This window comes from Pundamilia nyererei, unplaced genomic scaffold (genome assembly GCF_000239375.1).
Source record: "Pundamilia nyererei isolate P.nyererei 1_Seehausen unplaced genomic scaffold, PunNye1.0 scaffold00123, whole genome shotgun sequence".
Classification (NCBI taxonomy): domain Eukaryota; kingdom Metazoa; phylum Chordata; class Actinopteri; order Cichliformes; family Cichlidae; genus Pundamilia; species Pundamilia nyererei.
Window position 1 is genome coordinate 549,711 of NW_005187524.1, and position 71,784 is coordinate 621,494.

General features: G+C 41.8%; 3 protein-coding genes across 3 annotated transcripts; 1 reads left to right on the top strand and 2 right to left on the bottom strand.

Annotated features, from left to right (window-relative positions):
* Window positions 1-7,811: 7,811 nt before the first annotated feature.
* LOC102194353 (synapse differentiation-inducing gene protein 1-like) lies at window positions 7,812-15,052 on the bottom strand. The gene is made up of 4 exons (XM_005742729.1): window positions 14,543-15,052; window positions 12,245-12,733; window positions 9,360-9,497; window positions 7,812-8,661 (listed from the first exon to the last, which is right to left on the bottom strand). Exons 2-4 carry the CDS (start codon window positions 12,665-12,667, stop codon window positions 8,503-8,505), a joined length of 720 nt encoding a protein of 239 aa, XP_005742786.1. The 5' UTR covers window positions 12,668-12,733; window positions 14,543-15,052; the 3' UTR covers window positions 7,812-8,502.
* A 17,397-nt stretch (window positions 15,053-32,449) lies between these two features.
* LOC102194657 (RAS guanyl-releasing protein 1) lies at window positions 32,450-49,042 on the bottom strand. The gene is made up of 17 exons (XM_005742730.1): window positions 48,723-49,042; window positions 47,939-48,114; window positions 43,249-43,354; window positions 41,753-41,815; window positions 41,534-41,665; window positions 40,709-40,862; window positions 40,327-40,500; window positions 39,422-39,538; window positions 39,040-39,315; window positions 38,562-38,642; window positions 37,816-37,920; window positions 37,556-37,665; window positions 37,002-37,146; window positions 36,856-36,892; window positions 36,336-36,467; window positions 33,740-34,044; window positions 32,450-33,656 (listed from the first exon to the last, which is right to left on the bottom strand). Exons 1-17 carry the CDS (start codon window positions 48,854-48,856, stop codon window positions 33,522-33,524), a joined length of 2,382 nt encoding a protein of 793 aa, XP_005742787.1. The 5' UTR covers window positions 48,857-49,042; the 3' UTR covers window positions 32,450-33,521.
* Window positions 49,043-51,964: 2,922 nt separating this feature from the next.
* Window positions 51,965-56,653, top strand: exd1 (exonuclease 3'-5' domain containing 1). Its single transcript, XM_005742731.2, has 11 exons — window positions 51,965-52,260; window positions 52,387-52,452; window positions 52,566-52,599; window positions 52,690-52,766; window positions 53,345-53,418; window positions 53,500-53,586; window positions 53,675-53,779; window positions 53,866-53,946; window positions 54,084-54,227; window positions 54,311-54,502; window positions 55,780-56,653. Exons 1-11 carry the CDS (start codon window positions 52,131-52,133, stop codon window positions 56,383-56,385), a joined length of 1,596 nt encoding a protein of 531 aa, XP_005742788.1. The 5' UTR covers window positions 51,965-52,130; the 3' UTR covers window positions 56,386-56,653.
* The last annotated feature ends 15,131 nt before the right edge of the window (window positions 56,654-71,784 follow it).

Below are 71,784 nucleotides of genomic sequence, written 5' to 3' on the forward strand. Positions count from 1 at the left end.
CCTCCTAATTCCTATCGAAGCAGTTAAGGTGTGCTTAGTTTTTCAGACATTATTTCTGCATTTAATTTTTGATAAATAAATAATGGCACGGTCTAATATGTCATGTGCTGTCCATCTGATTTCAACCTACTTTTAAGACCCACCAATGATTATTTTTATGATAGTCTGAAAAGTACCTTAGAACTGATGTGCTTTCTTTTTGCCATAACTACAATACTGTAACCCAGCACTTAAAATCAGAAGGTTCTCTTTGGACTTGCATATATTCAGCAGCAAACACAGTTTTAAGTTCAGTGATCGGAGATTATTTTATGCCTTTTGAGGACACATTGCTAGTACAGTGTTGGTCCCCCTATATTGTCTTCAGAACTGCCTCAAGTTTTCACGGCACAGACTCAACAAGCAGCCGGAAACATTCCTCGGAGATTATAGTCCATGTTGACATGACAGCAGCACACAGTTGCTGCAGATTTGCCACCTTTACACCATCAGCAGTAGCACCAGCAGCAGCAGCCTGAACAATTTATACAAGGGAGGATGGATCCATGCTTTCATGTTGTTTACTCATCGACCATACAATGTTTATCCAAACTTCTGCTGTCCAATTGTGATGAGCCCATTTGAATCATAGCCTCAACATCTCAGTTTCTTGTTCTTAGTTGACAACCTGTGTGGTCTTCTGCAGCTGTAGCTCACCTGCTCTAAAGTACAACATGTTATGCATTCAGAGATGCTCTTCTGCATGCATTGCCTATATAGAGTGGTTATTTGCATTACTGTTGCCTTCCTGTTAGGTTGAATTAGTTTTGGTCATTCTCCTCTGACCCCTTGCATCAACAAGAAGTGTCACTCATTAGACAATTGATCTGAGGTGAGACGCCTGGCCACGTGGTGTGCTGACAACAATCTCTCTCTGAATGTGGAGAAGACGAAGGAGATTGTTGTGGACTTCAGGAGAATGCACACCCAACATGCTCCTCTGACCATTGACGGAGCGTCTGTGGAGAGAGTGAGCAGCACCAAGTTCCTGGGTGTGCACATCACAGAGGATCTCTCCTGGACGTACAACACCACAGCACTGGCCAAGAAATCACAGCAGCGTCTCTTCTTTCTCCGCAAACTAAGAAGAGCAGGAGCACCAGCCCCCATCATGTACACTTTCTACAGAGGCACCATCGAGAGCATCCTGTCGAGCTGCATCACTGTGTGGTTTGGAGCCTGCAATGCGTCCTGTCATAGAACCCTCCAACGCATAGTGAGAGCTGCAGAGAGGATCATTGGTGTCTCTCTCCCCTCCCTCCAGGACATTTACAGCACCCGTCTCACTAAAAAAGCCCTTTGCATAGCGGCTGATCCCACGCACCCAATGCAAAGCTTCTTCAAGCTGCTGCCGTCGGGGAGGAGACTGCGGAGTCTCCAGGCCAGGACCAGCAGGCTGAAGGACAGCTTCATCCATCAGGCTGTCAGGAAGCTTAACTCCCTCCCGATTCTGCCCCCTCTCCCCTCTCTCCTCCACGGTCTCACTGAACTCTGTCACACACACTCACACACACACACTCTCTGACTTACTCACTGGCCTGCACCAGTTACCAGTCACTTTGTGGAGCATTGGACTGCCACTACCTCATAAGACTTTGTGTTACACTATCTCTTACCGTACATTACCAAATCTCCATTTGCACTACTTGCCTATTTGCACTACTCTGCCTGGTTTGCACTCAATGTCATTTACCCTTATATTGTATATTGTATAGCTTTCTTGTTATATGTAAAATTGTATTATATTATTAAATTTTTTTTACTTTAAAATATTTTACTTGCATTTTTAATCACTCTTATATTTAAATGTTCATTTTCTATTTTATCTAGGGATTGAGAGTAACGAAGTTTCTATTCTCTGTATGTCCTGTACATGTGGCAGAATTGACAATAAAGTTGACTTTGACTTTGACTTTGACTTTTGACTTTTACAGACATTTCTTTGTAACCCCAGGGATGGCTCCAGTAGATAAAAGGCTGATTACATATTTGTAATATGTAACTATTAAAGTGGCTGTGTGTTTATGTAAAAACATAAATAAAAAAATGCATTGTTTAATTGAGCAATCAGAGTATTTCTCTCCTGGCATATGCTGTGGATTGTTAATCCTCCTGTTCTCATATTTAATAAATATATTTAGAATGTATCTCAAGTTAAAAGGGACCCTGCCAGCCAAACAAACAAACAAACAAAAAAACTCTTCTTTATAACTTTGTCAGTGACAGACAGCAACTTTAATCTCTAAGATTTGGGATTCCTTTTGATAAATTCTTTATATCATAAATAAAATAAAAAAATAATATTTTCTGGCTGTTACGTGTTTCCTCCTGCAGTATTTTAATAAATAAATTCTTCCATCCATTTCCAGTATCTACCTATTTAATGCGGCATTGTGGGAGGTTGGAGCATGTCCCAGAATATTCTTAAAGAGTGTGTATGTGTGTGGGGTTTTCAAATCCTACAGGGAGGACATCAGTCTGTAAAATAAATACAAATGGAATATAAATAAACACATTTCAGTAAAGAGAGGAAGAAAAAAAGCTTTTACATTTGAATCTGAATGTGCTTGAATGGCACCATCAAAAACTGCTGGCAATGTCGAAATGCTGACTGAGGACTATGCCGCTCTTTGCTTCTTGTGTCTGCATATAAACAGCTGAAATCTCTGAGGTTTCAGACATCAGTTTAGTTTTACCCATTCCAGAGAAGTCATTGGAGCTTTTTTTGACCTAAAAAATGTCTCCGGAATAATCAAATATAGATAAAATTTTTACATTTATCTGTCTACATGAAAGCTGATGAACTTCAGACAGAATGAAAGAGTCTATAATCTACCAGCTGAACTATGTGCTTTTGATTTAAGATCCGTCACACAACACCAAGCAAAGAGGTTTTGCCACTTTAATGAGATAACCGCCACATCTCAGGTCACAATGTCCACTTCCTCATTTACAACGTCCCTTTGAATGGTAAGTTTAGATTGTGGTTTCTGTTGAGTCTTATTTCTTTTTCAAAAGAGAAATGTCCACAATTTTTTTCTTCAATAGGTCAATAAAAAGAAGGGGGAAAAATCACAACATCTGTAATAAAAGATAGCAGGTATCGCTCTTTCTCGCAACCACTTCAGCCACTAACGATATCGCCTACTCGTCGGTCGTCTAGTTGTGAGCAGGAAGAGGTGACAAGTATTTATTAAAGCGGTGATGATAATCTGAAAATGCCTTTCAGTTGCATGATGATGCTCGCTATTTATGCAGCACTCAGCTTTAATGTGTTTTTGTGTTTCCACTCCATTCCAGTTTATTGGGCTTTTTGTTGCAGCTCATTCATCACTGTTATTCTTCTAGAAATGTGATTGTCCCACTTTAGTTCTGCGTACAAGACGCATTCAGTCTATTTTCATGATGTGATGTGACAAGGTGGGGGTGTGACTCGACAAAATCGGATAATTATAGATGCGATTATACTTAGAAACTCGGTACAAAGAATGTAGTGTCCTTTCAAAACGAAAAGCCTGGATTGCATACAGTGATGCTTACAGTGCAGCTCACATGTTCGCTGCAATATTTGAAGAAGTACACGTTCAACCTGCTGCCTCTTGGAAAGTTTTTATTCACGTGGGGGTGGATGACTAATAAAATCAGTTTGCTTCTGGTGGTCTGAGCTTGCTATGGATGCTGTGAGTGAGCTAGCAGGCGTGGGTGAAGCTTCCTATCTATTGAGGGAGAGAAAACACATGCAACGCTGCACTTTCTCTCAGAGTGAGCCCACTTCAGCACCCCATACAGCTCCCATTGATGAGAGCGGCACTTTCGCCCCCGTCTCCCCCATCAAGCCACATTTCATGCATTAGAAACTTGCTCGGGGAGAAGCTGAAAAAGAGAAAGCAGATGAATTTAGAAAAGGTGCAGGCTTCCTGTAAGACTTGCTATCTAGTCTATCTGATACAGAATGGGGTGTACATACATGTATATATATATGTATAAAACAAACAGAGGTCAATAGTCACTCTTCTTATTTGTGCTTAAAATAGTAACATAGGCATTCCTTTGCCTTAATTCAAGACAAACAGGTATGTATATAAACGTAGCACAACATAAAGTAAGAACATTTGCATTTGTATCAATGTTGTAGCAATGCATCTTGGCAATAAATCTTATACTGTTGAAGATTTGACCAAGTTCTTCATGGGTGCAACCCATCGTGAGGCGATCGTGGCTCAAGAGTTGGGAGTTCGCCTTGTAATCGGAAGGTTGCTGGTTCGAGCCCCGGCTTGGACAGTCTCGGTCGTTGTGTCCTTGGGCAAGACACTTCACCCGTTGCCTACTGGTGGTGGTCAGAGGGCCCGGTGGCGCCAGTGTCCGGCAGCCTCGCCTCTGTCAGTGCGCCCCAGGGTGGCTGTGGCTACAATGTAGCTGCCATCACCAGTGTGTGAATGGCTGGATGACTGGATATGTAAAGCGCTTTGGGGTCCTTAGGGACTAGTAAAGCGCTATATAAATACAGGCCATTTACATGCTCAACTCTGCTGCTCAACCCACAAACGCATTTTCCTTACAAATGTGTCACCATTTAAGTGGATATAAATAAGCTTTCCAGTGATATTGCCAAGATACATTGTTTCAACAAAGATATAATCTACACAAACACAAATGTCCTTACTTCATGTTGTGCCTGTCCAATACAGTCTTGATGAGCAAACAAGATTTTGCTAACACAGGCTAACATGTTCTGCAGTGTGGGACATGGCCAGCTGCTGTTACTTGCTTGTCTGGCAGTGGAAAGCCAGCTAGGCCTCTGTCTTCCTGTATTTGGTTCCACAAAGGTTTGGACAGCAGCTGAGGGCCAGTTTGAGACTTATTTTAGTTGTTCGTCCATTTTCGCTTCTTCTGTTCCTCTTTTTATTGTTCGCTTCAGCACCTGAATGTGAAAGGTGGATGCAGTCTCAGTGTCTGAAGCTATTAAAGAAGTGCCTTGAACGTGAATCATTTCTAATGACTGGGAATGGGGGGCAAAAGGATGTGGAATTCTATGTGGAAAATTAAAATGCACTCTGATTTATGACCTCAGTAAACGCTTTGCTGATAAGGCAGGATTTATTACATGAAGTGGTTACCTGTGCTGCTGCTTTAAAGCAACATCATGTGCACAATTTGTCTGTTGCAGGACTGTGTGTGCTTCATATGACTCAAGAAATTTTTTCATTAATGTGCCAGATATTTGCCTGAATTGATTTTATGATGAGTAGGATTCTTAGCATTTAAATATTAGTGTCTACTACATTTGTTTGTTGTGATCTGTTTTCTCCTGCTTCATGGCTATGCTGTCTGCAGAGTTGAACCTGACAGCTATTACTCTGAGGCTAATGAACTGTATGCATGGCAGGTGGGGCAAGAGAACAGGACGTGCGTGGTGGTGGTTCCAAGTTTTCGAGCCGAGTGAAGCGCTGGTCTAATTTTGTTTTGACATTCTGACTTCAGAGTGTAGGCACTGTTCCTGTTCCTGCTCACAGCATTCTGGCAGCTGAAGTCACCTCAAGCCCCGACAGTGAGTGATGCCAAACGACAGTGAAGAGACATGCCAGTGACTGCACTGGTGTGCCTGCAACAGTAAGTGGTCAATCTAATGCTCCGTGGTCGACAATAAGCTTTGACAGGCTTTGCAAACCACACAATCGGTGTCCCGTTTACTTGTTTCCAACCTTTGTTCTCTGATGTACCTTGACAGCCTTATAAATAAGCCAAGGATGCCTCCATCAACCGAGACTTGGAGCTGTTTTAACAGACGTTGCAGACTACATTAAAAATACATCTGCTGCAGAAACGGTAAACAGTTTTTACATTGTAACAACATAATCTCATACATTCAGAATGCCGGTTCATAAAAGACAGAATAAATTACCTTGGATCACTTCTTTGAAAAAAAAAAAGTTGTTAATTTTGTCAAAGTGTAACTATCTCAAAGGATGAACCAGCATTGTGTATTCACGTAAATATAAATTGTGTCTTAAGGCACTGTGTTGCTAGCAGCGACATAATTTGCTCCCATTTCTTAAGTTGAATCTATGAAAAATCTCAAAGACAGCATTGTTGGACATGCATAAAATAGTATTAATGTGCCAACAAGGTGATTCCCAAAGAGCTATTAGCTGAAAATCTGTCATCTCTTGGCACAGTGTGCCGTGTGTCCGAAAAGAAACCAATTGAGGAAACTGAATAAAAGCACGAAGGCTTAAAAACCTTTCCACAGCAGATGGGCAGTATCTGAAAGTCATGTCCTTAAGAAACAGGAAAAACAATTCTGCTAAGACATGGCACAGAACCTGAGAGATGTATCTGGCCCTTCAGATCCAATCTACTTTTTGCTGAAACCTCATCAAACAGTTGAAGGGTCGATGTCAAGACTTGGCAGATCTCTCAAGAGTGCAGTGTGTCATTTTAGGAAATGGAGTGAAATGGCTGAGGTATATCAAATTACACAAGAACTGATCAGTGGCAACAGTTCTTATGGATTGATGAATAAAAATTTTACATTTTTGACAAACTCATTGTCAATATGTACTGACGAAATCATGAGAGGTACAACAGTGAGCATCTAAAGCCATCTGTAAAACACTGTCATGGTTTGGGGCTGCATTTCAATCAGTGACGCTGAACATCTGGCCTCCCCACAGCCTGATCTCAACATTATTGAAGCAGTGTGGGATCATATTGACAAAGAAGAGCTTTAAATGTCGTTCAAGAAGCTTGGAGATCTGCTTCTGAAGACTTCATAGAGTTCAGGCTGCCTTACATGCTGTGATTCAAGACTTTTGCGTAGTGTTGTAGGTTTTGATGCAAAATTTTTCACTATGACTAGCTTGGATGTTTGAGCCATTTTACCATTACATTTTTCCAACCAATAGTTTTGTCTGTTTGTTGATTACATTGAGGTAGCCGTCAGCTCACAGGGGTAAGGCAGGTCATCTAATCAGAAGATTGGTGGTTTGATCCATGGCCGCTCCAGTCTCCAGTTTCTCTCTGATGCATACATTAGGGTGTGAACGTTAGATAGAAAGAACAAGTGCTTGTATGAATGGGTTACGAGGCATGTTGTATAAAACGCTTTGAGAACACAGCTAGAGTAGATAAGCGGTGTAAGAATGAGTCCATTTACCAACCATAGCTATTGCTAATCTTTCATCAGTTTAGTTATTAGTTTAAGCTTTGCTTATCAATCACCTTTCGTCAACAGCTATGTCAAATGTAGCTTAAGTAGTTTAAGTCTTTATTGTTCACTGCTAACTATTTTAGCCCAACTAACTGCTGCAACTTTCCATCATTCAATACTTTTAGCTAACCCCTTTAGCCATTTAGCTGTTCAGCTGTAGTGCAAGACTCTCCCCTCAGTCCATTCTGTCTCTGAAACAAACCATTTTAGTTCCCTTCCAGTTAAACCAACTTTGTCGTGATTGGCTGCCCATCATAAACAGTGTGTTTGAACAGCAGGTGCTGTGTTCACATCTAGAAACAGAAATCAAGCAGCTGAGACAGTCTAAGCTAACTCTGAGCTTTTGGTCCACTGGGATTTTGTACATAAACACATCCCTTAATATGTGAAACCTTGTGTTGTGAATGGGGTTTTTAATTTTGTTTTTTTAAATCAAATTATAATCTGGAGTTCAGTTAATTACTTGCTTTTTTCCTAGCCCCATGCCAGTGCAGAACTATCCCTGCTCTGAGGCGCACCTGTCAAAGAAAATTGAATAAGGGAATATGAGACATTAGAGTGTTTAATTATTCATGCCAAATATATTTATTGACTAAATTTACAGTTCACAATAGACACTAATAAATTTCTAGTCCACTGCTTGGCATCTTTGTGTACACTTGACACATTTGTTGTCTTTCTGTCAGGGGTCCACTTATCACGTCTTACTAACTGGATCCCTTTCGAGTATTCCTTAAATGAACAATCACCCAGAAATCCATTGGCTGACTGTTTTTCCAAGAAATTCATTTACAAAGAGAATAATACACAATCTGCAACAGTAAGGACAGATAGTACACTGAATGTAAAGGTCAAATAAAAATGCTGTAAATGATTAATGTGATAAAAGGTAGGTAGTGTCATACTCTATGAGTTCATTTTTTTCTTAGATAAGTGTAGCACAGTCTTTGTGGAAGAGTAGTCATCTTTCTCAGCACTGTCTTTTTGTGTTTTTATAGAGGGATCGGGAGTGTTGCATTCCAGAAATAAAGATTCAATCCAGATCAATATGCTGTCCAAGTAATACTCCATCCACACATATTTTCTTCTCTTGCTCTCCTTCTGTTCTTTCTCTTCATATAGCTTCTGCTTTTGCAGAGAGCCAGCTTCGACAATGACGCACACCTTCAGGAGAGGCAAATATCTGTCCACCCTTTCCCTTCCTTTCATCTTTATGTCTACCGTCTCCACCCTCCAAGCATGTGGTCCTAGTGCTATACATGTCCAGGCTTGGACAGGTAGGCTATGAGGGCCACAACCACCCCCACATACATCCCTGTTCCAATGGTAATGGAAAGTGCAGCCAGGAATAGGGCTCTTCTGGAGCTCATCCCTGCTCTGGAGAAGTCTCCCTTTGCAACGGCCTTGCCAGTCTGACAAAACAAAGCAGAGAGTGAAATGAGCTGGTGTGTTACTCATCAGCACCGAGTGTCTGAGTAGGTGTAAAGCCACAGTTAAAAGAGAGAAAACAAGAAATGCTCTCAGGGAGCCATTAGTTACCATGGCAATTAGGTCATTATCCCTCTGACAGTGACAAATGTGTTGTTTGGGTGTTTTGGTTTCCTATCAAAAATGAGGCTGGCCTTTATTTATTCTTTTGACACATTATTTTCTGTTCTGCTATAATTGTCTCTGCAATTATTGTCTTTCAAAACTACAGAGAAACACTGTGCTGCGTTTGAGGTGAGAAGGCTTGAAGCTAATGGTTTTTTAGACCAGCAGGATGCTAACCATAAGACCAACCAAAGGTGCTGCTATAATTGCAAATGAGTTCTCAGCTATGAGCAAAGCAAGTTAAAAAACAATATAATGGCAGTCGGTCGCTCACACAGGAGCGCACTATGAACCAAAACCTTAGAGTTAATGGTTTCCCAAAGTGAACACAGGTGACTGACAAGTGGGCCGAATCTGTTTAATTTACATAGCCAATCATCTGAAACAACTGCAAGGAGGGTCACAGGGTGGAAAATGGGCTGCGGCTGCACTTGTCTGAACGCTTGTGCTCACTGACCTTAAATAGAATGCAGTGTAATAAGAGTTGATGACATCCTTGAGATCTCTGGGCCTTTACCTTGTGAGAGTAGTAAAAGGCAACGATGCCCAAGGGCCAGAAGCAGCAGAGCATGGAGAAGATGGCGAGGCCCAAGTAGTCCCGAGGGGGCAGCACAATGAAGTTGTCCTCACTCTCACTGTCACTGGAGCTGTCACTCTGGAAGACGTTGATTTTATACAGAAAAATTAAAAGTCAGAAAAAGAACGGATGTAGAACCTTATATATAAACATAATAACAGAGCATGGCTGACGTATAAAAAGCCAGGTGTACTTTGGACAGCTTTATGGTGTCGTAGCTTGACATCTCATGCTCCCTCTCTACTGTATCTAACCTTTTCTACAACCGCCCAGGACAGGATGTGCTCAGTCAGCCAGAGAGGATTTGGTGCCTCTGTCAACACACATGAGCGGTCTGACAGATAACACAGGATTAACGGATTGTTCCATCATTGCAAGGTGACAGGACAGAGCGTCATTTATGTGCTAAATTGCTTTTACACTCTGAGAGACCTCCACCATCTTTCCTTAATGCACCAGGCATCTTATGAGGTGTACAACAGGAGCCTGTTGAACGCATCGTACCTTGAAAGTCAGGGCCACGGGAGCTAATGAGTGATAGATCTGAATGCCACTTAGGCCACATGGGCACACCCAGCCTGCAGCAACGATGGCAATGTGACTACTACACAGGTGACCTTTAAGAGAAGGTGGCCTTACTTCTCTTAGCTGTCCCAGACATGGAGAGGATGTTTGTCTAAATAAACAGCCCCCACAGGAGCAAGGTTTCATTTGTTAGTCTTCCTGCCTTCGGATCAATCAAAGCAGGGAAAAAGGAAAGTGCAAAAACAGAAATCGATGTGTAAGGCGGGAACTGAACCGACCATTTTAGAGGTAATTAAGGAACAGGCAGTGAGGCAAGCAAGAGAAAAAGGAACCATACTTGTAAATAGCCACATTTCACAGAATATTCTAAACTATTTTCTAGCGTCTGATCGCATCCGAATGAACCAAAACACTGGATGCAATGTAATAACTTTGAGCTATATTCAGAGGATTTCCGCTCAGAAACCTTATTTAGAGGTCAGCGGGGGGTCCAAAGAGTTTACAAACAAATACCTTTGCCAAGAAAGAGATTACGAAGCTCTCTCTTATCTGCTTTATGAACACTGTCCACCTAGACAGACGGGTACGATCTATCAAAACAGCAGCTGGTGGTAACTGCATAATCTGACATCACATGAATAAACTGGTGAGTACAAACAGCAGTAATCTGCTTTTATCTCCGTAGCAAGAACTGATAACAGTTCTGAGTGACTGCTGCATTCAGTCTTACTGACAGCTTGCACAGAGTCCGGTCGGCTGGGAACACGCTCCCAGTCTGGTCTGCCAGTATAACGGATGGGGGTCCGCCGAGGCTCAGTGCCTTTAACAGCCCTGTCACAGCTCTCTCCCAGTCCTTGTTAATGTCTGAAGGGGACAGACGACTCAACACCGGGGCGCGCACACACACACATGCACGTATCTGTGCACCTAGTTAGCAGGGGCAATCACAGTGGCATCATGCACAGGGTCTTGTGCATGTGTAACTTTGTTACCTGCAATTTATTTTGTCTGTATCACCCAAATGTCAAACATCACCTGCCAGAGACTTGGTCTACGTTTTTCCCCCCTCTCTGTTGCTGATTGTACACAAGGCCTGCAGCAACATGCAACTGTGAAGGGAAAATGTGTAAACACAGCTGCCACAGACAATATATGGGTAATTTTGGAACTATATGGACCTTCCCCAGCTGCTGCTCTGTTTCTCTTATTTATATTCCCATAGCTGTAAAAATCCTCTTAATCACAGTTTCTCTGAGTCGGCATGACTCGAATATTAGCGCTGCGGCACACGGATGCACGCACAAACACAAAGGCAGGAGGAGAAAGTAAAGAAATGTAGGTGCAAAAGGTCTCATATTCCATTTGGAAAGTCAGCTTTTTATCAGAGCACTGTTAATCACATTCATTTGCGCTTTTGAATTGACATGGAATAACTTTGGCTCCGGGCTCACCTGCTCTGGCGGCCATGAATCAGCACAGCCTCGCTTAACACCGTTAAAGCACGACATTACTTATGGCATTAATGGCAGTTGCTGCTATGTCTCAATCTATCTGCCAGGCCTCCGAGTGACAGGAGCTGGCGTGATCATCAGCTCGGTAAGGGTGCTATACTTCTTCCTCTGCCAGCTCAGAGCCCTGAGTACTTCACAAGCCTCCCTGGGTGAAATTAGATTTTCACCACTTCTGAAAAGACTTTGCTCTTTTTTGCTGTCATGTTATCTTTTTTGTGACTATATTAACCCCAAAAAAGAGGGGAAAATTGCGAAATAGATAAAAATCAGATGTGTCATTTTCTTGGAATGTAATTATAAGACAAAAGCGAACAATTACCCCGCACCGCATTTCAAAGAGTCACAAGCAGATTGACCATTTGCAGGAAAGAGTGAGAAATGCGCGTGAATCACGCCGACAGTCTATTAGAACAGCAAATGAAATAATAAGCATCACTACAGCACCGTGACTCATTTTCTGCTGAAAGCTGGCCCTGACAGTTACAAGCAAGTGTTGAAACGCATTTAATTTCATATAGTGACTCAATATTCAATTACTCTGTCAACACTGCCAAACGGTTCTTGCTTCGGTCTGCTGCTTAAGCATGTATGGCTACAGTAATCATTCCTGTATGCCTTGTATAAAAAATGAAGAATTATAAGTTTATTATTTCTCTAATAACTTAATAACACGAACTTCCTCATGTTGCATCAGATGCTTGGAGCTATGGATAACATGCCTATAAAGCATGGTGCCCTGCCATTTATGCAGACGACATATTCATGTTTTCCTTTCATGTGACCTCTGACCTCATACTCAGGACCTTGCTGCTCCTCCTCCACCTCATAGGATACCGTCTGTATCTTGGCATCCTTCTCCTCTTGCGCGCTATCCACTGTGTTTTCCGTGGAAACGCCATCTGACGCCTTACTCTCTGTGAAAGTGGTTTCAAAGCTCTCGCTTTTCGAGTCCTTGCTATGAAGGCTGATGTCGTCCTTGCACAGGATGAAGCTGGGCCTGTAGAAGGCCTCCACTGCCAAATGGAGAGAGGTGGCATCCAAGAATTGCTGAGCCTTATGTTTGCCATTGGCCCCAGTGCAGTAGTAGCCAATTAGGCTGTCCTGATAAGGCTGGCTCGGGTAGTCACACTGGTAGCCCTGGTAGTCGTTAGGAACTGCATGACTGCTGGTTTTGTCCAGCAGGGGGTTCTGGAGCTCGCTGAGGCTCTCCATGAGGGCTGGTTCAAACGTCTTGTGGATCAAAGGATGGAGTCCAGAGAATATCGGGCAGTCTGGCAGCTGAGAAAAAAGTCATCTAGTTAATAAAACCTGAAACATAAAGAAAGAAGTCAAGTCTAATCACAGCACATTCTAGGGAATATAGAGTTAATCTAGGTGTGGTATAGGTCTGATCTAAGCATGAAAATGTGCCCTCTAGAACAGATTTCTAATGCAGGAAATATTTCATCTTGTTTGACAATCAGCATTCCTCTCCCAAGCTCTCACCAGTCTGAGCCATAAAAATCACCATCTGGTGTATGTTCAACTGTTGCATCTCACACAGCCCCCCCCCCTCCAGTTTTATATAAACATTTAGTGAAAAAATATCTTCCACGTGTCACAGCTTCCTATAATGAAATCGCGGAAAAAGGATGATAGTTGGTGCTGTATTTCGCGGTGCATACTAATTTGACAAGTCTGAAGTGGCCTCCTCGACTCCGCCTGGATGTTCAAATGCAGCTGAAGAGTGGGACTAATGAGTAGAAGATAAAAAAATAATAATAATAAATGACTGCTTTATGTAAAATAATAGCAATTAAAAAAACACAACAACAAAAACAAGAATGCTGTCAGGAAAGGCAGTCACTAAGGCAACCAGTCCACCAATGAGAGGCTCTGTGATATGAGCGTGTCCAGATTTGGGGTTAAGCAAATACACTACTTTGTTTTGCAAAACGGTCAGTCCCTGTGGACCTCGTCCATCAAATTCATTTTTTTCATCCCGTGACTAATGGCGAAATGAGATAAAGGGGCTGCATTATGTTATGAAAATAAGTCCGAGTTATGTCATGTGTTTGTTTAGTTGAAAGTCTGAAAACTGAGAAACAAGCTGCAGGGATGGAAATGCACAAGCACATTTGGATGCGATTGTGATTTTGCCCAGAGATTTTGATTTTTGAGGTCTGGGAGGTGACTGAGTGGAGCATAATGGGATACAGAAATACATGAGTTTGGCAAAATATCTATCTATCTATCTATCTATCTATCTATCTATCTATATTGAAAATAATAGTATACAGTGTGGCATAAACTACACCCTTTAGACTTCTCTGGCTGCCTCTGACAGTCTCCACAAACAGTAAACAATAAAACAGGCAGAGGGTGTTGTAAGAGATGCATTATTTCCTCCATATGCAGTGACTTCCTGGCCGTCAGAGACAGCGGTCCTTAAACACATGCAGATTTACAGGAGAACTTTGGAGCCTTTGACCTCCTATGATTAAAAAAATAAAAAGCTCATGCATCCACAGTAGCTTTCACAGTTATTTGCTGTGGGGAAGCATGAATAATGTGGGCCAGTGGCTGAATGTGAGCCCACACACTCACACATATGTACACGCGCACAACACTCAGCTCAGTATCTTCAACACTGTGTCCATCCTCATATGCTCCTGTGCCTGAGCCGCTCTTCAGATAACAAGGAATTCCATTACACACTACATTAGACAACAAAAATCACATCTCACATCCACAAATAATTCATCAGACTCTGGAATGAGTGCACTTAGCACATGAGAGTCTTGGACTCCGCGATTATTAATGACCACCTCTGTCCCTCTGTCTATCTACCTTGTCTTTGTTTAATCTGCTATGGGTTATTCATACATGACACTTTCTTAGCCACAAACACAAACAAAGGCACAATATATTTCCCCTATTGTGGTGCGTCCGCTTCACGTAAAATTGGAAAACTTAATTTTCAACGTACAATGGAGGGAATTTCCTATTTGTTCCCACTCTACTACTCTCAGATATACATCTATCCTAGAACAGCAGCCTAAGAACATATTGTGGCAACCAGCAGCTAAACATCGACGGTCATCTTACCTGTAGTTGAAAATCCTCCGGCAGGTTTGCTCAGCATCATTCCTCGACGCAACTGAGTCGAGGTAGACGGAGCAGTGGACCCACCTTCCCACTTCACATTAACAGTTTTCGCAAAACTGCCATCGTAGCAACAACAACAGCTCCCCTTCAAACGGAAGTAAGTCCGTGTGTGAGAGAATGGACTCTGGATGCTGTGACAGTGCCGCTGCTGCGTTTAAGGCAGATTTTACGCACAGTATCTCACCGAGGCTCGGGCTCCAAACAACTCCAACGGAGGCTGAGCTGACTCCAGCCAAGTGATTGGCTGCGTGAACTCTATTACCGACTAAGGATTTGACATTTCTAAACTTCCCTCTTGCTTGGTCGTCTAACTCTATTCAGCATCTAAAGTCCGGCCGGTTTTCTTCTTTTTTCTTTCTTCTACGCCTCCTCCCAGCGGTTCTATTTTGCATTGTTGCATAAGAGTCCTTTTCGAATCAGGTTCTTAATATAGCCTCTGAAATGTGTGATCACGTGAGCCACCATTCCCACTTTGCAAACGCATCTGATTTGTATCGTGAAATGATCGCCCTGCTTCTAACTTTCGCACCTTCACAGTGAAACGATTAGGTGTTATTCTCGCTGAGAGCGCCCACTAAAGATAAACACGACACGGAAACATTTTTGTAAAGCTTTCCTTCTGCTACATTAATTTTTAGGGTTTCCCATTCTTCGCATGAGTCCAGCTGTATCACTAGTTTCGAGAAGATTTGCCAATTTAATTTTATTGTCTCCTGTCCCAGCACGGCTCTGAACTGGTTCCAAATATAGCCCAGGAGTAAACCACTATCAAATTCATTGCACATTTAGATTTGATTAATATTTTAGACAAATCCCATGCATTTATCATGAGACTGCCAATTTGGATGTGCCTTTCACCCCACTCCCAGGAGCTGCTCTTGATTACATACTGCAATTTATCATGGTAAACACAGCTTGCATAACATTCATGTAGATGTATTTCCCATGCAGGCAAAATGGTAACATAATAGATTACACACAGGAAAAATGGGAATCAGATCATACTCTAGAATAATATAATAATTATACTGATCAGAGGAGCTATAGCATTTACAGGGACTCCGTCTGTAGTTTAGGGGCATGAACAACACACTTAAATCTGTCTATCAGGGGACATCATGCTGTGGCAAAAAGTAAAAGACTGATATAGTGCCATTGAACACCGGACACATATCTTATTCAGAAGGAGCACTCTGTTCCACAGGCTCATAAAAATGTCTGGAGTTAATAATGTGCGAGCCCAGGCTCTGTCACTTTCACTGGGAGATGCATTAAGGCGCTGATGGACACTTTATGGGGGAAACATGGGGCTGCATTCATAAGACTGGGCTCACATGAGCTGCTTCTCTTTTAGAGTCACCTTGTGTTCACATGCACGAGGCGACATGGCATAACAGCCCAGCCGTCTCTGTGATGGATACCACTCCCTCAGGAGACGAGTATATTAGAAGAGGGGGTGAAGGGGCGAGGCGGAACCTGTAACAGTTTCCTTCCTCCTTCTCCTCCTTCTTTCTTTCTTTCTTGTTCTCTGTCTCTCTCCTTCTCATTCTCTCCCTTCACTTTCATTCACTGCAGGAAAAAGGAACATTGTCTAATGAGGATCTGATTCAAAATGACCCACCCCTCCCGAAAGAAAAAAAAATCAAGAGAGGAAACATGTAAAATATGAAATCTTGAGGAAAACCAGTCAAGCTCAATGGGGGCACATTAAGCATGGTTTATGACAGGACAAGATTTCTCTTTAGAGGGCGCTTTTGCCAGTCTTCTTTAGATGGACTGTGAATATTTATGGTTTTCTCTGTGTCCCTTTCTTCTGCTCCATTTTCCGCTCTATATTTAGGCACTGTGTCACTACATGGCAGATGCGCTATTTGTCAAGCACCCCCCCCCCCCCACCACCACCTTTAGAGTCATCAAATTTCAAGAAACATAAAAGATAATTAGAGCTGAATATGCAGATATGTGTGTGCTGTTAATTGGCAAAAAAAAAAGAGGGGGGGGGGAGCAAAGGTAAAAGCGATTATAGGTTTTCACATTTACCTTTTTGTATTGATTCTCCTTCACCTGTGTTTGATATCGGAGCCGACTCTGACACCGTGAACTTTCCTAAGGCCCATTAACCAGCTTTAATCATTTAAACACTTTTGAGAATTAATCAGCTTAATCCGATTGGCAGAGAAAGTATCAAACCACTTAATTTGATCTGGCCTAGCTGGCTTCTGCGAAGAAAGGGGGTTGAGGATTTAAGCGGCTTTTCCCACGTGACCATTCTGTGTGTTATTTCATGTTTGATTAAGCACTTTTGCAAGGTCTATGCCAGCAGAGCACCTCTGACCACAGAAACAGCCCATGGGATTAGTAAGAGGCAAAAATAAACCATACTGACTGTTAGTACTTGACAGATTGCTTAATTTAGACATGTTTGTGTATTTACTGCACTGTTTCAGACCAACAGTCCTACTTCTCTTCATTACAAGTGTGAACTAGTTCATATTTGTGGTTATTTTACCGCCCATTTTTCTGCTCCCGGTCTTTATTGTAGACATTAGGTGCTGCGTGAGAAAGTCATCATGCACAGAGAAGTCAGTGCGAGGAAAACAGCAGGACTTCACTTCCTGCAGTGCCAGATTCAGGTGCAGGAGCAGGAGGAGGCTCTGCATATGGTGAAGGTTTTGGCAGGAACACAGATTGGAGCTCCTTCCAGCCCCGGAGGCATAATGCAAGCCTCAAACTTGTGAACTCACAGAAGCGAGTAAAGCTGCAGGTAAATACTGCCTCATACTCACACCATATTCAGGGTGGAATGAGCTGGCCAGGAAGCACATAACAGAGTTGTGTCCTGTCATGGTCAGAAAAAAAGAGTAGATTAATCTATGAAGGCCTCAGATAGAGATGTTTTCTTTTAAGGAAGCAGATAGCATTAAGACACAACACAAGCCCCCCCTCTCCCCTTTTTTTTGTTAAATAAAAGGTCCATTTATTTACCATAAAGTGACCTATCAGGCAAATTAATTTCAGCGAGCCATATTATAGAAATTTACTTTAGTATTTGTTGGGTTTGATAATAAATCCACATGGTGCAGAGCATTAAAGGAAATGGATTTACTGCCCTCTTACATCCAGAGAAAATGAAAATGAGCTTGACTCCCACGGAAGGTTGTCATAATGAAAAACATAATAGTCAGTGAATGCCAACATTATGAGAAGCAATTTCATTAAAGCGTTAGAAAGTTGCGGAGTATGTGACTTCTCAAGGTCCCTCCACAAATGTTCAATCAGAATATTAACAGTGTGTGTCTGGAAGCTGGCTCGCGTCTGCGTGCCGGCGCAGTGGGAATGGATGCGCCGGAAATCCCAAGAGACCCGCAGAGGCTTTTGGCTTTTGCAATTATCTAACACACAAATGCAATATGTGTCGAATTAGCTGAAAGCGCTCCATCAGGAGGGGAAAGGTCGGAGTTTGTCATCCACAATTTGAGACAGAAGCACCACTTTGTGGCTCTACCCTTCACCTGCGAGCACGCTTCCCTTTAGCGGCGCATAACAAATGCAAAGTGTGCAACTTGGGAGAGATCCAGTCTGGAGTCGCAGCAGTTAACGTCACTTATAATTGGACTTCATCCAGCAGACGGAACCTGAATGAGGACAGTGGGGAGTTTCTCATCTTCACAGATCGCTGGCACCGGTACAGTAGCCAACTGTCCTCTAGAGAGAGAGACGCACTGTGCAGATTAATGGCATCACTGTGCCTAGATTTGAAAACTTCCATTAATGGAACACCAATGATAATTTATTTGGACAGCAGAGCTGCTTCTCTGTGAATAATGAAGTGGCCTCAGGATCATTAATATGATGGATTCGCTCTAATGCAGTGATGCTGTGCCAGAAGTCCGAGCTGTGAAGGAAAAGACAACAAAATAGAAAATCAAAAATCACAGCTTTGTTCATTGTTCGCTTGGATTCACAAAAAAATGCTATTAAGTACTGACACTGCTTCTTTACAGGGATTTAAGGGTTTCCAAGAACCGATACCTCAGATGATTTTTTATTTGGATCTCTCCTAATGAACTACACACTGTTAATCCTTCTGAGTTTATTTTGCAGGTATTCCAGGTGATGAGTCAGCCAGGCATGACAGTGCGCTGTATGACTTGCAGAGATGTGGTTTTACTCACTGTTACTCTATCCCATCAGTCTAAAAAGGAGAATTACCAATTATGCATGCCTGCCTCTGTCAGAGCTGCTGTCCCTCATTTGTCATGGGACCACCCAGCATATGTTACAGCTTTCCACTTTTTAAGATCATACACTAAAGCGTTTATTAAACAGCTCATGAATTAGCATTACAACTTCAATATGCTTCTGTGCAAAAGAGAGCTCAGACGAAAGCAGACTCCACCGTCTGTCAGGGGTTGTGGGACTCATGCGGAAGGGTTATAAATAGGTAATCGTTCAGGAGCGGCTGCAGGTTAAGGCAAGGGAGCTCGCTGAGGGCGGTAGTGACTCATTGCCCTGTCTCATTGCATCATGTCAGTTACCTGGTGTTTGCACCTGTCACTGCAACCCCACCTCAAAATCCCTGACTGAAGAACCTGCTGGAGGGCACATCACTGAAGTCTATTGATGAAATGATGAAATGAACGTGTGAAATGCAAAAGGAGTTACTTTCAGTGACGAGCCCAAAAGAAAATAATACTGGATTGTGCAGTTTCCCTCAGCTCCTCGGAGTGTTTTGGCATTTTAATCTAATTGCTAAGCCCCCACCCTCAGCGCTCTTAAAGAGTGGACTCAATGCATTTTCATCTGAAAGAAAAGAAAAGTTATGAAACAGACAAACTGCATAGATCTAGGTGATCAGTAGTTGATGATTTGGTGTTAAGTGACTCATCTTTAACACAAAACCAAAGTTGCACAGATTAAAATGCAAAAAGACCTTGTAGCACATACATAGATATTACTAATGAAGTTTAAGAAGGACTCATTTCTACTTTATCTTAACTAGCTGATCTCCTCGGCTCTATTACAGTGCTTTCATTTGATCAGGACTGTATTTAAGAAAATCGAATGCTTGGGTAGATTCAGTGTCCCAGATAAACTTTGTATTACAGCTTCTGTCATATATATGAAATCTTTTGGTGTGCAGCAAACACTCAAACTAAAATGCTGATGTAAAGGTTGTCATAGATTTCATCACGTTCTGCAATCTAATGTAGCTGAAAGCCATATTCTGCCGGAACAAAAACTGTAAAACTAATTATTTCATTTCATGAAGCTTATATTATGCATGCACCGTAAAACTCCTCCACTGATTTGGATCAATAGCCACACACTCCCTAATGTTCCTCTTTAATGTTCTTCTCTGAGCTGTAATTTCAGGAGGGTTTATTATCTGAGCCCTGCCAGACTGCTGTGGCTGCCCTTATTTAAAAAGCTATTTTCAGCGCGCGCTGTCACTTTGGCTGGTGTTGTGACAAATAAACAATATAACCCAGGGATTCCTGTGGGTGTCAAAAGATCAGGATAGGACTACTTGTTTGTGAGCGCTAGCCAGCCTTTCATTTTCAAAAGCCTCTAATGCACCCGCAGGAGACGTGAGTCTTGTTTCCACAGGACGAATATGGCTTAACACCCTGCCAGAAATCCACGATGCTCTGCCACACGATCGTTTTCTGTGTCAATGACATCTGAGCGCCGCGCCACAGGATGTGCGTTGACTTGGACAGCCTTTTAAGAGAATCAGTGCACATGCGTGTAACCCCTGGGAGAAGACTGATCATCAGGATCTAAGATGAAGGAAGTGCTTTCTGTAACAGCTCATCCATCGGAGCACTCCGGTCCAAGGCTCATTAAATGACCGGTCTCCTCTACTACATCATTTTGGTCATCTACCTCGCAACAGCTGTCTGCAGCAACAGAGCCCTGAAAAGCAATGTAAAGGGATCCAGCTGGTATTTGTCTTTTCAGTGAGGTCATGATCTTATTGCACATGCAGGATGCTGTAATTAGGACAGCAATAATTAAGCTAATGCGATGTATGTTGGCAATACGTTCAACACGAGCCTGACACAGTTTGTGAAGAATTTTTTCTCACATAAGATAGAATGTCATTGGGAGAACAATTACCGAAAGCTTCTGCACGAGCTGATGTGACTGTGGATGATATGTGACAACATGTCTGCACCATAATTGACATTGCTTTTCCTTGTTAGGCTGAAAAATAGATGTCTAGCTGTGCATAATTCATTGAAATGCATTTTTTTCCTGCATTCAAGGCCAGAGTTGCCACATCCAGTGTCTGTGTTGTTTATTCTCGACATCAAGAGAGGAATGGAGGCGATCTGCAGGATGTAATGAGAACCTCACAACCACAATTGGAGCAATCAGAGCATGCTAAACCACAGAGGAGGTGTTGTTTTTTTCTTCTCCCGTTTGGTCCAAATTCTGAGCTGAAGATCCACGTTTGTGAATAAATATATGCCCAGAAGTCTGGCCCGTGCACCCACTTACAGATTTATTAAGGGTAATGGAAAATGAACTTGTGACTCCAGAGATGCTGGACACTAAAGTTAAGTCAGTTAAACACTAGGAACTTCTGGAAGTATACATATTTTATTGGCATATCCATATTTTATTGAAGTGCTCATTATGCTGAGTGATGGCTTTGATGGAGATTTAATCAGGTCCTCTTTAATCTCTCATTCATTTCATAATGACCTATTTTTTCACATGACATTGAGCCAAAGGTGCACATGGTGTTTCATTGTGGCACTGCAAACTGTCAGGAAGAAAGTCTCATGTAGATTTTGGCTTTGCAAGCGAATAACACACACAGGGAGCTGCTGGATACTGATGTTTACTGATAGCTGGAAAACCCAGGGACTCTCCCTTCATTTTCAAGGACATTTTCAACTGAATAGAAGCAATTTGCTGCTGAGGTGCAGGATATAAAAAGTTATCTTAGTTAGATTTGTGATTTTTGTGCTGAATCAGTGATGTATTTCTAATTGAAATCACTGCTTCTGGTTTATGCCCATTTGATAGCGTTTTGCCTGAAATCACCTGACACGACGGCCAATAAGTTTAAATGATACACACTGAGAATCTAACATGATCACAGTGATGAGGCTCACATGTTGAATTTTAGCTGAGGTAATGCTTCCCTTGTTGACCATCTCATTTTACAGCATGCCAGTGTTAATTAGCACAGACCATAAAGTATGTCCACGGCTCCATTGTGCATGCATTTAGCTGAACCTCAGACAGTTACTTAAAGTTAGTGCAAGTCTTAACAGAGAAATTGCCTGTGACAAATCCAATCATGTTAAAACTAATAGTTGCCAAGGCAAGAAAGCCTGCAAACGCATTTGTTAAATTCATCCAGGATTTTAAAAAAGCAACTTTTTACTGGATTTCATGATATTATTGTCACTCTGGGTAGTAACTTTGACCTATTAGATGTGAGGCTACTGTGTCGTTTCAGTACAGTGAATGTCTGCTTTCATTTTCATGAAGATCTATCGCTATACTTGTTGAGATATTTCAATACCTGGGATATGAAAGATGGATGACACTTGCCAGTCTGAAAAGTCTAGCCAGTGTCAGAAGTGCCTTAAATCTGCAATCTTTCTAAAGACTGACAGGGGGGGTTGCTCTTCTGGTTTCAATTATAGTGGAAGTGGAAAAATACACTCAGCTGGTCCAATCTGTGACCTCAGTAAACACTTTCCTGATCAGTTAATGGTCTCAAACACATTTTCTTAGAGTAAAAGGGGAGAATGAAGCAGGTTCGACAAAATGAGGTTTAAATACATAGTTGAGCTAATACCTGCTAACATGTGCATATGTTTAGATTAGCCTCAAGTACTAAATAAAGTTACTGCACTCAGTCTTGATGGAGAAAGGAATGGCTGTAGTAAATTGCATTATCTTAATGAGTGTCTTGTACAATGAACTTAACACGGCCTGGTGATGTATTCACACTGCATGCACCATAAAGAGATTAGCTAGTGTTACACAGTGCATAACCAAAAGCATGACAAATAGGGTGGTTTCCTCCTACAAGGTGTGTGTGTGTGTGTGTGTTTGTGTATGTGTGTGGTACTCTATATAGGGGCCGATAGTTTCTTAAAATAGGTTGACAATGTGACACCCAAGGTAACCATGGTTACTAAGGAAGAGGAAGGAGAGAGGGTGAACCTGTCGAGGAAACACATGGGTTTTCTGGGTTACTACAACTGATGCACCAGAAACGCCGCCATTATCACAATATTTAGACATATGTTTCCTACATCTGACATATTATATTGCAGAAGTGTTGTATGTATATGCACAGATCTAATTTGGAAAAACGAACCCGTGCACACTGCAGCTGATGTTAAAACTACATCTACTAAATGTCATAGTTCCATGCAAATGTTCCAGTAACTGCAGGCTTGCTCGCCAAGTTGCATTGGCAAGCAAGCGTGAGAGAAACAGGAAATCACAGAGACAGCAGACGAGACTTTTTTTTCTTTCAGGTGTATTTGATCTTCATGACAAAGCATAATTTGCTTTGTTAAGTGATGAAATAATTGATTGTTCTGCACCAAATTATCAAAGAAAGGAAAATTAAAAGCTCTTACCCAAGGAGAAAGGACTGATATGATATTCCACTCAACACTCACAAAGTAATGTGATGGCACCACTATCCAAGCAACACTAGAGTCTCAGAATGATGAGAAGAGATGACAAAAAAGTACCAACAAAAGTTTTCTTTTATTGTTATTCAGAAATCTTGTAAAGTAATAACTTTGAATTAGAATTAAAATTAAAGTGCATATTTAAATGTATTTAAAGTAGTTCAAAGTCCACATTTAAGTGAGATTATTACATGTTTTTACTGATTTTTTTTTACTTAGAGTAGCACCTTGGTTACATAACTGATATTAAAATGCATATTTAGATATATTTAATGATGCTCTGAGTGCATTCCAAAAAGTAACAAGGCCACAAAGTTCTTCCAGTGATCCTCTAAACGATGGTGGTTGCATTGTGACCTTGTTTTTGCTCATTATTTTTGTTTTTCCCTCTCTCATTGTCCACTTCCTTCCCCAGTTTTAAAGTATGTGTAAGGAGCTCTTGCAAGTAATTGCAACACTGCTAAGTCCAAAGAATAACATCTTTAACCAGGCGGTCACAAAAAAGTATTCCAGTTGGGCTGGTAAAAGTGGGACACTCCTGGTGATGCGTGCCTTCATATCGTCACTCATCAAAATATCCCAAATTCTGGAGTTGACGTGGTCCATGCCTGATGTTGTGCAACCATTCATGGAGTCCTCTGGGATTTGAGATTTTGAGGTTTCTGACATGTCAGGAGAGAGGTTCCCGGGCGATGGGATGTATAAATGAAGAGCTGTGGCAGCGCTGTCTGTTCAGATTATCCGTGGTCCTCCCCTCATGCAGATGAAGGTCGTGATTCAGTCATATTTCTCAATCTTGCGGTTCGACTGGAAGACATTAAATTGTTATAGAAATATATACGCATGGCTCTTAAACAATACGGATATGTCTGCTTTTACTGCCGATTAAACCCACTCCAATTATTAGCATCAAGAAAAAAAGATGACCATCGTTCACTTCCCATTATCCTGCTCTGAAGGAAAAGTGGTTACGCTGCTAATGGTCACTCTCCGGGGACTCGTGCAAGGAGGAAAGCATCAAATCACATTAATCTGAACAGTTGGCTGGTCCCTTTGGGCCGGATGCTTGCAGATGGCAGAGAGCTGTGCGTGAGGTGTTTAACTTCTCTCAAGTTGACCCGAATTAACTTGCGTTTTTGCACTACTGACTTGAGGGATCAACAAGGCGATCCTGGATAGTGATTATTGTGAAATACAGCATCAGAAATGTGACAAATAATAAAGCTGGATCATGTGATTGTGTCTGGCTTTGACGCTGTTAGCACAGATCACCACCTTGCATATATATCAAAATCTCTCTTTGCCTTTTGTGCTGCGCCAACACAATCAAGTTTGTTGGCTTTATAAATGTTTCTATTTCCTCCAGTGTGACAATGCAGCCTCCTCCTCTCCACTTTTTTCTGGGTATCTGACCTTCAAAGAAAGCAGATGTGTCACATGAATGATAGAAAGACCTCTGCTTCTGACCTTTAAGTGATGCATGCCTCTGAGCAGTAAGTGATATTAATGGTTTTGTGCTGTTATGATGCACCAGGTTCAAATGTCACCTCAAGGCATTTAAGGTAGACTGTGCCGTGCACCTGGACATGTCCTTACATCTAAGGTCAACGGAGAATGCAACAGGCGTGGGTGGGTGATCAACAGTAGCTAAAAGGCTTTTAAACAGCCTGCTGGCCTTCATTAAAGTCTTTTGGCTATTTCAGCCAGCCTTCACGGAGAGGTGCCGCTGATGGTGCCAGTAAATGGATAGTCTCTCAGTCTGTGCAGCAACAAACAAACTTCTAGCACATTCCTGCAACGGAGCGAAACTCTGTTTAACAAATGATCACGTTAGCGCTCCCTCGTCCCTGAAATCTGAAACTAATTTGGTTTGATTGTAGCATTAACGTATCATGTGCTGAAGGGAACATTACAGGCTCGGTGAAGTTCCTGGGTCGTGATGTTCAATCAAAAGCCTGAAAAAAGCCCCTATCCCACCCCCACCCCCAAACTGCTGCCTAATTAGAGAATAAAATCACAGAGAGATCCCTTTAAAATGTGCAACTTGCTTCCAGATTGTATCCTTTCTTTAATAGTAGACTAATAAATACAATTTATACTTTCACTTCCTAAAGGGATGCATTCAGTGGCCATGGAGCAGTTACTGCTGATGATCCATTTTATGTACTATCACATAGTGCTTGATTAGGTGTAAAAACAGTGTTCCGGTTATTTAATTTGCCCACAACTATGAAATCTACAATGAATCTCCTGCTGCTGGAAAGCACATTCTGGAGCAAACAATGATTGTTTAAAGATTCACTGTGCCAATATGTTGTGTACAAACTGGAATATGCAAATTGAGTGCAGCAGCTATCTCAAATAAAGCCCTGTCGGTATTAGAGGAAATATTCGCTTAAAGTAAGCACTATCTGTCTTAATATAGCATATTACATAGTAGTAAATTCATGCAACTATATTGAAAACCTACTAGAAAGATACATCTTTATTGTAAACAGCAACAATCACAAGGCAACACAGACAGTCTGACTAAGGAACGGTGGAAGAGGTAGGGTGATGACAAAAACCAAGGGCAAGTAAAAAGACATGGGTGAGAAATAATGAGCACAAGGGAAGCAAATTACAAAAGGATACAAAAAACATTTGTAAAACAATCATGGACACATGAGAGACGGACCCAGTGACCGGCAAGCCAAGGGTTTAGATGAATGGCCAACAAAACGGGAGCAGGGGACAGAGGATTACAGGAGCATGGAGGGGCAGAGAAATAGCAGGGAAATCAGTGGGGCAGACTGCCCAGGGAAATTTGTTAAACATGATATATAATTTGTTTTGGATACATCTAAAGGGTAATATTTGGTCTGAATATGGCCTCAGTGTATAAATCTATTCCCAAGCCAATCAATTTCACAAAGGGCAAAGTTAAGGCTCTAGAGGTTAACATCAGAGCCAGAGGCAAATTTCAGTTGATGATGGCTTTTCCTTGTGGGGTCTCGTGTGTGGTCATTTTGATGGTTTCAGATGCATGTTGGCTGATCCTTTAATCACATCTCTGAAGAAGCTGCAGCAAATTTCCAAGTCAGCTGAAGTAATCGGGCAGATGTTTCAAATTTAAAGAATTAAATTCTTGTCCGATATCATCAATGCTACACGCAATAACAGTCTTTTAAACATTATAAATTGCAATTGCTGCTTAGCTTTTCCAATGCCACTGGTTAGGTCAAGAGGCCTAATTATTAAATTATGAAATATTTATTTATTTAACTCTGCTGACTCATGACTCGTGACTCGTGCTCACCACAGTTGTGGTCAGAAGTTTACATCAACTCATTATGGCAATGAACGTTATAGTAATTTGGGGCTTTAAATTATTTCTTTGAAGAGCTTTTTTCAGAGTGGAAGCCTACATCTTTAATGGCTTTGAAATACAAGAATTGGTTGCACAAGTTTGAATTTATTTCAGATTTTCTAAAAGACACACAGGGTTAAAAGTAGACATACAGTCTCAAGTATATACATACACCCCCACTAATATTTGGTTAAATGACTCTTAGCAAGTTGCATTTCGACCAGATGTTTTCGGCAGGCATCAACAAGCTTCTGCGGTAGTTCTGGATATTTGATTACTCTTCTTAAAATTTGGTTGAGTTCATTTTACTTGGTTGGCTTCCTGGCACTGATTCAGCCTTTGAGTGCAGCCTGCAAATTTTCACAACTGATTTGACGGCTCTGGGAGAAGCACTTCAGAAGCTAGTGTCAACCTGCTTTACCAACTGGAAAATCAGTTTTGTTTGGGATTCACTTCATTGTATCCAAGTTTCATCCTCTACCTGCTCATTTGAGGTAAGGCTAAAGTATTTGGAGGTCCATCCACTTTGTACAAAACATATTCAGAGCATGATGCTACCAACACTGTGCTTCACAGCTGGTACGGTGCTTTTGGGTTTCAAAGCCTCACCTTTACTCCACCAAACATGTCGATGTGTGGGGCTTCTATTTGTGTCTTCAGGATCAGATCTTGTACCAGAGGCCTGAGAATTTAACCGTTTTTAAACAGTGTCTTAGTTTTTCCTGTGGACTGCACTTTTTTTCCTCATGGTGCTGTGCCTTTCTCCCAGTTTGGGCTGTTTATAGCACTGGTCTTCACTCTTCATCTATTCCAGTCTTTTCTGGTTGTTCTGTCAGCCGCTGGTGTTTCTCAGTTGCCACATCTTTTAACCTCCCCTGGTGTGGCTCAGGATCTAGAGCAGATTGTCTATTAACTGGAAGGTTGATGGCTTGGTCCCCGGCTTTTGTAGTCGGCATGTTAAAGTATCCTGAACCCTTGTGTGAATGTGTGATCGTAATGTTAAAAGTTCTTTGTTGTAGAAAAAGGCATTTGAATGAATGGCTTTTCAGAGCTCAGGTGGCGTAGACAAATCCCAGTCCTCCACTTACCTAATCACATTCAATCTGCCTCTGTTAGAGCATCCCTAAAAACGGCCTCACAAATCTGGTTGTAGTATTTTTTAATTACTCTAGAGTTCATGTTGTAGTTTATAGTAATGGTAAACTGTATTATTAGATTTTCTCCAATTCTTATTATAGCTCAGCTGTTTTTGAGCACCCCTGGTTTCGATGTATTAATAAACACGAAATAGCATCGAAATGAAATATGAAGTGCTTTATAGTTTAGTGAGTCTTTATTATGTATCGTGCAAAACACAAGCTGTCCACAGTATCACAAACAAAGACAAGTGATTTCTCATTTTAGTCGTATATAAAGCATTTATGGCTTTTGCATTAATAGAGAGAAGGCTGCTGTCACACGTGGGAACTCCCACTGTGACTCCCTGCTCAGAGGGGATGTTGAATTCAAAAGTCCAGGTGGAGACTGGCTTAGACGGCTGCTTGATTTGTTCTGTCTCACCTTCATAAGCAATTCCCACTGGGAGGAACTCACTCCCTTCCTACCTCTATCTCCCATTTCTGCTCTATATTCAGAGCTTGTATGTTGCTTTGCATTTGCTGCAGCCATGCTTTGCTTCACTTTCCTTGATTTTGCCAAGGAGTTCTGCTGACTTTTGAGAGCATTTCTGGTTGCCCCAGCACTGCAACATCTGTTCTCTCATCTCTCATATACAGTTAGTGCAGAATTATTAGGCAAGTTGTATTTTTGAGGAATAATTTTATTATTGAACAACAACCATGTTCTCAATGAACCCAAAAAACTCATTAATATCAAAGCTGAATGTTTCTGGAAGTAGTTTTAGTTTGTTTTTAGTTTGAGCTATTTTAGGGGGATATCTGTGTGTGCAGGTGACTATTACTGTGCAGAATTATTAGGCAACTTAACAAAAAACAAATATATACCCATTTCAATGATTTATTTTTACGCGTGTGATGGAGCATTGTCCTGCATGAAAATCATGTTTTTCTTGAAGGATGCAGACTTCTTCCTGTACCACTGCTTGAAGAAGGTGCCTTCCAGAAACTGGCAGTAGGACTGGGAGTTGAGCTTGACTCCATCCTCAACCCGAAAAGGCCCCACAAGCTCATCTTTGATGATACCAGCCCAAACCAGTACTCCACCTCCACCTTGCTGGCGTCTGAGTGGGACTGGAGCTCTCTGCCCTTTACCAATCCAGCCACGGGCCCATCCATCTGGCCCATCAAGACTCACTCTCATTTCATCAGTCCATAAAACCTTAGAAAAACCAGTCTTGAGATATTTCTTGGCCCAGTCTTGACGTTTCAGCTTGTGTGTCTTGTTCAGTGGTGGTCGTCTTTCAGCCTTTCTTACCTTGGCCATGTCTCTGAGTATTGCACACCTTGTGCTTTTGGGCACTCCAGTGATGTTGCAGCTCTGAAATATGGCCAAACTGGTGGCAAGTGGCATCTTGGCAGCTGCACGCTTGACTTTTCTCAGTTCATGGGCAGTTATTTTGCGCCTTGGTTTTTCCACACGCTTCTTGCGACCCTGTTGACTATTTTGAATGAAACGCTTGATTGTTCGATGATCACGCTTCAGAAGCTTTGCAAGTTTGAGACTGCTGCATCCCTCTGCAAGATATCTCACTATTTTTGACTTTTCTGAGCCTGTCAAGTCCTTCTTTTGACCCATTTTGCCAAAGGAAAGGACGTTGCCTAATAATTATGCACACCTGATATAGGGTGTTGATGTCATTAGACCACACCCCTTCTCATTACAGAGATGCACATCACCTAATATGCTTAATTGGTAGTAGGCTTTCCAGCCTATACAGCTTGGAGTGAGACAACATGCATGAAGAGGATGATGTGGACAAAATACTCATTTGCCTGATAATTCTGCACTCCCTGTACCTGTGATTTCTCTTCTTCTTCTTTTTTTAAAATCACCACCTGGTTTCATTTTTTCATCAGTTACGGTAATCTGTGTTTTCTCCAGGCTGTCTTTGAAGTACTTGTTCTGTTAGATGCTATATAACCATTAGTGTTTGCCTTCAGATGTCTCTTGTTTTTTGGCATCTTTGTATTGTGCAGCTTAAAACAAGACATAGATTTGCCAACAATCTGCTTTTCAATTTCACACAGATGTGAGCCAATATAAAAGTGTTTGTTTCGGGGCAATTATAACTTTTAGAGTTTCTTTTTTTGTTTATACCACTCTCACTTTGCACCAAAGTACGCCTTAGGGAACAACAGGGGAGTGAATATCTATCATAAATCATACTGGCAGCTGCACTGGTGAAGCGTGTACATCTCACATCACCCAAACAGCACCTAAGTCTTTTCCTTGTGATGCAGATCACTGATGCTCTAGGTTACAAGTTGCAGGAATGCACTGCAAACACAAAACAACCAAGAGGAATTATGTATTTTTTGGCTTTTCACACACACCATTCTGTCACTGTGCCTCTTTTTCTAAGCCTCGAAAATATATGCCTATTCCAAAGCCGCCTTGCTGGTATGCCAGCAAGATGAATAATATGAAGCCACTTCACTGGATATTTACAGGATATGAATTTCCTCACCCATAGGTTGCATTGTGTGTGTGTGTGTGTGTGTGTGTGTGTGCGCATAGCTTCTTTATTTGGAAGCCAGAGCCAGAAAGGGCAGCCTGATGTTTCTCTGTGTGTAAATGCACACACAGTGGTGCCCACACATTCATTACCTTCATATCAGGTTCAGACATAACTCTTCTCTTGCTATTCTGTGTTTACCTTGAGCTCATAGGTGCATTAGCTTGCATTAGAAACCTAAAACTGACTGTTTTAGGTTTCACTGACAAAGGTTGGAAAGAGGGGGAGGCAGCTGAGCAGTACTGTTTGCCTTTGCAGAGCAGAACTCCTCCACTTCTCTTCTCCCGTTACACTCCTCCGCTATCATCAAGGTTAATTAAAAAATGTAACCACAGCTTCAGTTTTAAAGCCACCTCTGGAAGATTCCTTAGAAAAAACGTGTCTTTCTCTGCCTTTCCTGCACCTTCACTTGGGGTTTCTCTCTCTCTCTGCTCTTCCACAATGGTCCTTTGGCCATCATTAGAACTTGATGAACTCTGTTTAATAATCAAGGGAATATGTGGAGCTGAGTTTGGCTGTGGTGTTCCTGTATCCTACAGGCACTGCGGCGGTGGCGCTTGTTCGTGTTTGAAAGGAAAGTCCCCTGTGTGTGCTCCCGATGTGTTTTCTGCATGCTGTCAGGGGGGACATAAAATGGTCTGCTCACATCTTTGTCTGATTAGTTTTAGAGAGTGTGTTCATTAGACTTAGCACATTAAGTTAACTTATGGATATCTCACAATGGCCCAATTCCCCCAAGTACACAGCAACTGATGTCCCATCCATTCGCTTCCGCTTATCCTTTCCAGGGACGCGGGGGGCGCTGGAGCCTATCCCAGCTGTCATAGGGCGAGAGGCGGGGTACACCCTGGACAGGTCGCCAGTCTGTCGCAGGGCTGACACACAGGGACAGACAACCATTCATACTCACATTCACTCGCACATTCACACCTAGTGGCAACTGATGTCTGGGTGATAAATCATTTCAGTCTGCCTGCTTTAATTGGTTGGTCATATTTTGATCTTAGTGTACGTAGAAGGAAGTCATACTCTGTATCACTTAGCCTACATGTGTCTTGTGGTCTCTTTCAGACTTAAATGCACCACAATGTGTTATGTTTACAGTCTCTGTTGGGTTTGTAAATGGATTTGTGTCTGATATATTTATCTTTTTGACGACTACTTTAGCACACCGGGGCAAAGACATTTCTCCTCTCAAGCTTTTATCACAGCCTTGATTGAAAAAAAGCAGCCTTTGAGATGACATTTTCTCTCAAGTTTAACACGTGTTCTTTCTGTCACTTTCTCTCAGCCAGCCATGGTATTGGAAATTATTCAGCATTAGTGTGCATGGAGCCTGGTAGACTCGAGGAGCTACTCCCCAGCAGCTGGATGTCACATTCAAATAAAAGTAAATTAGCTGTCACCACAAGGCTAGGCTTGGGAACTGCTGCTGTGCCTAAGAAGCTATCCTGGTCCAGGCAACAATACAGATGCAATATATGTGGAAATGCTTTATACTTTCAGATAGCTGCCTTCTTATCTGATGAAATACAGCTATAGAAATATAGACATGCTGAATCACAGCACCGGGAATATAGTAGTGTATAAATCACCTGCTGTTTGCAGTGAGCAGTGACAAAAAAAGAGAATTATTAGGTCCTTCGTTTGAGTCCTTCCTCCTGCAACAGCAGACAGTTGCCCTCTCATTATCTACTGGCCAACATGTACTGTGGAGTCAGACTCATTACCTGCAGCAAAGCTCTAGGGACAGGCCAGATTGGCACAGTTGGCAGACGGGGTGATACATGCTGTCTTTAACGGTTTGTTTCAGCACAAGTCTGTGGATTCTTGCAAAACAATGTGTTGGAGATGTGCTACTTATTTTAACTAGTAGTGGATGTTGTTAAAAACGATATATTTTAAACCTAGCATTAAAAAGGATGTTATTGAAGTTAACTACCACTCATATTATTTGCAGGGCACATTCTTAGAAATAGACATACAACAGCTAACTCGGGCATTCACAGAATATACCTCTATGTTTAGAAACTGAAAACCAGCAATCACTAAAATGAATCTGAAAACCTTCTTATGGTGATGCTTTGGTGACTCCCGGTGGTCACACTGAGTAACACAGGAAAATGTTTACTATAGAATATGAATTATTTATTAGAACAATAAGAGAACAATACTGAGAAATAGGATGAACCTCGACATGAGTACAACGGCACAGTGTATACGTTGTATTTACAATACATTACATGCACATCACAAACACATATCTCAGCTCACAGTACAACACTCACACGATGGGCCACACTACATCAAAATAGCATGGCTGCACCAGCCATTTTTTAAGTATCAATATGAAGCCAACATAAGCATAAATAACTCCATGAAAGTACCACTATACTGTACAAAATGTTCCGATATCTCACTGTTCTTATGAAGTGTGTAGTGTTTCACACAATAAATATTGACAGAAGCATGTTGTGCATTGAAACGAGCAGTGAAAACAATATAAAGCAATCTGTACAACTTTCATTCTGCTGCTCTAAGCTCAGTGGGTTCCTGTCATTGCTAGTAACGACATGCACGTTTTGATGACCTTTTCCGCTGCTCACACATTTTACTGCAGCCTTTGATTTCCATTTTATGTTTAACATAAATAGCTAAGCTCATTAACTGATCAAGAATTGATCAAACACATTCTGCAAATGCCTTTTCCCCCTCTAAAAATACTGCATTCCTTCATTCAATGATGCCTTGTGTTTGCACACTAGCTAAATAAATTAAGTAATGCTCAAGCTACTGATTGTCACCTTTCTAAGCTGCTGAAAACATTAAAGGGGCTTGTCCTGTTTACTTCAGATTTGCAATTTAAAAAACCCTTTTTTAAAACCATCTTCCCACTAAAAAGTAATTTGGATAAATGTGCATTTAAAAAAAAACAACAAGTTGTTAAATTGCACCGTATTTAGCTTTAAAAAATCCACCACCTTTAAAGAAATTCCTTAACCTTATTATTGGTGACACACAGATTTTCCTTCCTTGATAAAAACAACTTGTGCAGCGTATTCTCCTTTATATCATGTTATCTTCATCTCATTATACTGATAAATACTTGCACTGTTCATGATCAAATCAGGATTCATACCTGCTGCCACACGGAGGCAGCACCAGTCCCCTTGCTGAAGCATCAGTGTATGTATAAGTCTAAGAGGAGGAGTCCTCCTCCACTGGGTGGAGAGCGTGCCTCTTCAGCAATGTCTTTAGTATCTCCACCTCCCGCTCTGTCTCTTTTAGTTTCTTACGTAGTGTCTCATTAGCTTTACGGAGCTTCTGGTTCTCCTGTTAAAGAAACCTTATATTAAAATAACAAGTGGGCGATATGGTGCATAAAAGTAGAGTATAATTCATAGTGTGATACTCACCAGTTCCAGAGTTTCGTAGGTAGGTTTGCTCTCCTCCTCTGGCTCTTTAGGCTTTTGCACAACAGAAGCTCTGTTTTCCCATTTGGCACAGTATCGCTGTTTTCTTTGGGGTATTGGGCTGGGACATGAGGTGAGGGTGGGTGTTGCTGGGACTAAGAGAGAAGCTGAGGTGGGCAATACTTCAGGTCCATCTGTCTGGGTATGGCTATGGACTCTCCTAGGCCTCGAACTGGAAGTGACTGGGGAGTCCGGGCTCCAGTCTCTCCTGTCATCCGGAGGGTAGGGGAAAGGACATTCTTCTGAACCTGGGCAGAGGGACACGCTTAGTAATTATTTCTGTTAATTTCAAAATGCACATTAACAGACGGAAATAGCTATTGTTCTCTTAGCCCTGTAAAGCCTGAACCATGAGCTACATCCAACATTTTTGTGCAATTTATTGCTCACAGTAGCACTGCTTGTGTCTGATTGTATACAAGACATTTTTCAAAAAAACAAAAATAAAAATCACGTTGATGATGTAGAGATCTCAAAAGCTCATGTATGAAATATGATACAACTAAAATGAAAGGGCTAAAATTGTCTAATGATTCCTTTTTGCTGATCACGGTCGTCTTACAAAGCTTACCAATGCGTTTGACTTGGTTCATCAGCATCTTCTCACTGACAATCTCCATGCTATTGTTCTTTCCCAACAGGCATTGATGTGGTTTAAGTCCCATTTGTGCAACAGAAAGCAGCGTGCAGTTTTTAAGTTGGTGCAAATCGGATCTGATTACTCAGCAGCAAGGGGTGCTGCTAGTTTCTATCCTAGCACCACTTCTTTTTGTATTCTATTCAACTAATTACTCTACGCAACTTTACGCAGATGACACTATTGTCTATACATCAAAGACCTCTGTTTTACAACCTCAACAGTTCTGCACTTTGACTTTAAAACTCTTCAAACCTGGTTCTCAGCTAACAAATTATTGCTTTGTAGATCAAAAAAACTTACTCTATGCTCTTTAGCGTAAAGACAAACCTTTAACTAAAATCTTTTGCCATAGCCTGAATATTTTCCCCTTCAGAAAGCAGAAAAATATTTACATTGCACTGACTCTAAACTTACTTTTAGACCACATATTGACTTTAATATTGGTATTCATTGTTCCAGACACTGTCTTGTTCACAATATTAAACAGAGATTTGTCTCACTTGCCACGTTACTAGGCACACCTGTTCACTTATCACAAATATGTTTTAAATGCAAAACACGTGCTCTTCTGCATACAAATACAAGCAGATGGGCATAAAAGGAGCCCAAAGGTCCCATAAAGCCCCTACTGCAATGTGGCTCAACGGGAGCTTTGCATGATGTATATGAAACCGACACATCTGCAGCAGCTGTGTGACACTATCATGCAAATAATGGACCTAAACCTCTGAGCAAAGTTTCTAGCACCTAGTTGAATATATGCAATAAAAAGCAATAAAAAGGCCAAACCGCTAGTGGGAACTGCTAGTGTACCTTATAAAGTGGCCAGAGAGTGTATATTACCAATTATGTGGTGGCTGTAGCTCAGGAGGTAGAGCAGGTCATCTACTAATTGGAAGGTTGGAGGTTTGATCTCTGGCTGCTCCAGTCTGCATACCAAAGTATCCCTGAATACGATCCTGAACCCCAAGTTGCTCTAAGATGCGTTCTTTAGAATGTGAATGCAAGTGAATGCATGTAAATGCAAGTGAATGCTAGATATAAAGCACTAGAAAAGGCGTAGAATGAATGGGTGTGAATAGTTGAATGAGGCATGTTTTACAAAGTGCTTTGAGTGTGTAGTAGAGTAGAGTAGAAGATCGCCCATTTACCATTTGAACTACAGTAAAATGGATCTTCATCCTCGTAATATTATAAATAATTGTAGTAGATTTGGACATATTTTGAAATGTAACTTTGATTACCCTCATAGTTTAAAACATTCTTTGGTTTCTTTTATTTCATGTTATTAACTAAAAAGCTCCTCTTTAAAGTAACTTTTATGCCTAAAGAGCAATCAGTGATCCTTAAAGAAAATGGCTCAGATCAGTTATCACACCATATGACAAAACAGTACGTCAGAAAGACTAATTTTGAAAGAGCCTGAGTCTCTTAGTTAGTCAGCCTATAATAAGCAAAAACGAAAGTTTTTCTGCTCCGAATATAGAAGCATTTTTAAAGCCGGTGGGCAGCTTGAGTTTTACTGTAAGTGAAACTGTTCCTAGCGATAGATGGAGGGAAATCACCCTCACAGCAGACCTGACCTTGCCTTCAAGAATTGTTTTTTCTTACAGCTATTGCAAACTCTTTTTGGCACAGATGAGAAAAAAACAACTTTATTTTCTGTGCAGTGTCGGAGGCAGTGATTACAGGAAACAAAAACTGTCTCACCAATGAACAAGTGGCTTAAAAACTTTCCGCCAGAAGATGGCACATGATACAGAAAATTAGTGATTACTCCATGCCGGGTATTTGTTATTGTCTACATATTTGAGGTGAGATTGTGCGGTAACATGTGCAAGAAAAGCATGGCGTGATTAACAGTACTGAATGCGGGTGTACCCCATCAACACAACCCACCATCTGAAGTGCCTGTGGTGACCGGCGTGGAGCTCGGGGTCGGACTGTCAGTGGCGTTGGTCACTTTGGTGTTCTTCTTGCACTCAAACGCCACCTGGTCCTTGCACAGCTTGTGGCAGTTCATCCCGCAGTCTGTGCAGGCCCAAAAGAATGCACGACATGTCACAACAGGAACCGAAGTTGATCTAGCTTCAATAAACTGACTTCTCACTTCTCTTTGAACACTATCTGTTCTGCAAATGCAACTCTCAGACTCTTGTTTTTGCATGCTTACTGTCAAGCAAACAAATAGTTCTCAGATCTTTAGAAGGACGGGGGAGGGGGAAGAAAATTGTGGTTCTCAGTGCAGTCTCTTTCTGTCATGTGCTGCAAGGTTCAACTAGCAACATGCAACGCAACGAAAAACCACACTCCATTTCACCTGCTCCCCACAAGACAGAGTGTACCTCTCCAAGTATTTGAGTTAACTGACATTTGGCCAGAGATACCAAAGTTACACGAGTGAGAGCACCATATTCACCTTTGCATCTGTAGCCTTGCTTGATGACACCCCATAACTGTGAGAGAAAAGAGAGAGAACAACATTTATGTGACTAAACATAAAAGAGCAAAACCCAAATGACTTTTTTTTAGAAAACAGCACCAAGGAGGTTTGTGTTTCCTTACAAATCCTGAGCAGTTGTCACAAAAGGTGGGTTTCATGTAAGTGGTCTCCTGGAAGTTGTGGACAAAGCCAAGGCCCAGCTTGGAGCAGATGACACTGGCCCGCATAAAATAAGCTGTGATCTCCTCTCTGCTGACTTGGCCTTCCCTGAAAAAACCACAACACATATATTGTAAGCTGATGTTTGCAAAAGAGCCTGATATACTAAAAATCTATTAATAGTAATAATTTACATGTTATTTTTGTAGGTTTTTTTTTAAATTTTTCATTAATGTCTCTCCATATTTATAGATGGCTACACCCACTCATCTGCCCAGTGGTTGTAAAAAAAACATATACCACTTAGTGACAACGTTTTTTACAGCACCGGTTGCCGATCAGTTGTGCTGGTTTTCATGTACACATTTAGCAGCAGCTTTATGGTTAATTCCGCAGCTATTTTATGTTTCCGGTTGCTAAACTCGCCACTACACATCTACAAATGTCCCTTTTGCTTCCTCTCCCCTGAAGTCATAAATAGCCTCTGAGCAAATACATGACCTGTCAAGAGACTCACTTCTCTTTGTCCATGACACAGAAGGAAAACGGAAAGCTAGCAGCGATTTTCTCAAAGTCCTCCTGATTAATGAAGCCGTTCTCGTCGTGGTCGTAGTTCTTGAACACGGACTGTGAATGACAACAAATAAAAAGCATTGTTGCTCAGTTGTTAGCGAACAATAGCGGGGAAGGCAGGCTGTCAGGATGGCATCATGCAAGAGAATAGTTGAAATAAGGAGGCTTGAAAACTGTGGAGGCTTGAAAAAGGGAAGCGCTTACATCGACCATTCTTTGCACGTGTTTGCTGATGGTTCGAGGATCGGGTTTAGGAGCCACTCCTGATGCCCAGTCCACAAACACGGGAGGTCTAGAAGGTGTGGCTGGCTGATTAAAAAAAAAGAAAACTAAGTCTCAGGAGATATGCAAAATAACATCTGACCAAAGGAGTTTCAGTTATCATACACTCCATAAAATAAGGCCCAAATGACGACAACTTTAAGCAATTTAATTCCATTTAAATCTGTTCCGTAGGTACGATTATGAGGGCAAAGACTCTTTTTCTGAGTGCATGGGTGAAACAACCAAGACATTACAGGCTAATTACTGCGCTTAAGTTAGTCAGTTTAACAAAAGCATAAAAATTCACTTTCAACAATGTTGCACGGATGTCAGGCTAGATGTCAGGCTAGGCACTTTCTTATTTTCAGTCTTCAGACTAAGTAATTGCTTCATTTTTAGCACACACACAGTGAAATCTATATTCTCATCTCTGAGAGAAAGCAAATAAGCCTTTGCTTCCATTAAGCATCATTACACGTTTGCTTAACCAATCTCAGGTCCCAAAGAGGTGAAAGGCTTGCTGTTTCTGTCTCTTTGCATTAGGCCAAGATAAACAGCTGCTCTCTCTAAAGAAAGAGAGTGAATAATCCTGCTTTCCAAGACAATCTATTAGTTTGTTGATATGCTGAATTTTTCCAGCTGGTAAACAAATGTTTACTTAAATCGTGTCTGTTGCGATCACTCACAGGTGCTTTGCAGTTCTTGGGTTCCCGTGCATACGACAGTTCATAAATCTCATCCTCAGAGTAGTAAAGATCCAAGGATAGCTGCAAGACATTAAAAAGCCACTTATTGCTGCATGGAAGGTAAACAGAATGAGAAAAAGGTCTCTAGATTTCTCCTTGAAACATGTTTTGGTGAAGGTGAATTCAGGTTGCGGGGTAATTATTATCTCTTCACGGGCATGCTGTCATTCAAGTAGGATTAGCACACTGCACTCAGATAATACAACAATACAGCAATCTGAACTCACTCTCATTCACATTCAGCTTGTCACCCACACACTCATAGATCATAGACTCTAATCACACCCACACGAGAAAAAGACAATCCACATGCTGCACTCATTTGCATCTTTGTATGTGTTCAGCGCTACTTGCTGAATCACATGAAGCTGCATAACAATTTCAAATGAACCCAAAGTCGCCGCGAGCAGTTCGCTACCGTCAACAGGTGAACCAGGTCCTTGTTGGCATCCAGCCTGGGTGGGATCTGCTGGAGTTGGATCAGCTCGTTGATGTGGTTGTACAGGGCCTGGAGCTTCTGGACGTTCACCTTGTTGTCCTCGACATAATCCGACATGGCCTCATTGACTGAGATCAGGTCTTTGAGGTGGACACCCAGGATGGGGATTTTAAAACCTGTACACTTGTTGTAAGCTTGTCTGTAGTTGTCATAGTTTCTGCAAGAGGACAGCAGGTCTGTCATCTCGTTCAGTACCTGGGGAATGAAATCATTTTTATCATTGTGCTACAGTTATTTTTCTCCAGTATTTTGATCCTTGACTCTAAATGAACTGGACATCGCGTTGCCAGTTACCCTTTACCTTAGTGACTTCACTCGGTACGTGCGACGTGGTGTCTTTCAATCTGGAGATTGAGCTGTGACATAGGCCTCCCACCACCGCCATTAGTGTGTTGTAGTTGTGCATAAGGTGCAGACTCTGGCGGACACGCACAAGAAACACACGTCAGTCCATTCACGCACACACACACTTATAAACGCGCAATTAAACTTGTTTCAGGTAGCCTTGGTTATATAATCCGCAACAGTGGCATTACATAAGCCACTTAGATCGTTGGCTTTTTCTTACTGCACTCTGATGGGTCGCTCTTTTTTTGGAAATGCTTTTCCCTCTCTTATTTTTTATAAATTCTCCAGTTCTTGCTGTCACTGGAGCATTATGGTGTGAAATTCGTTTCCACACCCGTGGGTTTTGAGGTTGACAGCAGTGAGCAGCAGCAGACTGGTGCATTAGTGTTGCAAGAGGTCCTCCAGAGTACAAGCCTGCCTAACGGCTCCCCAAAGCCAGTGTATCACTTCTCAGCAGGCTGCACACAGCTTCACGTTGGAGTGGTTTTAACAAGCCAGCTCTGATCAGAGACTACACTCACGAGTCATTTCCTGCTTTTCTTCTCCTACAAAGTCCTCATTGTTTAAGAGTGTTCCACTTGGTGACTTCATTAGCTTGCATTCAGATAATATTTTTCTATCGGTAAGATATTTGGATACCCTAAAAGCCTGCAGCACAGCTCCTGAGAATCACTACAAGCTCTCTGAATATGCATTACACAATTACTAACATGTGAGGGGCTTTCAGAGTGAGACAAAAGTCATATTAACACTAGTTAGATAAGGTGCTGGAACAACCGCACATAGATTGAAGCGAAGAGGAAATGTAAGCACAGAAAGTATATGTGTAGTGGAAGTGGGGGTTGATTTAACCACTACCTGTGCAACGTGGATAAACTTAGTGAAAACCTCAGCTCTCAGCTGAGCGGTTGGCCGGCTTAGCACCATCAGCTGAACCCACTGGGAGACACCGTTACACAGCGCAATGGAACGCTCCATCACGGGGATGTCCTTCATGCAGCAGCTGCGGATGTAATGCTGATAGTCTACAAACTGGCAAAGAGAGCAGAGACAGGAGCATAAACCGCTGCACGGAAACTGCAAAGCATTTCCTGTCAGGAGGAAACACTTAATGGTTCTTAGTAAATGTAATTTAAAAAAAAAAAAAAAAACAGAGAACAAAAACAAAACAGCAAAGTGTTAATGATAAGCTACAAACAGGTGCGCTTGTTCTTTTAAGTTGGTGTGTGTTTATACTCACTGATATTCTGCAGAAGGATTTAAATTCAAGGTAGGTGAGATGCTCGGCCAACTCAATGGGCTCCAGGTGGTCAAAAAGGAGCGACACCTTCCTCTTTTTACTGCTGTTAGCTTTAATCTTCTGGCTGGCTTTCCACGACCAGTCTCGTTCGGTTCTGGAGTACACAACGAAACAAAACGTGACTGCATCAGAAGAAAGGTTATGTAGCAGCAAAACTTCATAGACTGAAAAGCTGCAAATGGATTTCTTTGTTTGTTGATTCATGGAAGTCTCCCACAGAGCGTTTCATTACATTTATTTGCGGTCACTTCCTGGAGAGAAAAATGGTGCAGCTACAAAACGTGCAGTTTGGAGTTTTAATCTTTTAATTCTACAGTTCAATGATTTTAGCTTAACAAATGTAAGTATCTACCACTTTTATTAATGTTGCTGCTTTAGTATTGGGCTGTTGATCAGACACAATAAAGCATGTGATATGCGTGAAACTGATATTTCTCACATTATATATAAAACAACTCTTTGCATCACTAATTATTAATTGGCAGATTATTCTCTAAATATAATTATAGTTAGCTGCAGCATCAATCTGAGTATTTAACTTAAAACTGTGCAGTCCATTTTCATCACAGCAACCTAAATGATAAAAAACAACAACAATAAAAAATGGAAGATTTAGCATGCTTACTACGGGTCTGTGTTCTTCATAGTGAGAGTCTCTATTCTTGATCGTGACTGATTTCAGTACTTTTATGACTGCAACAAGCAACCGAGAGTTCTGTAGACCTAATGTCTCAGTTGGCCAGCTGGCCGGAGATTAACACTTACATCCATTTGGTCTCTAGGAGAGAGCAAAGTCGCTCCTGTCCGTGCTCTCGGATCAGATCCCGAAACTCATCCAGGCTGTCTGACAAGCTGTGGTGCAACCGGAACATCATCCAGAATTCCTGGATCCAGTGCCTGTAAGAGTAAAGAATGATACCAGTGTGAATGAGATGTAAAAACAAGCCAAATTGAACTCTGAGTCGGTGTATTTGTGGGACTGACCTGATGAGGTAGCATATCCTCTGGCACTCTGCTGGCTGCTCGCTGTCTACTGCCGTTTTAAACGTGAGGACTTCAGTTAAGGAGCAAGTGACATGAGCATAAACCTGATGAATATGAAAGTTAAAGCTTGGATTCACTGCTGCTTGTCTTGCCAGCAACTTATTCTAGACAATTTTTTTCTGGAGTAAATAATGAACATATGGTTGATGTGACTGTGCAACTTCTTTCCAGCAAACAAACTCATTAATAAAAAAAACTAAACTGAAAAGGCAAACACAGGTGACATTTGTTAATGTGGGAGGAGGCGACTGCATGAAGCAAAACTCCCGATGAGCATCACGGAATGAATCATTCTGGCTTACAGAGGTAAGAGAACAACAAAATGCACAAAGAAACCGCAGAATCGGTGCCTCGTATATTGTAGAAAAACTGTTTTGCGACGGATCTTTAAACGTGCGGCAGTTTAAACAGTGCTGTCAGCTCGAAAGGCTATTATTTATTACGGAGGTCACTCTGCCTTCCTTTTAGCACATGTTGCTCAGAAAAACACCGCCCTGTGAATTTATATCCAACCGACTGTATAGCTCTGCGCTGGCAGGAACGAGATTGCGGTGAAGCACATAAAAAGGCTAATTGCGTCATAGGAGCAGAAGAAGTGCCCACGCAATTCCAAGGCCAGACTGTGATGAAGACTGTTAATGGCCCCCTGTGCCTCTTCCCTGATCCTAACCCACACACTGTATTTATTTGATGCATCCTTTTGGGTCTCGGGCACAGAACGAGAGGGTTAAAAATAGCAGAGAGGGCCATTCGGCCGTGCGTGCATTGACGTGGGTCTGCGCGAGCGGGGGGCTCTTTAGGCAGTGGAGGGTCTGTGTTTATATATAGCTGGAGAGAACTTGTATGTGAAAGAGGCAGAGGTAATTAACACCTGAAACCACAAGGCTTTCTCACCGTGGGGCTGATAAGCTCCTCTGAGGGGCTTTGTGATGCCACTGCTGTTTCCTGAATGAAAGCTGAGATTATAGATCCTCCCCACAAGTCACAAGGCATTAAAAAAACATGGTTTTTTTTGGTGTGAAGCAGAGAAAATAAAAAAGCACTGAACCAAACATTCTGAAAGAGACCAAAATGCTGAAAGGTAATAGACTCCCCGCTATTGAATACACCAGCTCAGAATAGAGGAAAGTTGCACACTGAAAGCAACTGATGTACAAAATCTAAAATGTCTGACAGGAGGAGCAAACACGAACTGCCACTTTCCTATCACATTTTACACACTGACAGCTACAGGCTGCATTGTGAGCCAAGTATGAACTTGACTGCGTGTTGCTGTTGACAACCAAATGAAAGCAGCACACGGCAGAACAAGTGGTCTGATCTTGGTCTACATTTTCTGCCCAGAATTGGCCGCTGATTTGTTTGAATCACGTCCCTTCCTTGTGACAGCAGCTCCCCCCCCCCAAAGCTTTTATGATGCACTCCACAAAGGATATAAAAAGACGAGTTTGTCCAGCAGATCACCGGAGGAGATGAGGTGACGGTGCATGGTCAGGGTGATGTTCAGCAAGTGGCCGTTCCCGTTTACACATCCGTTTGCGTCTGCAAAAGAAAACGAACGCACACGTGCTCGAGTTAGGCGTCGCCGCTGTAAAGAGGAGGAGGTTTACAAAAACACACGCCACCCTCTCAGATAAAACCTGCTCTGATGGTGAGAATTCTTCTGCCTGCCTTTCATCAAATACAATCAACCAGAGCACATCACATTAAAATGTACTATTAGAGCTGCTTTTGTTGCTGTTGTTGTTTGATTATCAGAGATCAGATGGGGGTCTGTGGCATGGTTTTTGTTGCTTTTTTGGGGGGCTGGTGGGTTTTGAATATCAAATGACTCAAAGATGGTATATATGCACTCCGTTTGGCCTCTCAGGGCCACCGTACACACACACACACACATATATGTATACACACACACACACACACACACACACACATTATACACACACACACACACACACATATATATATGTATACACACACACATACATATATACATATACATAGATATACGTGTGTGTGTATATGTGTGTATATGTGTGTATTTTTTAAATACAGAAGCCGCTACTAGTACTGAGATAAACCCCCTTTTGGTTTCGCATCATGTTTAACTCAAATGTGGTTTTCAGATCCATCACACAGTTTTCTCACAGAAAGTTAATCGCATAGCTGATGATGTTTTGAAGGCAAACAGAATAACATGTTGCCATGATGTTTCTTGCTTACAGCAAATAAATCTGGATCAAAATGTATATTTATGTGGGGAAATGCAGGCCAAGCTGAGGGGGGAGTTTGAAATTTTGATATTGGGAACCAACAGAATAAACACACAAATTTTGCAAGCTATATAGATTTTGCATTCATATAATGTGAAGACCAAATATTGTATTTCAGTGTTTTCACAACTTTACTCAAGTGAAACTTTGTGTTTATAGACTCACGTAACAGTCTTTGTGCTCTTGCGTCTGCTGCTTTTTCTCTTGCAGCATCTGCTAAAACTGCAAATTGTTATTTCAGCTACTTTTCTGTGTGGTATCTTTGAGTTTCAGCAGCGATGCACACATACATAAGCCCCTCATTTCCTATAATATTTGTTCACTTCGCAAACTGGAGCCAATCAAAATGTGGGACATTATGTCAGCATGCTGAACAAGAGATAAAGGTGCTGTAAAGTCCAGAATAATATGAGACGCTTGGCCACCCTATCCCCAGCCAATAGTCTTGCATGCTAGATATGTTGGTGGGATGAGGGTCTATGCATCAATAATGTTAAAGAAATACCCTCCTCCTTCTTCATTTATTTTGTACTACATAAATCCAGCATAGACATTTTCATCACTTTACAAGAGACAGTTAGCTTAAACTTATGCCCACATTCTCGTGCCATTACCTTTCCGTTGAACGCTTACCTTTTCCTCTGATTGTGTTTACTTCTGCTGCTCGCCTGTCTCACTACCTTTTTTTTTTTGCTTCCTTTTTCCTTGCATGTATCTGACTTCCTCTCTTTGTATGCAGACCACCTTTCCTTATAATGCTCGTCTGACTCCACGCTATGACTGACATCTCGAAAAGAAAGACAAATTTCTTATCAATGACCTCTTAAAATCGGACGAGATGAGCACAAAAAGTGATTTTCCCACACACTCAAACCACTCATCTTCAGCACAAATTCAAAAATGACTGTATCGTTCCGTAAATTTGCGGTTGACGTAAAAAGGAAGTGAATTTAATAGCAGCTCTAGACTATTTGTGTCTTTCTTCCCCTGTGGTCCCTGAAAATGGGCTGAAAACCTTAAGAACAACATTTGCGAAGTCTCAAGCTGCGTGCTGTTTCCCTTTAAGCTTTGCCAGTGTCTTTACACCATCAAGGATATCAGGCGTCTGAGGACCCACTTTTAAACAATATCACCTTGGAAATACCTTGGACGCCATGGCAACATGTTTTCTAATCTTTGTTATCTGTAAGCAACTTGCCACTGCTGCCGCAGCTGACTAATCCATCCCTCATATCCTGCATCTGGTGTGTTTGTGTTTGTAACACGCAGGCTCTGCCATCTAAACCCAGCGAATGTCAGTGACCTTACCCTCCAAGTCATTAAGAGAGTAAAAGAGACAAGAAAAACACAGGGCTGCTTATAAAATGACACATGTGATACAGGTTGCAAAAATTTGGTGCAGTTAAAGTTAAGACATATGCATGCAGAACAATTCCCACTCCTTCTTGGCATTTCTGGTAAACACAAATATAATAAGATTGCTTTAATCAAATTATCAGTTAATACTCTCTTAACTTACTAACACTCAGAGTCAGACCTACTGTAAAATAAAGCACAGCAGGAGGCTGTGAGTCTCCATAAGGCAAACAATTACGCCATACTTTTTTCACAACTTTCCAACCACTAACCCTCCCTGTGCAGGGTTAATTGTGGGAGGAAATCCCCTCCGGACTGGCTGTTAGTGACTGGAACATTAGGAAAGCTGCTGCCCGGCGAATGATGATAAACACTGCAGTGGGCATGCGGCCGGTGGCCTACTTTTAAGGTTATCTTCGACATTCATCGGCCGATCCAAACATGCACGTCATGTTTCCTTGTTTTGACAGAGGCTATCAGATTGGACGGTCCTTTTGTTTTAGAAGAACCCGAGTCAGATTGCCATCTCTATGTACTCTGGGCAAAATCTTCCATAATATTTCGGACTCTGTGAAACTGTGTCGACAACACTGTTTCCATTCGTGCTTTACAACAGTAATTCCCAAGCAGGAAAAAAGCAAACAAATAAACAAAAAAAAAACTACTTAGATGGAGAAAGTAAAGTAAAAAAAACAAACTGCATATAAACAAATAGAAAAGGATGAATTAAAAGTGGATTTAAGTGGTTAAATAAACTAAAGGCTAAAGCTCTCTGAATATAAACAGCTTAAAAATGAAAGAGTAACTTAAACCGTTATCTAACAGCAAAAGATGTGAAATAGATGTTGTGATCTGTATGCAATATGTAGTTATGTAAAGTCATGAGCAAGCAAAATTAACACATTTTAACAGAAAGCCAGTTGTAATGAATTTTTAAAAAAAGCTAAATGTCATGGCTAAATAACCATTAATGTTACATAGCTACAAATTGGGATTTGATGTTAGTTAATGAAGTGTCCAAGCAGTAGATACATTGCAACAAAAACATTAAAATTAAATAAATACTGACACATCTGCACCCGCGTTTATGTGGGAGTAGATGGGTAAATAAATACAAAAATAAAAATATTCTTAAGTGTTGTTTTCTTCACAGCTGTGAAGATTGAGACTTTCCATCAGGCCAAAAAACCCCACCACTGTTTCTTGACTTATATAGCGCGTCTTATTCTATTGGCTTATAAATATTTTGCCAAATTTGCAAAAAAGAGGCAAATTAAATGCAAGCAGTACTGTAATAAACAAAAAAGAAAGCAAGAACAAAAACAGAAGAAAAAATATGGGTGTGTTCTGAGCGGTCCAAGGAGAAAGATGATGTCAACAGCTATTGATCCACACCTCGCAGTGCTCTGCATTTCAAAGGTTGGTCAGCATCTGAGGACTACCGTTCAGGGATCTGACCTTTCAGCTCAGCCAGGCTTGAAGCTGCCATCCGGTAATCCTTCAAATAGCTCTTACGTGCACTCTCACATTTGAAAAGGTGGCAGGACTCGAGGACCTTAGGGGTCCCCTGTGATGTGAGTCAAGAGGACCAGAACTGTGATGCATTTTATCAGGAGAGGCTGTGCAAGGAAAACCCCAGTCATAACACATTATCCTGACAGAGAGACACTGTCACACACTGAGGGTGTAACTTTCAAGCGTACGGGGTCTATAGGGCTAAAACCCCTCCCATTGATTCTGTATCCTGCCAACGGGAAGCCGACTGTGATTAATACCTGCATCTCTGCAGATGAATGTAGTTATGAGATGTCATTTTATGTGCAGTCCATTGTAACACTTCTCCACTGCTCTTGCTGCATTTGCGTAACCAGGCAACGGCAGTTTGAAAGCTTGTCTCTTCAGAGATGCAATCACCATAACTCAAAGAGCACTCCAGACAACTCGATGAAGCCAATGATATCTGCTTGATTGATCCAACTATAGCCTACACAATCACTGCTGTGCTGTTCTTTCATTTAAGTACGCCCTCTATATATCATGCAGCCAGTGAAATATTAATGCACAATTAATAGAGTGCAGCAAAAAGCATTTCTAAAAAATTAGCAAGCCTCAAACACCGTGTCCCTCAACATTAAGGCACAAAATCAGGCCGACAAGAGACTTTATCTTCAAACCATGAAATCTTACACTAAACAAAAATAAAGTCAGCCTTGGTAAGAAATCACTTTTTTACTTTCCAACACGAGGCACTCCCTTCTTTCTTTAGAGGCCTGCCTAAACTTGTTGCTGGTGAGAGAAAGTGGTGAGAAAAACAGACTCCTTAAGCTACAACATTCTGTGATCTCGCTTAACCTGAAGGTTTAATGTCTTCTGATATCCGAAGGACTGCATAACCTGTTACACAACCATAGAGCACAAACACCCTCTGGAGTCTTTTGTTCACTGCAGGACTTCACCTTGTAAAACAAACCAGCCAAGAAGGTCAGCGCTAACTTACCAAAAGACTGCAGGCAGGCTTGGATGAGCTCCTCCCAGGTTGCGCCCTTGGTGAGGTGTCCCAGAGGCATTACTGATTTACTCGGCGGGGTATGGGCCGGGCTAGGTTTGTGGAACCTGTGAGGCCGACCTGGAGGAGAAACTCTAGACCTGGAGGTGCATCCTTGAGTCACTCTCCTTGAGAAACACCAACACAAGAAGAACAGTGAAGGGCGGAGGAGGTACAGGAGGGTTAACTGCAGTGAAAGTGTGCCTTTCTCCTTTTGCTATTAACATGTATGACTGTACATGCACACTCCTTAAACCATGATTTTACGAGAGCACGGGTTAAGAGCCCACACGCATGAAAGGATTTGTCCCACAGTCACACAACTCGAAGGTGTTATTTACACTTAAGAAACCCCCGTGGTGTGTTTTGCTATTCATTGTTCTCATTTCCTTCCTTTAACTTGGGGAAAAACCGGCTGATTGCGGACATCCACATAAAACTCTCGAGTGACCAGAGCAAAGAGCTTACAAATGGAACAGTTTTACGCATGTAAGCGCTTCAAGCGTAGCAGGTCTGGCCGCAGAGAAGCGGGTGAACTTGAACACGCTTGTGCGCAATAACAAGTGGAAAGCATCAGTTTTTGACACCATTTTGGCCAAAATTCCACATTTACTATTAACAAATAGCTGATAGTAGGATTAACCTTCCTATACCTTCGAGCAGGTGCCCACGTTTTCACCAGAGAAAACCAACCAGAAACTCCTCAGTAAAAGCACAAAAAGATGAGCCGACTTACGCTTCGTCTCTGCCCTTTTCCTCTGATGTTATACTTTCGTTTTGGTTTTCTTTTGACTGACATCCCATTGCGAGGTACTGGGCGACGAGCGGTTGAACTAGGCTGTCCATCTGTGTCCTCCTCGATGGGAGCATTACATCGCTCTGCTAGGCTCGGTGCGCCTCCGCGGTCTCACAAGCATTGTGCTGACTCGTCAATGAACGTTACACAATTAAGATTCACCCAGCCTGTCTGTGAGTGGGCGGCCGTGCTGCTGCTGTCGGGCTTGTCACTCACACGGAGTGGACTCCGCGCTTCACTAGTCATTATACTTGCGTCAAAAGTCGTGCTCTAGATTTATACTTGAAGATTTTAATCACGGAAGCGGCGCAGGGGGGGGGGGGCTCGTTGAAGTCATTCCATCCAAGAAAATGAAAAGCACATGTTCCTATTATCTTTTGGCACTCTAACAATGATTTAGAACTTGATCACATATTATTTTTAGTTTTTTAATTTTCACATTTTCCTGCTATTCCATAACAATTCACATTATATTCACATAACCAGAGGTTAAAATATCCCTTTAATATGAGTACATTCTGGATAATCACTGCGTAATGTGATTCTTCCTTTGGTTTACTAAAAGATGTTGTTTGTTCATTCTGCACAACAGGAAAGGGTGGATCTTCCTTTAACAGATAACAGAGGTTGCAGGTTCCATTACCACTACAGCTTAAATCAGGGATTGTGTTATTGTGCTGTAGGTGGTCCAAAGAAGATGTTTCCTGAAATCTTTCAGGAGCTTTAAGAAGTCTTATCACCTTCATCCAAACGTAGATATGGGGATTATGGTTACTCACATTTTACTCCAGAGGCCACGATTATATGAGATCTGAACGTTTTAAATTGAAAATAGTCTCATTAATTTTAAACTGAAGCCCATTTCTGAGATATTTTTCCTCAAGTGAGAAATGGATGTACCTGAGTTGGCTTCTAAATTACACTCAGGCCAGCTGGCAAGTTAAAGGTAAGAAGAAAGCCTGGAGAAGTTTGATCCTCTAGTTCTACCACCTGTCATAAACAGATAAACAAATGATCATCCAAATCATACTAAATCAGCTCTGGAGCTTTGCATTTGAATTTTCACAACACCATAAAAGAAGGATGCATACACATCTGTGAAGACTGTGATGTAAGAAAAGCTGAGGCATCTCTGTCATGAAACCTACTATCTCCACTCCCTGTACGTAGTTCCCTTAGTCAGCATGGCTGTGAGGGGAAGGTGCACGCCTGAACCTGAAAAGGGGGAGTTTAAAAACATCTTAGTGGATGATTATTGTTTCCTTCTGTAATGCTTGTTCATGACAAGAGATTTTTTCGTGTTTATCAACGTCACTTGCAATGTGAATCATGCCCCTTGACTGAGTGAATTCGACTGGCATCAAAGCGCTATTAACTCCACATCAACGGATTTAAACACATGAGCCTCCCCCATTGGCCAGACGACAGGTATGAGTATAAAAGGTTTTGAAATCCAGTTATTATGTATTTGTCTGTATTCATTTTAACTGTGCAGGTTTAATCTAATTATCTATAATCTTAAAAAAAAATTGATTTGTACTTTTCTGTGTGTGTGTATGTGTGTGTTAGTTGGGCTATTTTAAATGTGAAAATTAACACACTGGTCCATTGTTCTCACTCACACACCCAGGATTACTCAGGTCAAAAGGTTTTCTGCTTCCTGCACACCGGAATATCCTCCCTTTGAATAGATGACTACATGTATGCCATCTACAGATGACCAGCAGCTTGGGTTCATGTGTTAGTTTGAGCTCATGCAGAGTGAAGTCATGAGAATATGTGTAAAGACCAGCTGGCTGCTTGTGATAAGATAGTGTATCTGCACCCTTTTTTGTGTCTCTGCTGTTATCAGACTGCTTGGTGATACCTTTACAACTTGCCCCCATGCATCTAAGTGCACTTCTGAAGCAAACTTCTCACTCATCTTATCCCAGTGCTACTTGTAGAAATGTGCTGCTTGAGATAAAACACACACACACACACACACACACACACACACACACACACACACACACACACACTAATTTTCTATTACTTGAAAATACTGCTGCTCTCTGAGTCTCCACCCAACCTTAAACAAACAGAAAAAGGATCCTGATGTGAAAGAAAATGGTAGCCTTTTAAACACATGCCAGGTACTTTTCTTTGATAAGCTGCACTGTTTCAGACATGTGATAAATTTAGCTTTATCTGTTGATTGCCATGCACTCCAAGTGAATGTGCAAATTTTGAAACATGAAAATGACATTTGATGATTAAAGAAAATAAGACACCGACAGTCACACAGTACATCAAGTAGGCTATGTTGCTATTCTGGTAGTCAGTGGTCACTGGTGTAAATGATGTCACAGAGTGTCACATTCAAGGAAGAAAGAGTCAAATACCTTGGACCTGCAGCCGTTAACTCAATAGTTGAGCTGTGGACACCCCCTGGTGGATATATTGAATCATCTGCTGTCCAGCTGAGAGGATGATGTCCTTTTGCAGGTACTGGAAATTAGCCTCAGCATCTTTTGTACAAATACATCAATCACCATCCAGGAGAAGACAGTACTTTCTGTGCAAGCTCTTTTCTTCAAATCACAGTTTCCCTTCAGCAGGGAGATTAATTGAACTTGGGTCTGACCACCAACCTCTGTAGCAGCTGTTTTTGTCGAGGTTTTTATGCTCATTTGACGAAAATTGAGCTGAACTCGTGATTATGGAGGGTCACGAGTGAATTTAACAACTGAATTGTTAAATAGTGAATTAAATGGGTCATTAATTAATTAAAAATGGAAATAGAGTACTAAATAATTTATCAAGTGGTTTAAATGATGATAACATAATTGTAATCATTTATTTATATATTAAATTAATTAATAATTTCCCATTTTAATTAAATAAAAAAAATTATAATAATAATTTTGGCACTCGTTGCCCTCAATACTCTGTCGTCCTTGTTTTAAAATGTTGGAAATACGTAAGCACGACCCATAACTGACTTGTGGAGTTACCTTCATTTGTCATGGGAAACAAAAACATTTTTAATCCCAGAGAGCGTCCCTACAGTCAGAAATAAAATTTAAAAAAAAAATCGGTTTGTTGCTTTACGCAAAGTTTCCGATAGCCGTAAATGTAATTTTAAAAACTGTGTTAGTTGTTTTTTATCTGGTGATGTTTTTTTATGGAGTCAAGGCGCTCGAACAATTAAGTAACGACGAGCTCATGAACGCAACATTCCCGGCCAGCGCGCTAATCGCAAGCAGCTAACAGCCTAGCCGCTAACCGTTGATTAGGGATAAGGATATCTCCAAGTCAACAAATACACTGTTTTATTCGCTTGAAACAGATCGTACATGATTTAAAATGGTTGTGGATGATGTAAAACTACTGACTTACTTCAAGGGAGCGAGAATCAAATTGATCCTCAAGACTTCATCGTTCTTCGGGGTCGTGAAACGTATTTACCCCAACAAAGCTTTGATTTTGGCGGACGGTTAGCTGTTTTTAATTAATGTTGTACTTTATTTATGAATTCTTTCTGTAATATAAGAGAGTAAAACTGCTAAATACTTTATATTAGTGTCTTGGAAAGATAGTTGTGGTTTCTGGTTTGTTGCAGTTGTCAGTAATGATGGCTGGAGGTTTCCCGGAACAAAAATTTTCTTTGGCCATGAGATTCTGAATGGTGAGTTCACTCATGAAAAGTAATACCTGAACAGGTTTGTACCAAGCTGCACAGTATTCCTTCATTGTCCATTCTGATATCTGGCTTGACTTTTTATATAATTAATTCAACAGTGGAATTTACCAGTGATGGGAACGGTGACCGTGAGTAAGTAAGACATGCATGAGGTGCCACTTTTGGTGAGAATGCCTTTTGTCCTGGCTTGTAATAAATTTCAATGTACAAAACTGTGCACAGAAATATTCACCATCACAGACCAGAGGACCACTTGGATGTAGCAAAGTTTCAGCCATACAGGAAGACAGGCACATTGGGTGAGTTCATTTATTCCACTAAAGCTAATGATGAACCAGTTACACCAGGGGTGTCAAACCTAAGGCCCGGGGTCCTGAATGGGCTTTGGAAAATATGAAGGAGGCCTGTATGCTAATGGTCATTTATACTACACCAAAGTAATTAAGTAATAGATGAACACCTAAACTACATGTTTGCTTGTTTTCTACCCACGGTAAAGAAAAAAAAATCAAAGTAAATTACTGAAAACTTTAAATTTTATAATTAAAGGAATATCTGGTACCAGATTCTTTTCTATAATTTTATGCAGTTGTGAAAACACAGTTGTTTGTTTCTTACAAATTAAGCCAAAAAAGATGTCCTGACAGGATTATTTTCCTTTATTACAACAGCATTTCTTTATTGTGCAGAAAGAATTTGACGTAGTGTTGAAATTACCCTTTTTTGCTCATATTGAGTCGTCTCGGGGGTTACATGTGCCGTTCGCATTGACACGAGGTTGTCCGGCCCACTAGGTAACGTGAGTTAGACAACCCTGAGCTACACATTTGTTTTGAACGTCTCACTTTTGAGAGGATTTTTCTTTTTCTTTTTGCAGATGATGACGAGGAGGATGAAGAGTACATCAACTACGTAGTTGTTGATGAGTTTCATGAGAAGTTCGGACCTACTGTGAGTTGATTTGATGTTTGCTTTCTACTGTGTAAATGACTCAGATTTCTTTGACCCATGTACCGTATCCAAATGTGTTAGATAATGCACATCAAGAAACAGCACGTGATCGGTGTGGGAGCAGAAGGGGTTGAGGTATTTAAGAATGGACGACTGTGTTGGCTGCAGGTGAGAAGGTCGTCAGTCTTTTGGTTTTTTGTTCCTTCTCCATCATGAGGACAGAAAAAGGAAAATAACTTAAACCTAATTCTTCTAGATTGCCACTAAAAACAAAGTATACCTATTTGATGTCCTGTTACTCGGAGCCCGGGCTTTTAAGAATGGCCTCGCTATGATCCTGGAGAGCAAGGACATTTTAAAGGTGACAAATAACTGCATTAGAAGCTCTCTTAAAATTATGGCAGTGATTATGATTACCGTAGCATATTGGTTTGATATTTGTTATAGGTCATCCATGACTGCAGAGCCATTGCTGGATGTCTGATCGCTCAGTTTGGAGTAAAGCTGACAAATGTCTTTGACACTCAGGTACGTGCGCAGTATGCACATTATTGCTAATCTTTAGATTATTCTCTAAATTATCCATATTGTTCTTTTCATTTTATGTGTCTCTGTTTTGTCTGTTTGATTGAAATCATTTTTTTTGTCTTCTTTAAATATTTTAGGTGGCAGATGTCATGTGCTTCTACTCAGAGACGGGAGGTTTCCTTCCTGACAGAGTCAGTACTCTCCACGAGGTGTTAAGTCTGCACCTGAGGGTGCCCCCCTCCCAGCTTTCGTCTCTTCAGATGAAGTCACAGTTCACTAAGGTACACCACACAGACCTATCCAGGGTATTTTTTTCTTGTGCTGTATAGGTATTTGGTGCTATAACAGGCTTATGTTTTCACAGGAAGAAAGCGAGATGTGGCACATGCGGCCTTGTCCGTTACCCCTGCTGAAGGTGATGGCTCTATCAGTGATCCACCTACAGCCGCTCAGACTGGTGCTGCTGGACACGCTCATGAGAGACTACATGGCTCTGGTTGATTCCTACCTCAGCAGCAGCCATTACCAGCCCGATGAACTGGCGCATGTTGGCATGGTGAGTAATTAAGAAACAATTAGCTGTCTTCAAAGAAATAATCCTTTTCAGTTTTTTGCTCCAGTCAAAAGTCGGGCAACATGATAGAAACGCGCGTGATTTAGTCAACACTGCTGGCTTCATCAGTCTGTTAAAGCGACAGCTTCCTGTCATTCACGCGTGGGACAGGTTTACGTTATCCTTCACTGCTTCATTCACACACTCCCACGTCAGTAACACACAGAAAGACATTTCTGCATGTTATGTACAGTATTTTCATATCTGGTAAAAATGTGTGGCATTGATTCTAGTGAGATGTAACTGCACATTTGTATGTTTGGTTCTTTCCTCCGTCATCAGTAAAACACAGAGTATGGGCCTGTCTCTTAGAAAGTGTATAAGACGGACGTGGCCACTTTGATGTCTCAGTGATTGCTACACTGATAACGGTGGCTAAATAATGCTCAGAATTCACAAAGTGGATTTTATATTTTATTCAGCATGATTCGAAAGTAGTGAGTGAGCCAATATAGTCATCAGTAAAGTGTTTGGTGAGCTCACAGAGCAAGATCCGAGGGCTGCTTTCCTATAGAGTTCTATACAACTGGAAGAATTTTCAAACATAAAACCCACATCCATCTTTTAAAGTGTCAATTCTGCCCTCTGCCCTTGTACAAGATGTCTGAGAGAGATTTCTCTTCCAGATTGGGAATAATAAGGAAAGAGATGATAGCTGAGGTAAGAAACAGGGTCTATGCGATATGATGCAATTCTCAGATGATTTTTAAGCTGTGCAATTCACAAAAGCACCTGAGATAAATGCAGTCTTCTCGGTTGTGTCTACATATTAATGATCTGCACTCACGCAGACTTATGCATCATTAAATAAATGTTATTGTAGACCAGCGTGGTAAGGTTGTCCTTACCAGTTATTGGTAAGTCCACAAGTCATGGTCAACACTTTTCATTCAATTGTTCTTACAGTACCCTGCGTTGCATGCGAAATGGCTAATATAGCTAATATAACTTTATGTGAAAAAGTTAAAAATAAATGCCAAAAATAAACATTTTGCTTTTCCTTTTATCAGCTCTAATGTGTTGCAGGATTTCAGATTGAAATATAACATCCACAGATCACAGCGGGCTAATTGTGTGTCTGTAAAGGTCTTAAATCTGGCGTTTTCTTTACTCAAGCATTGCACAGATTTAAACTGCTTTGAGTATTTAATTGACATGTGAGGTTTGCAGAAGTTTAAAGGTTAGCAGTAACCGTCCCAATCAACTGTTTGTATCCACAGGAAAGTGTGTTGGAGTTGCCCAGAGAGCTGAGGCAGCTGGAGGTAATGCGTCGCGAGAGGCACGAGTGGGCTTCCAGTCACTATCCACTCACAGAGCAGGGTCTGCTGGCTCGCTTTAGCCCCAAACCTCAGTCTTCATCCCAGGCCTCACCTGCTGTAGAAGAAGACCAAAGGAAAAACCATCCAGATGTGTCTGAACCTGCAAGTGTAGAATCTCCTTCACCATCACCACAGGAGCCTCTTGTTAACCAGTCTGCAACTAGCCCTTTGAGGGTCACCAGTGGGCCTGCTGTGGATGCTCGGGATCCTGCTCCTGCCACTGTGTCAGACCTCACCAATAAAGAGTCCATCAACTGTTCTCTGTCAGCAGGTATGAGCAGAGGGGATGCAGGAGTACGAATGGATCTCATGGGAAGAGGAAGGCTCTTTGGGAAAGAGCAGCCATCCAACGGCACTTTTCCTTTCTTAGGAAGAGGAAGAGGCTTCCTTCTCCACTTACCACCCACTCAGATCCCCATTGAGAGTGCTGGGGACTTCAAACATCAGTGTAGTGTGAAAGCGACTCCTTTCCAGAATAAAATGTCAGAACCTGGCCTCGGAAAGTAACCCACCTAAAGATGTTTGTGGTTTGAGTGGAGAAGAATTTACATTAAGTCCCCAGCCTATCTCATCTTCACTGAGCCAATCATTCAGATATTAAAGTAGTCATCACAAATGTTTACTCTTTTCCACTGTGTAATTCCTTAGCATGGCCAGTAGGTGGCAGTAAATGTTCTTTGTTTGTTTGTTTTGTTTTGCAAAGATTTGTTTGACATTTGTCATTTATGTTTCTGGAAAAATAAAAATATACAGGAGTTCTTATTGTTTAATACAACTAAATGTTTCATCTTGTGTTTTAAGTCGTAGTTGACCCCCTTTTTATCGCACACATTATGCTCTGATAGCATGTCACAATAGTCATGTGTGACGAGAAATGATGGGTTTGGCTGGTGGAACAACAAGTACACCCAGACAACTCCACAACCTCATTAATGTGCTAAACTTAGCGTGATTGATTGCCTGTACAGCCTGTGTTGCAGTTAATTGATTGTGAAATGCAGAAACAGGCACCGATGGATCTGCTGTTAATTGAGCAAAAACATTGCTGGCTGACACTTCTTTTGATTACTGATAATAATAAAAGGGGGGAAAACATTAGACTTGGTGCAGAAGGAACACAGAGAGGGATACAGATTCTCTGTATCTTCAGTCATTGCTGCTGTTTTAGACGTACTTTGATCACAGGTGGTCAGCACCTGCCATATTTTGTAATAACAGAAAAAAGATGATGTTATCCTGTTAATTTGCTGCTTGACATGCCTTGCAGATTTTGTGCAGCCATTTTTGCCAGAGATCAAAACAAGCCATGGACACAACAGCAGGGCATTTCTGCAGAGCAAGCCCCCCACCAGTATTAATCACATCTTATTGCTATGGTTATCTACATGCAGAGGCTTGGGCCCTTTCCAAAGCTTTCTAATTGAAAGCATGAAACAGATAATGTAGGATTTTAATTAACTGGGAGGCAGCCTGACACAAAGCCCTGCTTCTCTCGTAGCAACCACCCTGCAACAGGGTGGATCGTACCCATATGCCTCTTTCAGCCCTCTGAAACGCTCCCGTTACTCGGTCTGTGTACGCGAGGTTTCAGCAAGGAACAAAAGGGTTATCGCATCATCTTAATACCGATTTGTGTGATGTTATCTTTGAGCTGCTGCTCTTAAATCCCATCCCACAGCGAGAGAGGATTCATTCCATATAATGTGACTGGAGCTTGCTCCCCTCTATATTTATCTGCGTCAATCAGCAGTGAAGTTGTGGAGGGGTTGTAGTTTGTTGGGGGGGGATATACAGGTCTCCGAGGGGCCATGGAGGACAGGCTCCTGTCATTGACCACCAGATTGGAGCTCTTATTTTAGAGGACCTTGCATTTCCTCTCCGTCACAATAATGCCTTATGTGCAGCACTTCCTGTTTCTCAGGCCTCTGAGGAAGGAACTGCGCGCTAGTCACACGGTAGTCACCGTTTCCTCCCTCCCCCTCGGCCTCCCCTCCCCTCCACCCACAAACTTCAGACAGTGTTATGTCCTTCAGAGAGGAAAGATGACTGCACCTTCAGCATCACAGCAGGATGCGGCCGAGCTAATTTTAGACTAAAAGTCGGAAAGGTAGCGCACAGACATAAACACAAACTTTAGGATGTCCAGCTGTGTTGATTTTGCATCCGAAAATGGAGATCTCAACCGCGCAAGACCATTTATTGTTTTGACTGAGCAGTACGAGCCACGAGGCCTGAAGGTGTAATGGAAATGGGTCACTCACTGAACAATGATGAGCACTTTAAAAGTCACACTTTTACAAACTGCATACATTATTCAAAGACGGCAAGGAAGCCACCCAGACACGTGCCGAGCTGCATTATTGATCGCCAGAGCTTCAGGCGCTGTTGTGAGAGTACCAGAAACAAAGGTGTTTGTCCTCCTTCCCACCCCACCAGCTTACAACTCTGAAAATGACACGACCTAGACAACACCTTCCCTCCTGATCAGGGTTAGGCTGGAGGATTTGTTCATAATTAATAGGCCCTTGTTAATTATTAAAAGTGAAAGGACAGTTTAATGAAAACCTTTGCTGTTGTAACACGTCATTAAAATTGATCATCATGTTTGCTGACTAAGTGCTCACTCAGATCATGGGAGATATAGCTCAGCGCTGAAAAAGAAGGAAAGCTAATCAGAGTTTGGACCAGTGGCTCATCAGTAATCAGATTGTTTGTGAGCTGTTTAAATTTTTCCTCTCGGCTTAATCCTGCTACTGCTTTCCTCTGGGACTTTGTTTAGCCTGGGGTGGCAGACTTGGCCAGAAGCGACTTGTTTGATTGGCTTGTTGAAACAACACAATCAGCTGGTCTTACCTGAGTAGCTGCACTACAAAGAACCAGACTGATGAGCAGCATCGGCAGTTCTGACCGCGCCACGACTGGTTGTGTAGACACGTGTCAACAGAATAATATGATTTTCATTATTAATGTAACCACATGTAATCCTTTTGTATTTATAGGCAGGGAGGCATACAGTCAGATATCAGGTTCCACTGTGCCACTAACCGCATCCCTGCAGCCAGTCTTCCATCTGTTAGGAAAAACCTATTGAATCGTGCTCCGCTCCCCCACCCCCTACAGCCCCCCCTCCTCTCCCTTTCTTTTTCTCACGTTACAGGCAACCCTCCTTTACTCTCCCCAGGTCATATTCAACGGGACAATTAATATTTAACGTGAGAAAGGCCGACCTATCCAGATGGCCTCTCGAGTACAGGCGAAAATGAGAACAAAACACAGCATCAATATTTCAGCCGGCCTCACTAGTGGCATGCACGTATCCCCGCAGTCAGGAAGCTTTGCTCAGGAAGACCCCCTTCAATAAGCACACGTTCATTTAAATGCACACATACACAGATGCAGGCACACAATACGCATCTTTATGAACTGCTGTGCCATGTTTACTCAGGCGGCGTGGAGCATCGGGACCTGGGAGGGCCTCTCCAAAGGAATCAGCCATATTGTGACCTTCAGCTGGGATAGACGTGCACAGACAGGAGATGAGTGACAGGTGACGGAGCAGATGATAAAGGCCAGGATTTAGGAATGTCAGCCTTCAGTCCACCACTTTGGTCCAGTCTAATAAGTAGCCAGTGTATGGGACAGCTATGACATAACAACGCTTCATATAGACAGCAAGAGGATGAATTCTATTAACTTTGGTGCAAATGTAGCTCTTTATTTTGGATGAAATATGATGGAAATAGATACTTTCTGTTTTTTTCTTACCCAAAGTACTCCATTCATCCTTTGTAGAAAAAGCCTTTCAACCACAATCAGCCCAAAGGGCCGAGGACACAGCAGGATTTAACTACAGAAGCTCTCCATCACATCAGAAGACCAGCTGAACGTTTCCGCATTTTGGCCGTCGCTTAACCGACCGCAGAGCAACTGGCCTGGCCGCAGTCCCTGAGGCTCCGTAGGTGCACCTTCACTCGCAGGAGATAATGACAAAACGAGCGGGATGTTAATGATTTGTGCAATGAACGTGGACATGTGTCAAAGACAAGCATGCAAATGACTCATGCAAGACCCCCCTTCTACCCCTCTACCCGAGCCTCTGATGCTGAGCAGCTTTGCTGTTTTTATATCATGTTGAGTAATAAATTATAGCAATTATGGAAGCATTTAGAAATAAATAATAGCTGCGATGGGTCTTTTCTTTTCCTGTGTTGTTGGCTTTGAGAGGAGAGTTGACGATAAAAAACAAAGGTGTTGTCAAGGTGGAGTTATTAAATTATTGGCCACCCCCTTTATGTAAGAAAGTCTTTGATTCAAAAGATGAGCTATTAGCTGTTGGCAAGTTTGTCATAATTAAAACCTGCATTGTGTAATGTGGGTGTGTGCACACAGATGACGGGGTGATTGTAGCCACGGGAAGGGCCTGGAGAAGGAAGAAACTGCGGAGGGGAGGGGAGGGGAGGGCTCCCTGTGGCTGGCTGAATTAGTGCTCGATGGGTTTGGCCTGGCAGCTGCTCTGGGGGCCTGGCATGCTGACAGCCAGCACTGTGGCGTTGTGTTGTCATGGCCAGCCAGCACACAGTAAGGGAGGTGCCAACGCCAGGCACACCAACGCCGTCACCATTGCGGGGCTTTGTCTTCCAAGCATACTTGTTTTACTTATTATGGCAATATCATTGGATTAGTATGAGATTAAGCCGGGTAATGAAAAAGGGCAAGTTGCGTTCATGTCATCAGGGAAAACGTAAATGCCACACTAAGCTGGTTATGACATTTGGCCGTAATGAAAAACGTGATCGTTGTGTGTTTTAAACAGCTGTTGGTTCAAAAACCAGCCTGCTGTTGCTTTGATTTATCAAAGGAAGAGGCTGACGTAAAGTAAATGCCCATATGACTCACCTAAGATAAACAAGATGTGCTCAAAGAAAACAAAAGAAAACAAGGTGGTATATTTAATGTGATACATAAAGCTGTGGGAGCTTGCCTTTAGCTCCACTAACACTGGAAACACTGTGTTACTGTAATGTCAGTTTCACAGATTTACACAAGTCCAAGCCTGAGAGGATGATGGAGAAATTTTATGATCATCTTTATCCTTCCTGACATTAGACAGCGAGTTAATAGACATTTGACAGAGATTCCTTGCAAAATAGTGACGTGCTGAAAGTGTCTTCGTGTATCTCCTTCAGGCTGTTAAAGGCCTTCATTGACTTTGACCACCCTTGTATATTAAACCTGTCCTGCTTCTGGGATTTGGGCAGATTCTGGGCCTGGTTTGCCAGAGCCGGCTGGGCCCATTTTGGCCCAGATGCCACGGCTTCTATCCAGGCATGGCACTGGGATATCTGTGGGGCCCAAGCACACCAGCTGCTATCTCTGTGTCACAGACAGCTGTATCTGAATATTCATACAAAGTGTAGATTAATGTGTATTTGTTTGGCCCCCTGTGCTGCGCCTTCAAACAGACCCAATTGAGAAACCACTCAAAGAAGTCATAGCAATAATGCCTGCCACAGCGCAGATGAAAAACCTCAGCATTCCTGTAACCTGTGCCTGAAAGCATGGCTAGAGAGGTTGATGGTTGGTGCATGCAGCAACAAAACACTGAGGTTTCTATCATTCAGTACCAATCTCATTGACCTAAGCTGTTGTGGCATGTTTGCTTACTAACTATTAGCAAGTATGTTTTGTCCTCATGCCTGATTACAAGAGGACAGGAGACCAGCTGCCCATGCTTATTTTTTTTAAGTGAAGCTACTCCTGTGGCTGTCACAGCTGAGCTTGTGCTGCTCCAACTTTTCCTTTTGGCTCAAGCCATTCATGCCAAGCCAACAGGAGATGCGTAGGAAAGGACCTTGCATTCACATTCTAAGCAACGGCCACCTTACCCAGTAGCGGCTCAATCAACCTTGGCCTTCAGTGAGACGTGCTTTGAAGAGAGCGTTTCGGTGGGTGTTTGGTCAAATATGCTGCTGGCTAAGGCCAAATAGAATTGATGAATGTGCACTGGTGAAGGTTTTCAGGGGGAAGTTCTATAAAACGAGCAGATGGGCTTTACTTCCCCGCCTGAATAAGTGGAGTGAACCAGTGTGCACACAGGGGAAGATTTGTGGGTAAACTGTTTTACCTCCCCTCTCTTTGTTTTGTAATGAGAGAGTCGAAATGGTTGCTAACTGCTGACAGACAATGGCTCGCCCCTAATGAGAGCAAAGTGTTTCGGAGCCGCTGGTATAATGAGGATGAAGTGGTGCGGCTAATTATTGCAACCATCTGAAGCTATCACAGCCTGTATTTTATTATTTCCTGTAAAACTCATTATACCGACCAATATGTTTTAATTCTCTAAAATCGAAATAAATAAACACCCAATCTAATATATTTTGACCATAATCAGGAAATACGTGCACGAGTGTGATTGTGAAACAGAAAGGAGTGTCTTATCTCTATAGTAAGCAGCCTACTGTATGTTAATCCATCACGAGATAGTGGAAGCAGGTTACTGGGTGTGCAGTTTCTTTCCTCACGCAGGTGTGTTACAGCTCTTATCTGCTGTCTGGCTCTTTGTTGACCCTGAGAGTTTGTCAGGCTCAAACAATAACGCCGGTCGTAAAAAACCACAGATAGCAAAAAAGCTTTGACTTTTACTAGAGAAGACCTCCTAGGCAGCCATATCTATCTAGTGGGTGCTGTGGTAATTTATGGAAGGAAGTGGTGTGTGTGTTCCTCTTCTGTTTTAACCAGCGTCCTTCCTTCTTTCACACTTGGGTGTTCTGGTTGTCTATGGGCAACCAAAATGAATAGTAAGCTAAGAAAAAAGGTTCATAATTATTAAAAGGAGAAAAAAAAATCCCTTTTACTCTGCCAAAATTCTGATCTCAGACAGTTATTATCATACTAGTTTGTTGTCCAGAAAAACAACCAACTTTATTTTGTTTTCAATCTGTGATTCATTACACCATTCCACGGTAATGATCTCTGATAATGAGCTTGATTTGGCTTCTGGAACAAGATGAACTCTTGGTTGATTACAGGGCGGGTTATGAGCAGAGTGCAAGTGATTGCAGGGCTAAAGCACAGGCAAAGTCAGTCCCAATCTGCAAGGTGATGGCCCTTGCATCGTTAGTGCAACACAAACAGCATATTATTCGTCAGCAAAAAAGACAGTCTCATATACATACATATCATTGATATGTATGTATATGAGACTGTCTTTATACAGGTTAACCTTTATGGCCCTTACTTACTTTCAATGCTTCTTTAAATGGATTGCAAAAAACTGTAATTCCTTAATTTAAATCTACCCGCAAAATCTATAATTCTCTGCATTTTACCTGCAGCGTGCACACTTTGAGGATAAAAGTTTTTCGGACACTAGCAGTGCTCACATGAACATTCAGCGAGGCAGAAAAAACACTGTTCTCTTTCAAACAAAATTATAGAACTAGTTCAAGTTGATTTGCTCCATGAGAAGTTAGGGCTTTCTAGACTCTAGGGGTCAATTTTCTCATTTTCCCTTACGTAGATAAAATATTTTATATTGTGTAAATAAAGATAAGGTCCACATGCTATTTAATCTTTTGAAATTTATGGTTGCAGAGTGTGGGTGTAACAGAATTCACAGAGCCCTAAAAGGAGAAATTGATGCAGAGGCTTACAGTTTCCCATCAAGCTTGTGCCTTTGCTCTCTGTGGCACTGGGGCCAGAGCACTTTCCTGTCATTATGAGGGCTCCAGAGGAAAAAGAGTAGCAAAATGGTTTCCAGGTTTTACTTTAATGTGAAAAAGGAAGGTCGATGATGGGGATGGGTGGGGGTTGTGCGGGGGTTGCTTGGTCACAGGTAGTGGTATCGGTTGTAGCTGTGGGGAGGCCAGAATGAAAGAGAAGGCAATATGGGTCACTCGGTGACTGGACGCAGAAGCAATCGTCTGTAGTCCAGGTCATACATGCTTTTAAATACAGCAAATACTCACACGTGGTTCAGCAAAAACTGAGGGCCTTGCATGGCCATTGTAGTTTAGAATAGCTGAACATATTTCACTTCTCAGATTATCACTCACGTATCAGTCTTTCAGTTATTATTCTTGGGCTGTCAGCCAGAAGCAGCCATTAGAACAATGCACATTGTGATGTCTGACGCCGACATAACCTCACAATTCTATGACTTATACCAGGGGATGATACCCATATTGTGGGGGGAAGTGGGTGTAGATTAGGAAGGAAAATGACACAATTTCCAATTTGAATTGTGTCACAGACAAAATTAAAGTCTCGAGTATCACCATAGTGTTGTATCAGCAACATTATGTTGTCTGTGGAGTTTTTCTTAAACTTTTTTTTTTATTGCACACGATGATGGCAAATTTCTTTAGAGTATGATTAATTAGTTTTTAACGATTGCCTTTTAAACTTCAGTTCAGGATACTCAACAAGGTAGGAAGGTTCCTACTATTATTGTCTCAGGGGAGCCATGTTGTCTACAGAAGGCCTCCTTCCCCTTTGTGCCCTGATACCAGCAGCAACATAGACTCAGGAGCCACTCTCTCCAAAAGGACAAACAGGAACCAGCCCTGTATGTGGCCCTGTTGTTTTATGCTAGGACTATTTCCTCTGTCTTGAAAACTAGAAGCCAATGATTCTAGAGAAGATCTATACCACTATTATGTCCATTTAGCTCTTTCCCCCATAAAGATGACATTTGACAACTTCTCCAGTACCCTTTGTGACCAGTTTGACACCTCATTATATACCAATATAGTTCGATGACCATTAGAATGGTTTAAGGGGTTTTCCAAGGGTGGCTGCATATTCAGAAAACATCCTCTAACTTCTGATGAACATCCAGTCCTTCTGTTCTATAAGCAGCTTCTAACAATATGACAGAAACCACTAAGTTCGGAAAAGAGCTTCAGCTGTTACTCTTAGAGTGCTTTGAAGGAGGCAAAGAGTTGAAGCTTCAGCCAGGTTGGCATGATGACTTAAAACAGCAAGGCTGGCTCTTTCTAAATTTGCCTCCAGGCACCTCTAATATTCATCATTTTACATGTTTTCCTGTACCTTACTTGCTATATATATATAAAAAAACAAGCACTTACAAGCTTTAACATTAATAACCACTGGCAGTTAAACTGAAGAACACTGCTCATGGCATTATAACGCACTGTTATACAGGAAAACTTTTGATTGTGGCATTCACTTGGTTTCAACTTCCACCCACATGTTTTTCCCGGCAGCACAGTTTATCCCATCCACAAGGTTTAAAAAAAAACTAACCAATAATGCCTGAAAGAAGAAAAAAATCTCCAAGATTCCAGTGTGATCAAGTGTCTGCGCAGATTCCCCACCCAACAACCCACAAAACCCAAATGATCTGCTGCCAATGTCCAGACACCACAGATATCGCCAGAGTTCGATTGTCCATTCCTTAATGGGTCAAAGCTAGTCTGATATCAGGCTGCGGCCTGCTGTTACACGCCGCTGGGCGGCACGGTGATGCAATGGTTAGCAGTATCAAATCCCAGATGATGATTCCTAGTTTGTCCTGTGGTTTTCCCCAACAATCTAGGATCTTATGAAAGCTGTTGATTCTGAAGGCCTGGCTGAGAGGTAAAAAGTTTGTAAGCATATTTTTTCCATAATGGCTTCTCTTTACTGGCTTCTTGTTAAATTTAGAATCAAGTTTAAAATAATTTTCTCACATAAAAGATCTTGAATAATCAGGTCCATTCTTATCGTAAAGACGTCATACTACCATATGAACTCAAAGAGCACTTTGCTCTCAGGCTGCTTGTGGTTTCTAGGGTATTTAAAAGCAGAACGGGAGGCAGAGCCTTCAGCTTTCACTCCCTTCTTCTCTGCAACTAGCTCCCAGATTGGATTTGGGAGACAAACATCCTCTCTAATTTTAAAATTAAGCTTAAAACTATCCTTTGTGATAAAGTTAGGGCTGGACCAGGTGATCCTGAACCCTTCCTTAGCGTTGTTCCAATAGGCCTAGGCTGCTGAGTGTCTCTTCTTAACTCAATACACCAATCTACATTTAATCATTAGTTGTTGTAAAACTCTGGCTGTCTTCCACAGCATTTCTTTTGTCCTGTCTTCCTTTCCTCACCCTCAACCAGGCGCAGAAGATGGCCTCCCCTCCCTGACCGGTTCCCCTCCCTGATTGGCTGCTCGGTTTTGCCAGTTTCTTCCTGTTAAAAGGGTGTTTTTCCTTCCCACTGTTGCTGGGAGTCATCTGATTGTTGGTGATTTCTCTGTATTATTTCAGTTTTTTTGCCCTGCATTATAAAGCACCTTGTGATTTGCTAGTATATAAATAGATATATAAATAGGGAATTTGCACAGAATTTAGCATGTAGCTTTAATGTTGTAGCTGATTGGTTTAAAGGTTTTGTTTTTTCTAAGAAAATATATGAACATATTCTAAAATTATATGTTAAACTATTCTTTTAACCCATAAAAAACAGCACCTTAAATCTTTTGTTGATCTTTTTTCCTTTACTCTTTCAGTGCCTTACATTTTATTCTCTGCCCAGATTTTGCATCTGCAGTCCTTCTGATATCTGGCCAGATTTGAGACTTAAAAACCCTCCACCTCCCATGCGTGGGATGCCCAAAGAGCACCGAGCCAAATCAGCAATCCTGTTCAATTTGAATCTGTTTGTCTCTCCGGCAGACACACCTGCTGCAAAAGGAGAGGGAAAGGAGCCAATCGATGTTTGCTTGCAGCGTTGTCCAGCATCACACAAAACACTGGTCACTTTAAAGTTGTCATCCTGCCATCTTCTCCTGCAGAACACAGAGTGCCATGGAAACCGCTATTAAAGGAGATTGATGATGGGTCAAAATAGGCCTGGCGTAGGAGAGCAGAGGGTGGCTATCTTCTCTTTTGGGTCTTGGTGGCAATACCGTAAGTATCTGAAATAGGTTATTTGATATTTCTTGGTATTTTCTGTCTTTCCTTATGCGCTCTAATTCTGCAAATCAAAGAGGACAATTAAAAAAAAAAAGGTTTTAAAGATAGTTTAGATAAAGTAAAGATATGGCCAAAAAAAACCGAAATCCTAAAGTAAATCAGAAAATAGCCAAAATATACTCTGCTGAAATTTCGGTATGTCAATTGCTCTGTCGATGGGCTTCAGTTTGTAGTGTTTTTCATGTCCCCAAGGATTAATGCATTCTGATAAGGAAATCGAGAGATGCAGAGCTAAACAAATGCACGCTCATTCCAAAAGAGGCGTGAGATATTTGTTCCTGTACAAAACTAGAAGCACTTCTGTGATATATTGTGACATAATTTAAAGCAAACACATTTAGCTTTGCTTAAACAATCAAAGTCGGAGAACAATCCTCTCTCTATATAAGGGAGGAACTTCCCTCTGCTTTCCTTGCAGGAATAATGTTATTTTACAGTGGGGGAAGTTGTTTTCCTACTGAATTGCAGTAATTTTTCGTGCTCCTGATGATTGCCAGAGTCTCTTTTCCCTCGCCTTGCAACATTTCCTTATCAAAGCAACTTTGTAAAACAGTTACTTGTTTGGCTTTAAATCAAAAAAGCCATGCGAGGGTCCACTAGCATCAAGTTTTGTGCTTAACTTAGCTGGTTCCCAGCATAGTTCAGCCTGGCATGAGGAGGGAGGGAGGGAGCAAGCCAGCTGCAAACCGGTCCTCATGTATGACCTAACCCCCACTGTCCAGGGGGGGCATAGTTTAGAGTGGGAGGTTCCCATGTCACAGCTCAGATCATACTTTACAGCATGTTTTTATTTTTGCCACTCTGACTAGCTTCTTGACTCTTTAGAGACCTTTAATTCCTGGTCCCACTATGCTCGCTGTCAATCTCCGGATCCCGAGGGGTCCCTTTCTATCCATGGGAACAGTGGTTGTGACAGCAGATTCCCCAGGGACACGGTACTGGGTACATCTTGACAGAATGACATAGTTTTGTCGCTCAAAAATTCTCTGCTGCTGTTTGAGGTCATGAGGGGCTATTTCATAGAGAGTCAACTATCAGAGATCCCGCAGCTCCCTCCCTTGTTCCCTCCATGAGACCTTAGAAGCAGAAGGATGTTTCACCCCCTTCCTCGAATTGGGCTTCGCTGTGGGACTTTGATGATATAGGTGAGAGCATGATTACGAGCCAGGATGTGCGTTAGACATCCTCTGATGTACAGGAATTCCCTCATTAAAGTGGGACATGTTGATAGTCAATTCAAAACAGCCTGCGGAATAAACAGGGGTGGCTCATCCAGCGATTTCAAATAAACACACTTTTTATTTATGTAACATGGAAACAGTGCTCAAAAATATGTATATATTTTAATTATCCTTTGGATTAAGGAGGAAGGGGGATTTATTGTCTAACTATGCGCTGTACTTGACCTTGTGGTTTAAAGGGGTGAATATAAAAAGAAAAGAAAATAACATGAAACTGTAGTCTTTGGAGTGAAGTGTAAAATGTTAAATACCTCCTCTCTCTGGGAGATGTTTTCTGAATAACCTGGATTGGAGCAATTCGAAAAAACCATTAACATATTTGCTCACGTATGATTCGATGCTGGGGTTCACATCAAGGCCCTTTTAATGGTGCTGTTGTTTTTTTCCCTTTCCTGGTCGTCCCCCCCCCCATGTCTGACAAATCGTTTCCAGCTAATTTACGATGGTCAAACACTGGGAGAACAATACCTCGTGGACATAACATAGCACAAGCTCTACCACATGTCCCAGAGAAGAGCTAGGTGCTTGCAGGAAACACTTGCTGAGATAACAAGATAGTAAGGAAAGCAGGGCCATGAAAGGCCATGTGGAGGACTGCAGAGAGAGGGGGGGGGTGCTTACCATGTAGGTAAATGTCAGCAGTGTGAAGGTTCGCTTCAGGCTAACCACTAAAAATGAACATCCTCATATTGAACGCATGTCTTTTCTGTCTAGTTACAAGAATAGTATGACAGGGGTTAAAGGTTAGCATTAGCATAGCGTCTTTCACTGTGCTATGGCTAACTGTGACAATCAGCTAAAACCTTGCCAGAACAAATACTCCAACAGGGTAGTAGAGGCACCAAGCTGGGATCTGTGGCCACGTGTGGGTGGGTATTACATACACACAGCCACACAAGAGACTGTTTTCACTGCCAGTGTCTCCCAATCTCACACACACATGCACACAATGCTCGGACTTTCCTCCTGGTGACAATAAGCATTTGATAAAACAGTTTAGATGCACATCTGCTGAGGTTGATTATATGTATTTAGTCCAGATAATCAATTCTGGATCTCATGTGCACTGTAATTACACACAGCACCTGTGTCTAGCCCACCTGCAGTCATTATTATGAATGCCAAGCAGCAATTTAACCATAATTATATCAACAAGGGAAAAAGGAAACATTGAGCAGGCAGTACAGCTCAATTACTTTACTATTAAAAATGCTGCCATGTTTTCATCAAGAGAGGAAGAGCACTGTCGCAACAGAATTCCTGGAATAATGAACCACCAGAAACCCAGTGGATGAAACATGTAAAGCCCCGACCCCCGAGGCAGATCGGTCTTTAAATCTTTCCAGCTGGGTTAAGGTTGAGCAATACAGGGGACGTGGAGGACAGCAGGATCAGGGTTATCAGTCAGGCTAATTGATGAGTATAGTTGTTTTCACTGTGCCCAAGTATAAGCAAGAAGAGGAAAAGGAAAGCAGTCTTCAAGGCTGCCATGTTTGTGTTGCGAGGACAGAGGTGAGAGGTCAGGCAGGAGCTCTGAGGAGTTTTTAGCTTATTAAACTAGTTTGTCTTTTTGCCAACGAGCTCCAGGGTGGTGAAGGGTGAGTTTCTTTGCTGCTGGTGGGAAAAGGAGAAACGAGGAAGTGGCAAGCCCTCTCAAGATCAATGAATGCGGTGGAAAAAGGAGTGGCTCGGGGCAGCCAATAGGGGCTGGGCCACAGGGAGCTGCGCGGAGATAACGTAAACAAGGAAACCACCTGATCTGAGCAGGGTCAGATAAATGCTCAGCTCTCTGCGCAGGCAGGTGCTTCCTGAGTCCTGCTCGCTCAATCAGTAGAGCCCCACTGCCCTTCTCACTCGATCGCCATTCCTTTTTGTGTTTTCTCAATCGGCTGCAAAGTTTTACTGAGTTTCAGGTCGAATCACAATTCAGCCACAGTTACTGCCTGCTAAACGTAAACATTGCGGGACAGTAAATAGCAGAAGCACAGAGGTTTCACTGAAGTGATTGCAATCACACACGCAGTAAAGATAAGACACCGGCTGTTTGCCACTGGGATTACATAATGTAGGCTTGCTTTGTGGGGGGGTCTGTGTCTGCAGATAAAGGACGTTCGCCTTTCAATGGGACAGACAGGTGAATTTTGGAGATTGACAAGACAGTCGTGCGTTTCCAGCTCCAGCCACAAAACCTGCACAGGGTGAGAATACTTCTCCACAAAAGCTTACCTCCACTGTTGTTCTTTTTTCCCCCCTTCTTTTTCTTTCTTTTTCACTTTGCTGGTTGGTCTGGGATTGTTTTGTGCTGTCCAATGAGGAAGGAAGTCAGTGTGAGAAAGTGCCTGTTTTTTTGGGACCAACAGGAATTGGCCTCATCACAAGCGGTTCCTTTTTTGCTGCTGGAACAATGCACTGGCGTCACACCCCTTGACTGGACCTCGGCATTTCACATGGAAAAATGTTCCCAGAATTCCGCTCCCAGGCTTGGGGTAAGGCCGAGGATGGGGTGAGGGTGAGAGGGCGGGAGGTGGAGGGCGAAGGGTAATGGTTGTTAGCAGTGTGGGTGACACAAAGTAACCAGTGGACACTTCTTACCTCTACGACCAGAGAAAAGATCTCAAAGATCAAAGATCTCATTAAATCTTAATACCTGTTTGCTGAGGATGTAAAACTTTAAAGGACACCATGCATTCAACTCTTAATGGTCCAGCACACCAACTCGAACAATGCATTTTTGATTTGGTTCTTCAATTAGGCTACACAAATGCACATATAAGCCCATATACGTCTGATCTGACAGGCTAACATCAAGCCAGCATCTGATCAGACACTTGAAAGACTCAGTTGGGTTACAATCAAAGTTCATCTTCATATGTGTCTGTGATTGCTTTTAGATCCTCAGAGGTGAAGCAACTAGAGGTGGTGGAGGTATACGAGGTCTGGCTACCTCTGTGTAGGCTGCTGCCCTGGACCCTGATAAGCAGTAGAGAATTAATAGATGGATTGAGGGTAGACTTATCTGCTCCGACAATATATATAATATTCATTCATTACATTAAAGCAAACACACCAATGCAAGTTGCAGACAGATACAATCTTATATCTTATAAAAGATCTTTCCTTTTTGGTCACTTTGAAAAATAGAATTGATGCATTTTACTCACCATAACATTGGTAGAGGCACCCCGTTTACAAGAAATGTGTGCTACATGTTCAGAATTCCACTCCAACAGCGCTGGGCAGCAAGATAAATAAATTACAGCCCTAATGTGCTAAGTCTACACATATGCTATCAGTGTCATTTATCACCCTCGCTACTAAATCATTGTGGAGTGTATGAGAACACAAACTCTGTGTAGAAAGATTAATTTGCACAGTACAGTAAATTATTCATCTAAATCTACCAGAAACAATAACATTGCAAATCCATATTTGTGTATTTTACAAATGCATCAATCCGTTACTATGCCACAAAATGACAGTGAGGAATCACTATTTTTACCCTCTGGATTTTGCATGGGGGTGGGGGTGGGGGGGTCCCACATAAGGGAGAAATTACTTCTTTAAAATGCAATGAAAGCAGAGCGATGCATTTTTAAAATTAGGTTATATTAAAAGTATGACATCTTTTGTATGAATATGGTCTGGAAGGAATAGAGATCTTGAGACATGTCAGATATTGGACAGCGATATGAA

Excerpts from the sequence above, each read along its gene's own strand:
- LOC102194657 (XM_005742730.1), bottom strand. The coding sequence starts at position 48,856 with ATGCTCCCATCGAGGAGGACACAGATGGACAGCCTAGTTCAACCGCTC. Across the intron at positions 39,316-39,421 it reads TACCGAGTGAAGTCACTAAG|GTACTGAACGAGATGACAGA; the intron begins GTAAAGGGTAAC and ends TTCATTCCCCAG. Across the intron at positions 37,666-37,815 it reads ACGTGCAAAGAATGGTCGAT|TCCGTGTTCAAGAACTACGA; the intron begins GTAAGCGCTTCC and ends TGTCATTCACAG.
- exd1 (XM_005742731.2), top strand. The coding sequence starts at position 52,131 with ATGGTTGTGGATGATGTAAAACTACTGACTTACTTCAAGGGAGCGAGA. Across the intron at positions 53,780-53,865 it reads AGAGCAAGGACATTTTAAAG|GTCATCCATGACTGCAGAGC; the intron begins GTGACAAATAAC and ends TATTTGTTATAG. Across the intron at positions 54,228-54,310 it reads TGAAGTCACAGTTCACTAAG|GAAGAAAGCGAGATGTGGCA; the intron begins GTACACCACACA and ends ATGTTTTCACAG.
- LOC102194353 (XM_005742729.1), bottom strand. The coding sequence starts at position 12,667 with ATGGAGAGCCTCAGCGAGCTCCAGAACCCCCTGCTGGACAAAACCAGC. Across the intron at positions 9,498-12,244 it reads AGCAAGGTCCTGAGTATGAG|AGTGACAGCTCCAGTGACAG; the intron begins GTCAGAGGTCAC and ends AACGTCTTCCAG. Across the intron at positions 8,662-9,359 it reads CCTTTTACTACTCTCACAAG|ACTGGCAAGGCCGTTGCAAA; the intron begins GTAAAGGCCCAG and ends TTGTTTTGTCAG.